Genomic DNA, 71,128 nt, shown 5'->3' on the forward strand with positions numbered 1-71,128 from the left:
TTTCTTTTAAGTAGTCAATCACACTGTAAATTAATCTCTTTTTTTCCTTTTAAGTAGTAAAAATTTGATTTTTTTTTTCTTGTAATCCTTTTTCTATTGCCGCTTAGTAATATTCGACATTGCGTTTGTAATATTCGATGAGACGTAAACAATTTTTAGTATCACGTTAACACATAATGAAATAAGAATTAAAAAAAAAAAAAAAAAGGAACAATCCATCTTGGAAGACGAAGACCGAACTTCGACAATTAAAATAAAATAGATTTCTTGTGAGACGTTCTCATAGATTTTTTTCGCGAGACGGGTCAACTATGTCCATTTTTACAATAAAAAGTAATACTTTTGAGATGAAAATTAATTTTTTTCATGGGTGACTTAAAAAGAGATCTGTTTAACAAAATTAATCAGTGAGGACCGTTTCATGAGAGTTTTAGTATTTAAAATATCAAATTAAAATATGCCAACATATAGAGTAAATTTGACTATTTTCCCATGATCATATGTAATTTTTTCTGAGTTGAAATAAAAAATTAGATATTTTGATGAGGTGAGAGTCACACAAGTAGGGTGTCAAAATCTGACACATCTCGACAACCCAATCTGGTTCACCCCGAAAAAATCAGGTTTGGATTGAGAGTTTTCGGGTTCATGTCAGATTGAGTTGAGCTCGATATGTAACCCGAAAAAGTAATCGTCTTTGGGTTGGATACGGGTTGACCCAAAAATTTAAATTTTTTATATAAATAATATATATTTCCTACATTTTTATATGTTGTATGTTTGAAAAAAAAATTATATATTTATATCGTAAATTTTAATAATTTAGTATTTATTGTGTACATCTTTTATTTTTTAAAAATATTGTTTATTTGATTTAGTAAATATACTTTTAATTTTCTACCATTAGAATTTCAATTTTAAATCATTTATGAGATATTTTGTTATCATGTGTTTAAATTAAAATATTATTATTATTTAATTTTAAAAAATGTAAAAAAAAAATCAAGATCAGTTTGAGTCGGGTTGGTCGGGTTCGGGTCCATCCTGAACAACTTTTTAATGCTATTATGCATCAACACAATCCGAACCCACCCAAATCAACACCCCTACACACAAGTAGGTAAAATATATCTCGCTTCCTTAGTTAGCATATTACTATTTTTTCCATAAGTCGTGATACGATATTTTAAACAAATTTGATATTATATGTAATCTAAAAACAACTGATGTTTCAATTGTAATGTGCAAATTACAATTTCTTATCATATTCAATAAAAATGTATTTTATTTATTTTAAATTGAAATTTCTCTCCTATCCAATTTATTGTTTTAGAAATCAATTAATTAGCTGAGACGTGTTTTCATATTTAAATAATCTATTGAAGTTCCAAACACTCGATTTCTTTGGGTGATTTTGGATACACAAGTAGTAGTTTAAAAAAAAACATTTAAATGAGTTCAGCTTTTTAAAGAGTTTTAATGAAAATGTTTTGGTGTTTTGATAAATGTTGAAAACAATTTTGTTTTTAATTTTAAATAGAAGTAGAAACAAAAGTCAAAAACCCAGAAATTCTAGATTCTGATAACATATTTTTTAAAAACAATTTTTGTAACCAACAACATGTTTGTTTACTAAGAGTAAGTTTCTTGTGAGACGGTCTTACGAATCTTTATCTGTGAGACGGGTCAACCCTATCGATATTCACAATAAAAAGTAATACTCTTAACATAAGAAATAATATTTTTTCATGGATGACCCAAATAATAGATTCGACCCACGAAATTGATCTGTTAGACCGTCTCACAAGAGTTTTTGTATTTTACTAAATACACTTTTAAAAAATAAATGTTTATAGTATGTTATCTTCTCCAACAAAAGAAACTCTTTTCTATTCCTTAGTTAGGAAATTGATGGATATAATATGGTTTTTAGAGATACAATATTAGGTTTGCAAAGAACTGATCAATCAGATATCAAATTTAGTCAAAAATCAATTGTTCATCATATAGATGTTGGCATTAAGCCAAGGTTAAAAGTAATTAATGCGGCTACAATCAAAAACGAAATACATCAATCTTTTTAGATCACAAAACGGAATCTCGAAAAAATCATTATGATCGTTGAAGAAGTTGTAATATAAAAGAGATCATTTGAAGATCTCCAAATAGAGGAAGAGGACGATCGAGAACACGAAGAAGGTCTATCAACATTCTTAAAGAATGTACCAAAGTTATCAAATTTTTTATGGATGTTCAATCTCTAGAAAAGAGATACGTCCAGATTAATGTTCATACCAATGTCACATTAATCAATATTCACGGTTAGAGGGAACAATTTAAAAAATACCAATAAATTTATATGTAATCAATTTAGACGCACTTAAAATATGTGCACTATGTATTTAAGAATATTAAGTGTGTGATATTTGTTAGGTTATAAATAAAAATTTGAATAATTTATATATAATCATATTTTTTTTCATTAATGTTGTGTTTTAAATGTGAAGGCTTATTTTTTCTACGCATTAATAGTTTCAATCTAATATATCATCTAACATGTAAACTAAGAGTGAGTCTCATGTGAGACCGTCTCACGGATCTTAATCCGTGAGACGGGTCAACCCTACCCATATTCACAATAAAAAGTAATACTCTTGATAAAAAATAATACTTTTGTATGGGTGACCCAAATAAGAGATCCGTCTCACAAATACGACCCGTGAAACTGTCTCACACAAGTTTTTGCGTAAACTAAATATTTGGTTGTTGAAAAAGAGGTTTCTTTGATTGGGGTTAGGTATACTAAAAATAATGTTTGGTACAATCAACAATTGTGCTTTTTTTTTTTGTACAATCTAGCTTTGTGTTTTAATTGTCAATTTTAGGTGGAATTTTGAAGGAAAGTTAAAGTCTCAAATGTGATTTATATTTTTCTAAAAATGAATGCTTTTGGTGGTTGAGCACCACATTAGCTATATACACAAAAATTCTTGAAATTGTTTCATTTGTCAATTTTATGAGACAGATCTCTTACTCGACCAGACATATAACAAATATTAGTTTTTATGTCAAATATATGGATCCCGATCCCCTGCTGTGCACAGCATCATGCTGTGCACTGCTTGACTTTTTTTTTTATTTGTTTTTTAATTTTTCTTTTTTCTTTTCTCTTTTTTTCCCTCTCTTTTCCTACTTTTTTTTCCCTCCATTTTTCTCTCTTCCACAAACATTAATCACACACTTTTATATGAAAATAGTATAAACATTTGTTTTCATCTCGTCTTCTTTTTCTCGTTTTTCATCTCACTCAATTTTATTATTATTTTTTTTGCAGGAAATACTATAACATACAAGGTTCGATTTTTTCTTCTTTTAAATGTCTAATTTTTTTTCTAATTGTTTAGCTATCTATTTTTTTATTTGATTTTGTTGGTTTCTATTTTTATGTTGCTATTGATCTGAAATAAGCCAAAAATTTTATTGATACTTTCAGATTCTTGATGGATTATAATTCAAATATCGAATTCAAGCCTAAGATTGGTATGGAATTTGATAGTCTAGACGAGTCTTGGAAGTTTTGGGTTGAATATGGTGGGAAAACTGGATTTGGAGTTAGGAAGCATTATTTCAACAAGAACAAGAACAACGGATTTATAACTTCGTATAAATATGTTTGTTGCAAGGAGGGTGTTCGTAAAAATGACAAAAGAGAATCATCGACACTCAATCCTCGGCTTGAGACTCGAACAAATTGTAAAGTAAGAATGGGTGTCACATTTGTGGATAATAAATATAAAGTTAATGAGTTTATCGAAGAGCATAATCACTCACTCCATATTCAAGAAACAATTCATATGTTGTCTTCCCAACGTAAAATTACAGAAGTTCAAGCCTATGAGATTGATTTGGCAGAGGATGTTGGGCTTAAACAAAAATCAAATTTTCAGTTGATGAGTAAGCATGCAGGGGGAATAGATGGTCTTGGTTATACAAGGTTGGATGCTAAAAATTATATTCGATCCAAAAGACAAAGAAGTATGGTATATGGGGAAGTTGGTTGTCTGATGCGATATTTTCAACAACAATTATCTAAAAATCCATCATTTTACCATGCTAATCAGATGGATGTGGAGGAACATATAACAAATGTTTTTTGGGCTGATGCGAGAATGCTAATCGACTATGAGTATTTTGGTGATGTTGTGTCACTAGATACCACGTATTGTACGAACCGTGCATACCGACCACTTGCTATCTTCTCAGGTTTCAATCATCATAGAGGAGCAGTGATTTTTGGTGCAGCACTTTTGTATGATGAGACTGCTTCATCATTTAAATGGTTGTTCGAAACTTTTTTAGAGGCACACAAGCAAAAAAAGCCTCTCACTATCTTCACTGATCAGGATCAAGCTATGGCAAAGGCCTTACAAGAGGTGATGCCTGAGGTATTTCATGGATTGTGCACATGGCATTTGATGCAAAATGGTATCAAACACTTGGGAAACTTGATGAAAGATGGTTCTCATTTCTTAACTGATTTTAAGAGATGCATGTATGGCATTGACGATGAGACCCGATTCGAGGAGGCTTGGAGTGTTCTACTAGTACAATATAATATTCAAGAAAACACATGGCTGCAATCCACTTACAATATAAAGGAGAAATGGGCAGCTTGTTACTTGAACAAGGCTTTCACACTTGGTATGAGAAGCACACAACTCAGTGAAAGTGTCAATTCTGATGTCAAGAGTTGTATGAAACCCGACTTAGATATAATGCAATTTTTTAAGCACTTCGAACAGGTCTTGGAGGAAAAGCGGTACAATGAGCTAAGATGTGAATTTGAGACACGTCAAAAATTACCGAGATTAAAGCTAGAGAGTTCTCCTATGTTGCGTCAACTTTCTGAAATTTATACCCTCACTATCTTTCATCTATTTCAAGTAGAGTTTGTTTTGTTCGCAGCTGCTTACATAAAATATAAAAATGAAACTCAACCATTATTTGAATATGTTGTCGGGCGAATTGATAAAGAAGGAGAATGGAGGGTGACATTTAATCCTAGCACAAAGATGATTTCATGTAGTTGCCGAAAATTCGAGATGACTGGATTATTGTGTTGTCATGCTGTGAAAGTATATGATGTGCAGGACGTAAAAAAACTGCCAGAGCATTATATCTTGAATAGATGGACGAGAAAAGCTAGGAGTGGAGTGGTACACGATTGTATGGGCAATGAAGTCGAAGAAGATCCCAAACGAGAAAGTACAGAACGATATAGAAAACTTTGTATGATGCTCGTAAGACTGGCAACCGAAGCCTCCGTCCACCAATCAACTTTCTCTTTGGTGCATAATTCGGTATGTGATCTAACCAAGCAAGTCATGGAAATGCGTTTGACTGAAGTGAGCCAAGACAATAATAGTGGTGTCAGGACATCATCGATAGGACCTTCTATGATACAAGCAAAAGGATTCAAGAAAAGAAATGGTGTGAAAAAGTCAAGAAGGTTGAAGAGTTGGGTAGAACTTCAAGCAAAACGAAGAAAAACAAATTTGAGAGTCGAGGTAAATTAACTTATATTAATACTTTTTTGAAATAAAAATTATCTAGATTTCTTATTTTTACAATCATTGTAGGACATCGGAACACATGATGAATTACCTGTATCTTGTTCAGCACCTCCGGTACCTCATGCATGTCTTCAAACAACTGGAGGTCAATTCAATTTCACTGAATTATTAATGGTATGAACTTTAATGATATTTAGAAATTTTTTAATTGGTAAAAATTTTAAGCCAAAAAAATATTAATTCTTATATGGTAAAATTGATTTTATAATATTTATTCTTATTTAATGTAGGCACAATTTGATCATCCTCACCATTCTCTTGAAGCCATGGATTTCAATGGAGATATATCCAATAATGCTCTTGAGTAGTTTTTTATTTAAAGAATAGCCGATTAACATTGTTAGTTGATATTAAGTTTAAAAATGTATGAATTATTTATTTTTTATGGAAATGTGGTGTTGAATTTTAGTTTTTGATATTACATGATGAAAATGTTCTAAATTTTAATTTAAGCATTAACATGTTAATAGTTTTATATTGTTAAAAATTTTGTTCATTAGAAAAAAATTAATAATACTCATCAAATTCGAAAAAAATGATACGATTTTTCACACGTAAAAATTTAATATAGTAATTTTTAATTGCAAAATTATTAATTTAACATAAAAAAATTAAAATGTTTATATTATTTCATATAAAATTTTGTCCAATATTTGTGGAAGATGAAAAAAAAAAAGGATGAAAATAGAAGGAAAACAATAGAGAATAAGAGAGGAAAAAAGAGAAAAGAAAAAAGAAAAATTAAAAAACAAATAAAAAAAAAAAGTCAAGCTGTGCACAGCATGATGCTGTGCACAGCAGGGGATCCGGATCCCAAATATATTACTTTTGACTCCAAATATGGATCGGATAGACCCGTCTCACAGACATAAATATGTGATATTGTCTCACAAGATACATACTTGTAGTTATTTGTAACCTCTTATTTGAAAGTTTGTATCTATTTATAATCATTAAAAGTCGAAAACTATACATTTGTATGTGTAAAAAGTTAAACATAAAAAAAATTCTTATTAGAAGGTCTCACAGATCAATTTTATTAGACGAATCTTCTATCTGACCTAACCCATAAAAATGTTAATTTTATGTCAAAAATATTATTTATTTATCCGAATATAGATCGAGTATCAATCCGTCTCACATACATAAATTCATCAATCCATGTTGCGTGAGACCTGCACAAAGTTATGTGAGGGGGTCGTTGGGAAAGAGAAGCTCGTTGGGGTCATTATCAATTTGAATATAATGACCTGGTTGAGGTTTCGATTTAAGATTATCCGATACTTTAAGGTTGCATGGAAATATTAAGTATTAAAATTAAAATATATTCGAATAAAAATTGAAGTTAAAACGTCAACGTCAATTTTCGAATTGGAAAATATTATTATTCATTGTTAATATTTTCACGTACGGTGAAACGGTGAATTTCCTTGTCACGATATATTTCGTATTTTTTTTACAATTTTAGGTAATAAAATTATACTTCATTATATGAAAAATATTATATGAATTAAATTATAGTTGAAATACTATCAAAATATTGTCTAATTTCTAATTTTAATGTTGACACGCAATTTTTTCAACATTTTTAAATTTTAAAATTGGCAATGCCTTAGCAATTTTAATTTAATATTTTTTATAATAAAAAATTTTAAAAAAATTATAATAACAAATTTTAATTTTATGAATTCAAAGTTGGTAAGGTGCATAGTGAATTATAGAAAACTTGCGACAGGCCCAAACGGACATTCTAAGACCGACACTACATGAAATCCAAATTATGTTAGTGTGATCCAGCCCGATCCTATCTAATATATTTTGTAATTAATTTACTACATTCTTTATATATAAAGATTCTAAATTTTCCATTAAATCATCAAAGAATATTGCAATTTTTTCTCATAGCAACTTGAGCAGGTCTTTTGTGAGATGATCTCACGAATTTTTATCTGTGAGACGGGTCAATCCTATGGATATTCACAATAAAAAGTAATATTATTTGCATAAAAAATAATATTTTTTCATTGATGACCCAAATAAAATATTCATCTCACAAAATACGATCCGCGAGACTGTCTCACACAAATTTTTGCCTATAGCAAACTTATATACAGTAGCATTTGAAAATGGGTTATATTTAAAACTTTAATTTGATTAAGATTTCTGGTTTAAAAAAAATTTAGTTTAAAATAAATATAAATAACAAATGTATAACATAATATCTTCGTACGATAGCTAATATATATCTTAGAACCAAGTAGTAATATTTTCAAATTAAACCAATTGGAAATAAAATAAATTTCACAGGAGTCGTGAACACGTTATACACTGTTTTAAAAAGCATTCCATTGAACCTCGTTGATTGGTCTTCACGCTTAAGTTTTACGCGGTAGATCCATCGGTGGACAATTATTTTATTAAAAAAATTAATGTTGGGAATGTGTTTAGACTAGTTTTAAAAAAATTATTCTATAGTTAAAATTAATTTAAAATTGGTTTGACAACTATGCTATAAAATCTTATAATTTTCGTTTAACTCTTATTTTTTATTCATATATTTTTAAATTTTTTGAAATTATAGTCATTTTTCTATTTGATCAACGTTGTGACATTTCATTTCCAAAAAAAAAAAAGGTTGTGACATTTAAGTGTCATGTCGACGTTGCATCAACATTATACCGGAAATTTAAAAAAATCGTAAAAAAATCCATCAAATAAAGATAAGGGACAAAAACTAATATTTTATAACCAAAAAAAAATCGTAAAAGACAAATATAAATTATATTTTTTCCCAAAAAATTAATTTAAGAATCGTTATTACTAAAACCAGTTGATGTTAATTGGTGGCTTTGGATCTTTATTAGTGGTATTTGGTCACCATCAGGCATCATCTCAGAAAGAGAGTTTGTGTTAAACATGGACAATTCTACGAAATTATATATCTATATTGTAAAAAGTTTGCACACTTTTTATGAATTTTAATCTTTTAATACAATCTATATTATTTATTGTACTTATATATATATATTTATATATATATATATATATATATATATATATATATATATATATTGTAAAAAGTTTGCACACTTTTTATGAATTTTAATCTTTTAATACTATCTATATTATTATATTTTCTCGCTTATATTTGTACGTATTTCAATTTTTGTATTTAATATAAATTTTTCACTTTAATTATTGCAAGGTTTAACATACAATAAAGGTGTGCAGGATATCAAAATATTATATATATATATATATATATATATATATATATATATATATATATATATTACAATTCTAGACAATTTTCCTTTTTTTACATTTAATCCGATTATCGTCGGAGTTCTCAATTTTAGCCAAATACATCGACAATATCCAATTACATGTTATACTCTGACAAAAAAAATTAGCTAACCGTAAAAAAATCATTTATTTTACTAATATAAAGTCAACTAATCTTATCAATTTTATAATCTGTTTTTTCTTATATAATTATAATTTTTATATGAAATTTATCTTCTTGTATAAGACATCTATTACTATTAATAATGCATAAACACTCTATACTAACAGAATGACCATAGTATATATAACTTGGTAAAAATTTATATGAGACGGTCTCAAGGATCATATTTTGTGAGACAGTAGTCCTTCATGAAAAAATATTACTTTTTATGCTATGAGTATTACTTTTTCTTGTGAATATCGGTAAGGTTGATCCGTCTCACAGATAATGATTCGTGAGACTGTCTCACGAGAGACATACTAATATAATTTTGAGTTTCCCTAAAATTCCTTAATTCTATCTTTTCAAACTATACATGGTTTTATTATATTATCTTTTACGAACAAATCTATTTTCATCCTACTAACTATTATCTTCGATCATTTCAATTTCAAAAATTGATTCTATCATTTCAATTTCAAGATTGATAAATTTTATTTAAATTTTAAATTTATTTATTTATTTTTTTATATAAAATCATATCTGTCACGATTCGTTAGTTCCTATAAACCAAACCCTACTTAAAAGCAACGTACTAGTGTTGAAGTTTTTGGTATGTAAAAGTCAATTATCATTTAAATAACAATAATTTTCGTTCTGGCAATACAAAGAGTCGGAAAAATTATTTAAGCATGATTTTTGTTATTTTCAAATTAATAAATTTTAGAGTGAGTCTCATGTAAGACCGTCTCACGGATCTTAATCTATGAGACGGGTCAATCCTACCCATATTCACAATAAAATGTAATACTCTTAGCATAAAAAGTAATACTTATTCATGGATGACTCAAATAAGATATTCGTCTCACAGATACAGCCCGTGAGACCATCTCACACAAGTTTTTGCCTAAATTTTATTAATAGTTATAATAATCTAGATCCTTATTTTTAAGTTATCGTTTTGTTTGTTGAGTGTGTCTTTTGTGAGACCGTCTCACGGATCATAATCTGTGAGACGGGTCAATCTTACTCATATTCACAATAAAAAGTAATACCCTTACCATAAAAAGTAATATTTTTTCATGGATGACCCAAATAAGAGATCCGTCTCACAAATACGACCTGTGAGACCGTCTCACACAAATTTTTACCTTGTTTTATAGGATTCCTTAAAGGAAAATGCATTATATCAATAACTATAAACAATTTACGTAATATATTGCTATATTATCGCATGTTAAGTGTGCGACCATAGTGGTCCAACATCGTTACATCAATTGAAATTGAATTGCACGAAAAAAAGTCATTGAGATTGAGAATACAGATACTGTGTAATCTGTATCTCACTCACTTTCCAAAATACATAAATCTATTAAAATATTTATTTATTTTTATCTATACGTTTGGATTTACAAATAATAAAAGATATACAAATAATAAAAGATATATCATATTTAATCTATCATCACTTTTTCAAAAATATTTTAAAATGGCAAAAACTTGTGTGAGACGGTCTCACGGGTCAAATTTTGTGAGACGGATCTTCATATGGGTAATCCATGAAATAGTATTGCTTTTTATGCTAAGAGTACTACTTTTTATGGTGAATATGAGTAGGGTTGACCCGTCTCACAGATTGAGATCCGTGAGACGGTCTCACATGAGACCTACTCTTTTAAAATTCTGAAATATTTTATGTTCTTATCTATTCTACTGAATTATGAAAAGAAACAGTAATATCACTTCAATCTTAATAATAAGTTTTTAAAAAAATGAAGAATAATAGTGTGCGTGGACCACTTATATATATATTATATAGTCAAAAAACTTGTCTCATTGATTAATTTTGTAAAAATAGATCTTTTATCCAATCCAATTTATGAAAATGTATTTTTTTTGTGCAAAAATGTTATTTTTATATTAAAATATTATTTTTTTTTATCCAAATATGGATCGGATCGACCCGTTTTACTAATGTAGATACATGAGACTGTGGAGACCTACTCGTATATAATATCTATGCCAATAATTTCTTCTTGATAGCACGTCTTTTGTGAGATGATCTTATGGATCTATTTTTGTATGACGATTTAACTCGATTTATATTTATTTTTAGCATAAAAATAAATTCATAAATTAAATCGAGTCAAATCTATACCATATGTTTTTTAGGGGTGCGATGTAAGAAATCTAATTAATTTTGTATATTTTAAAAACCTCGAGGTATTCAATCAAGATTTTGAATACTTTATAGAAATATAGTGATATTCAAAATAAACTTCCATAAAATTTTAAAATGTCGAGTAATATTCAACATTAATTTTTAAAAGCTATATGAAAATCTAGATGTATTTTAGTAGGGTGTATTGGTTCTAGACTTTTAATAACTTTTATGGAGTTTAAAAATCTATCAATATAAACTTATGTAGAATTTTAAAAAGTCGTGTGATATTCAAATTTGACTAATAAAAACTCTACAAAAGTCTATAGGTATTCAAAATGTCAATAGATTTTTAATGACTCCATAGAATTCTATTGAGTACAATAATTATAGCATAACGTACAACAATAAAATGTAAACAAAATATTTGATTCAACATAAAGATTTGGATGTACATTTAATTGAGAAATCTCTTACCTTCACATACGCAATACAAACACTAAAAATTTCATTCTTTTCTCATCTATTTATTTTTCCTTCTATTTGAACTTTTAAAAAACATTTTTTTTATTGCTAACAATAGTTTAAAATCAAAATCATTAAAATCGTTCATTTTATTTTTTAGAAATCTAGTTCAAGTCTTGGCTACTTTTCGAGAGGTACGTAATCATCTTCAAGAATTCATAGGTCAAGATCGTCACCCTGAAGATACTAAAGAATTGTTCAATCTTCGTCATGAAGTAAAAAAAAATTTAATCTATAATTCATAAAGAAAATTTATGACCAGTGATGACCAAATACAATTCTTTGTAAAGTGTGCTCTACTGATTGAAATTTCCGGTTCAGATATTTGGCAGTTTGAATGCTCGATTCCCAGTAAAAGTCGTAATCTTACTAAACTTAATATTAAACGAATCATTTCTCTATCTATATATAGATGTTTTAAAATAGACATGTTTCAAAAAGAAAGTTCATGTCGGTTTGTTTTTTGTCCAACATTATCTGACAGTCGTACACTTCTGCGATCAGTTTTGTACGGAAAAACTCTATCCAATCACCAGTTTCATCTTCTGGTGTAAACTGACCCGATGAGTAAAAAAAACAGTTAGTTTTGTTCGACTGGACCAATTTTTCTTAAATCAGTTGCTTTAATTATTTGTTAACACCAAAAACAAAAAATTCTTGTTCTAACAAATATGTTAGCTATCTCAATTAATTATCTGTTCAAAATAATATGTTATGATTATACGTACAAAATCATTAGAATTCTATAAAATGTTTACAAAATTCTATAAAAATATTGCAAAAAAAAATGTAAAATCTACATAAATTTATTTGTAAATATATGATATTGTATAAAAATCAATAAAAATATAATAAATCCATAAAATCTATAATTTCTAAAAATCATTAAAAATCATCAGTTTGAATGAACCCCACTTTGTGAAGTGTTGCATCAAGGAGTCTGCCTTTTGGCGGTTTCGGTTAAGTCCCTTCGTAGTTTTCAAACTCACTCGCTCTCCTATGCAATCAATACCATCGTAATCCTCTTCAATATTCTTCGCTGATTCTTATTCATTTCACCCTCTTTTTCTTGCTTTTCCAATGCCCCTTCTTTCGTTTCCTGCCTGTAATTTTTGTCCTTATTCATCTATTTAAAAAAATTTGAACTGATTTTTACATTTGATTCATGTACGATCGAGGAGGCGACATTTTTCGGAGTTGAAGGAAGAAACCAGATGGGATTACTGAGCAGTTTATTGGGAGTTCTTGGTTTTGGGCTTGGGCTTCCTCTTGGTTTCTTGATTGGATTTTATATTTTTATTTATTCTGAATCCAGAGATGTTGAGGTAATCTTGTTTGATTTTGCTTCTTGTTTTATTGGGAATTATTATTTAAAAAATAAATAAATTATTGGGTTTAAATTTATATGTCATATAGTAACCAGTTTTCATCCAAACCCATGTTTTTTGTTCTTGTGTAGAATTTTGTATGATCTCTTTTCTTGATCAATGACATATATTTGCTTTCTTGTTGATGTGTGAAGCGGGGTTTATGTTCTGACTCATTGTTGTGAATAGCACTCATTTATAAACTATACCAAAATTGGAAATTTTATCCCTTTTTTTAATGAATGGACTTTGATCGTTGTTCAAGACTTCAAGTTCATCATCTATTATGTTGTGATGTAAATAAAGTCTAAGTATCTATAAATCAGGCTTAATGTGATATTAACTTCTACCAACAATGGAATTATTATCTGCAAATGTGAGCCGGGCCGAGTGCGACCCTATATTCTTGGGGGTTACTTGTATTATTGATCTGTAATGTCATAAAAAAGTTTGATTTGATTGAATCTTTCTATGCTTTTTAAAAAATGTTTCCCACTCGTGTTTTATCTTATCTGTTGTAAAAGGTCTTTCCTGGTCCAATCGATTTTCGATTGGCTATTCGAAGCATACTTGAGATGAATCTGGTTGTTTGAAACATGAAATGAGATAATGAGTGAGTGTGCGTAAATGTTGACGTCAGGATCCGGAAATCAGGCCACTATATGAGCTCGATACAGTTTCATTGGAAGATCTTATGCCTGAAATTCCTCTGTGGGTGAAGAGTCCCGATTTTGATCGAGTGAGTATTCAGTTTTCCATTTCATTTCGAGCCTGTGTAACAAAGAGGCTGCTAGGCTTTGTTTTGTTTGTCTTTCGATGTTCCGACAAAGTTTATGTCATATGCAGGTAGATTGGTTAAACAAATTTTTGTCTGATATGTGGCCCTTTCTCGACAAGGTTTTTTACATCTCTGAACCTTCTGATGCTTTAACCAGAAAATGTATTTTATCTAAACTATGATGTACAGGCTATTTGTAAAATAATTAGAAGCTCGGCAGAGCCCATATTTACAGAGTATATCGGGAAATTTAAGATAGAGTCGATTGAGTTTGAGAATCTTAGCCTTGGACATCTTCCACCGACCATACATGGTAAGCTTAGTCTTCTTATATCTCCTGTCACGGTCCTAAAAATAAGACATTTGGCTAGAAGCGTGAATTTTGTAATGTTTCGAGTCTTTCGACATGTCCCTTGATTTTTCGATCATGAGAAACGAGAGTTGGAATCATACTAAACTATTTTTGAAAGGAAAAATATTAATCGTCCAACTGAACCATTTCATTGTTTAAAAATTTCTTTTAACTGTTGGATTTTTTGTGATGAAGACTTAATTCTTGCTCTTGTTCTGGATGAAGCCAAGTCCAAAAGTTAATGCAGAGCGTGGTTCTAAAACTTGATATCTGATGCAGAGGTTGTTTATTGACAGGTCTCAAAGTCGTTGAGACTAATGAGAGGGAATTGGTTATGGAACCAGCGATTAGATGGGCTGGCAATCCAAATATAGTCGTTGTGTTAACTATTTCATCCATTCGTGTGCCGATTCAGGTAAAATAAACTCAGTCAATGCTCCTAGACGATAAAGGAAACTGTGTTCATAGACTTTTTGTTAAGATATTTTTTAATACTTTGAAACATTTTGATATTATTGCTTGAAAGTTGGTGGATTTACAAGTATTTGCTGCACCACGGGTAACACTTAAGCCGCTCGTACCTACAATTCCATGCTTTGCAAACATTGTTGTATCTTTGATGGAGAAGGTAACTCGAATGTTCTGAATGCTAAACATTCATTTGATTATTTTACTTTGTTAAATGGAAAAGCTCATTTTCCCCTTTTTAATTGATATTTGAGTTCAGCCATTCATCGACTTTGGAATAAATGTGTTGGGTGGAGACATCATGTCCATTCCCGGGCTCTATCGATATGTTCAGGTATCATTGGCATGAGTCGTATATCTTTAAGATTTGGAGACTTGGATTTCGTTGGACATGCAATTATCCATAGTTTTCTATTGGCAGGAGAGGATTAAAAAAGAAGTTTCAAATCTTTACCTCTGGCCTAAGTCTTATGATGTACCAATCCTCGATGCTTCTACGTCGGTCACTTACTCCAAATTGCCGAACTTCTAGTGATTTTATCATAAAATTTTATAAATTCTTTGTCATTATGCATTTGCCCTTCGACTATGCAGGGTAGCGATAAAGAAACCAGTCGGAATTTTGCACGTCAAAGTCATTCGGGCAGTGAAGCTTTTGAAGATGGATTTACTCGGATTATCTGATCCTTATGTTAAGCTAAGCCTAAGTGGAGAGAAGCTGCCGGCTAAAAAAACTACTGTCATAAAGAAAACTTTGAATCCCGAGTGGAACGAGGAATTCAAACTGGCCGTGAAGGACCCTCAATCTCAAATGCTTCACATAAACGTCTACGACTGGGATAAGGTTTATACCTTAATTACGTCAAGTAACATTGCTTTTTACATCTAACGTCTCAAATGGCTGGTTTTGGACCATGGAAACTAAGTTTGTATTTCTTACTGCTTTCTCTTGTTTTGGCGTTTTAACAGGTGGGTGCGCACGATAGATTAGGGACTCAACTGTATCCTCTGAAACTACTAACGCCAAATGTACCAACGGAGGCAACACTCGACTTGCTGAAAGATACAAGTATTTCTGCTCCTCACAGCAAGAAGCTACGGGGGCAAATCTTACTCGAGCTTACATATGCACCTTTTAGAGAAGATATACGTATTTTTAGTGGGATTCTTGAAGGATATGGTAGAAAAGATAGTATAACTGATGGGGCATCTGGTAATGGAAGCCCGAAAGGAGCAGGCTTACTTCTACTCTCGGTCCAAGGAGCACATGACGTAGAAGGGTCACGCCACAACAATCCATACGTTTTGATAATATTTCGAGGGGAAACAAAGAAATCAAAGGTGGACTTCCATTGCTTTTTAAGTCCCTCTTTACACCCTATCATTTACGCTTTCGATTGAAAAATTTGGTGTTGTTAGATGATTAAGAGAACTCGTAATCCGGTGTGGGACGAAGAGTTCCAGTTCTTGCTCGAAGAACCTCCCTTGGAAGAGAAGATACATATAAAAGTCATGAGCAAGCGCACCGGCATCAGCTTCCATTCGAAGGTATTTGAAACTCAGATAGTTATTTACCAGATTTCTATGATCCACATCTTACACATATTAATTTTTCAAACTAGTTCAGATACATGTGATCTCATACTTTCTTGCTAATTATAAATTTATTACATGTTTTAGGAATCTTTAGGACATGTTGACATCAACCTCTCCGACGTGGTTCACAACGGACGTATCAACCAGAAATATCATTTAATAGATTCAAAGAATGGAGTCATACATGTCGAATTACGTTGGAAAACTATATGATAGAATCAGAATCACACAGTAAATTCTTCACAAAAATAGTCTGAATATAAAAAAATCACATAATTTCTCATCACTATATTTGTTACATGTTTTATTATCATTATTTTGTTTTTTTTTTCCACAGTAGAAGCTGGAAAATACCTATACTTTTACCAGATTTTTAGAATTTTTATCGAGGAATATAAACATTATTGAGAATTGTATGGGATAACAATATCAGTATCATATGAGATTACAATATAAAAATTATATATATATATATATATATATATATATATATATATATATATATATATATATATATCAGTATAATATAAGATTTCAATATCATAAATCAATATCTTCTAATAAAAAAATTTCGTTAACATTCACGCTCTCCCTCATTCTCATGGTTCCATGTCTATATATACACGCACACATATATTTATGTATATATCTTGAAAGTGCATCATATTCAGCCAATTGGGAGAGATTCAATATGTTTCTTTTCGGGAGCAATTCATCTTTCCCAAACACAGCATACAACCCTCGGTTGTATTGCGCTCTCAAAGTGTGCTTGTTCCTCTTTTCTTGCTTACCCCGGCAAGTTTGTGAAATAACTCCGATGAAAAGAAAAAAAAAGCGTTAAGAGACCTTCTTGTCCCAATCCTAGACACTCTAAGATAATTATTCAAACTTGTTCCTATTTTGAGTCAAGAGATAGATAAATAGACACATTTCATTTCACTGATCGGGGGTGTTCGTAATGACTAAGGGGTCTATATATATATGTGTGTGTGTGTGTGTGACTTCATGATGAATCTAGAGGATCAATAAATATGCAACGAATTAATATGATATGAACAAATGAAATATGCAGAAACAAAAATTAAAATTTCCAAAATATCGTATGAAAATTGAGAATGTCTTTTATAGAATTTGATGCTGTAAACATATATTCAGAGAAATAAATAAACTATGGGGAAAAAGAAAATACCAAGAAAAGGTTCTCTTTTTAGTTGACTTGTCCCAAAAACTGAGGTAAATTTAAGATGGTCAAAGGGGAATCTTATATTTTCAACAAAGAAATCATGGAATAAAGCGTCACTTTTATTAAACTTTATTTTTTTATTTTATTTTTTCATTTTAATATATAAGTATGATATTTATTTAGACTACAAAGATATAATGTAAATGTTCGCACTACTTACGAAACTTGGGCGTGGACTTGAGACATGCTTATATAGACGAAAAAAAAGCTAAATCTGCTTAAATAAATCAAGAAAATTATCCGCAATCAACATGTATCGATATTTAAATTTGATTAATTATTGAAGTTTAAATATAAAAAATAGATTAATATGACATGTCTCGAAATTATAAAAAGTTTTATTAATATTATAAATTTAGTTAAATTTTGAGTGCCTCAAAAGGAGGTTTGAAATGAAAAGGAGTTACTTTCTTGGCTACTAGCTCATTCTCTTTTAGGGACAATGAACTTTATTTCCCACCTTAAAAATATTGGAAATTTTTCCTTTTAAAAGGTTGTCTTTTTAGGGACTGGATTAAAGTTAAATAAAGGGGGAATAATGAACTACACTTACTCGTTTTTTTTAAAATAATTATAAAATATATCAGCCATGGTTGAACACTACGAGGGGGAATTATTTTAAGAAACTTGACATTTACAAATGAGAACTCTAGGAATTGGATAAAGCAACATAGTTCATATTCAACAAAATAGGCATCTTGTCCTTGGGATCTTTGATTTGGTAAGATAGGAGATTGTTTGCTCAATGATAATAGATTTATTTATTTACATCAATGTTTTCTCGGACGAGTTTGTCACACAAAGTTTGTTTAATACGATTTATCTGACTAATTTGATTTGCATGCTACTATGTTAGTACATGAGTTTACTTAGTATTAATAAAAAGATAATAATCATAGGTTTCATCGTCATAAAAATAAAATAAAACGACCATCTTTGGTTTCTTCTAGTTTTCCTAACTGTAAAAAGACATTATTTTACTCCCTTTAAAATTATTTAATCTATTATTTTCGAAAAATAAAATATTTAAACTATTGTGTTAATGTCCCAAAGTCAACAATATCGTGGGCAAACGTTAGCCGTTTGCGGGCACACGTGAGTTGATTTATTTATCAGAAAAATATAAGATTTAGTCTTCCTTTTTTTTTTCTTTGGATATGATCTGTTTTTAAGATTCGGATTCCAACTGGTTCCATAATGTACTCTTAAAATGGGTCAAAATAAGTACAAAACCATATTATTAATTGAAACCAAAAGCTAAATATATTGAAAAAATGATTTCCAATTTGCTCTCCGATGTTTTCTCGAATTTCAAACGAGCCTTTTACATAAGATCCATTTAATAAAATTTACCTGAGTAATATGATTTATTACGATGAAGAATAGCATCGATAGATTCTCTCATACACATATCACTTCCCAAACATATTTTAAGTTTTAAATTGGTGTAACGTGACTGATATTAAGGCACAAACTTGTGTGAGACGGTCTCACGAGTCGTATTTTGTGAGACAGGTCTTTTATTTGGGTTATCCATGAAAAAATATTAGTTTTTATGCTAAGAGTGTTACTTTTTATTGTGAATATCGACATGGTTGAATCTTTTCACATATAAAGATTCGTGAGATCGTCTAACAAGAGACTTACTCCGATATTAAATATGAAGATACTCTAAAATTTGTGTGGCTTGCATATAATGTGTGTGTGAGCTGCGAGATGTATTTATTTGACCTAATATTTTTTTATACATGTCGTATGAATTTGGCTTTCTGATGTTTCAAAGCAAGGTGAAAGAAAAATCAATTGCGATGGCATGTTGAATATTTTGTCATGAATAACAATTATAGTAAGACTACTCTAGGCCTTGTTGAATCAGGAAATATAATTTGAAAATATAATAAAAACGAGAAAATTTAATATGTTGAATTAAACAAATACTATTGAAATAATTGGGAAATCTATCTGATTTTGTTATGTATATTTATTTCTAATTTTGATTTTCGATGAGGTAAAATTTCGATTTTATTCTTATTCTTGAAATTTTGACAATTTCAATCTTTTTTCATCGAAAGTGTTAATGTGATATCGTTTAATATAATTGAAAGTCGAAAGTGTTAATGTGATATCGTTTAATATAGCAGACAACTCTGCTTTTATAATATTTTTTTCGATTTAAATATCTATTCATATATATGCATATATTTATGTATACAGTTGACATTGGAGTTGGTGATTTTCGTAATTAATAATTTTTTTTATTAATTGCTCGTGGGAATTGAAAAAAGATTTTCGAATGCCCAAATGTTGACTATTTCTGCTGCAATTGATGACATATTTATGTGTTTATTCTTGAATTTAACTAATTACTTAGCATGTGATTTCGTGATATTTTTGTCTACTGTAATTAAATATTTAAGAAAATAATATTTTAAAAATATAAGACTTTATCATATAGTGAGTAATTTATTAATGATGGCAGATTATTTAGTTGTGTTTATTTAATTGTATTAAACAATTAATAGAAATAATCTAATATTAAATATAAAAAATTCCACCTTATAAAAAAAAAATAGAACTAGTCACTGTTCTTTTTAATAGTAAACTGTAATCGAAATTATCTTCCAATAATAGAATGCAAAAACTTATGTGAGACGGTCTCAGGGGTCGTATTTGTGAGACGTATATCTTATTTGGGTCACCCATTAAAAAGTATTATTTTTTATGCTGAATATAGGTAGGGTTGACTCGTCTCACAGATTATGATCTGTGAGACGGTCTCACATGAGACTCACTCATAATAAAAAGTATTTTTCAGTTTCAACGTTAAAATCAAACACTGAAAGTAAAATTTATGGTCATGTTTCGATTCCTCGAATTAAAAAACCAGAGCCAAAACAAAAATTCGAAATCGGAAATTAATATTATGATTCAAGGTCCTGTACTATATATTAGAAACTAGATTTATATAATTTAAATTGCTTAACTTATATTAACTTTTTATAATAATTTATTATTATATTTATTGATTATAATTTTTAATATAATTGTTAGATAATTAAATTAAATTATTTTGGTTGGAGTAGCGCCATCATTTTCACCTTGGTTGTAAGAATTCGAAACATTAATTCAATTCAACTTAATTCGAGTAGCAACCAAATAAATATTAAAACCATCAGAATAAAGAAAAAACAAAATCATATAATTCTAGTTCCACTTCTTAATATTTTTTTTATTATTGTTATTATTATTATTATTATTACTATTATTATTATTATTACTATTATTATTATTATTGAAATCAAAAGAATCTCAAATCCGAAATCATATGTTCCAAATTTGTGGTCATACTTAGGTCCATATCGAGTCATCTTCTTAACCTAAAATCCATTTTATCCAAAAAGAATTTTCAACTTACACGTAACTAAATAATGACTGATTGTTCGGTTTGTGTGGAAGAACACCCAATTTTGGCAGTGTTTAAAATTGCATCGTGAAGCCCCATTTCTAGATTGTGCTTTATTTCTTTTGGCTACCTTCAAGCAAGAGGATTTTGAATATTTTGCTACTCTCTGTTGGGCAATCTGGCATGAAATTTGCAAGATCAACCATGAAATGGCCAGGAAGAAATTTACGATAAATGTGGACTGGGCTTATGCTATGATGGAAAATTTTCGAAAATACAGTTTGGCTGTTTCTTCTGGGAATAATGATGCTCAAATTTCTTTGGAAGATAAGTGGGTTCCACCACTACCAAACTATTTTAGATTGGATGTTGATGCAGGCTTTGATATTAGAAACAACAAATTTAGTGTGGGGGCGGTGGTGCGTAATACATTGGGACAGGTTTGTGGTGCGCATGCTAGCCCTATCAGATATCCAGGTTCAGTTGCTTGTGCGGAGTTGTTAGCAATCAGAAATGGAATGGACTTATGTCTCCGGGTTGGGCTAACAAATGTTTGTATATTTTCTGATTCTTTGGAAGCTGTTAGGATGGTCCTTTCACACGTAGAAGATCTTGGATCTGCTGGGGTTCTTGCTATGGAAATCCAATCAATGTTAGAGCTTCCAAACTTTCATTCCATCAAACATGTGCGACGAAGGGCTGTCGAAGTCGCTCACATTTTAGCTCGCAAAGCTTTATCTTGTAATAGATCCATTAATTGTGTTAATGACGACCTACCTTTGTGGTTGGTAAACATTGTATCTCGGGATTTTCCGAATTAATGTTATTATAGTTCATTTCAAAAAAAAAAAAAAAATAATGACTGAAATTTTGATAGTCAAATAATTTTTTGAAAAACATTTATCGCACAATCTCTCTCTAGGCAGTCTCACAAATCTTTATTTATGAGACGGTTCAACCCTACTGATATTCACAATAAAAAGTAATATTTTTTCATGGATGATCAAGTAACTGATATTCACAATAAAAAGTAATGCTTTTAGTATAAAAAGTAATACTTTTTCATTAATAACCCAAATAAGATATATGTCTCACAAAATACTACCCGTAAGACCGTCTCAAATAAGTTTTTGTCTTTTTTTTATACGTGGAACTCACAACCATCGGATAAACTTATGGGCTAACATGCAAACCGCGTTACCCAAAAAAATCATATTAGACATATGTGCGATAAGTTCACACGAGAATATTAGTAACTTAACTTTATTGTTACTATTATGAGTAGTTTATAAAATTAAATCAACCAAATATATAATAAATAAAAAAATTACTCTAAATATTTTACTAGCCGGACAAAAGCACACATTATCTAATTCAATAAAAATATATCATAAGAACTTATTTTAGCATTTAAAAATAATTAATTAGTATGATAAAAAATTAGATTAATTAAGTTAAAAATATATGCACGTGCTGAACTATTGGTAATTTTTTCTTGTTAATAAATCTAAATTCATACTAATTGATTCGAAAGTCGACGAATGAAAAGGTCGAATGAATATCACAAAATCATTCGAAGACAAAACTCATTAAAACTTAAAGCACAAAAAAATATATAAATCATAACATATATATGCTAAAAAAACATTATCGGACAAAAGAATCATTCATAGTCAACCTCAGGCCCCCCAATAGCACTGTCGCCAATCGACACAAAGCACAAAGTTACAAAACAAACAAACGATGGTCAGCTCACATTTCACGATGAAATCCCTCATCCATTTGGTGCTATTCCACCCATTGGCCGCCAAGAACAAAGAGTAAACCAATTTTCCTTTGGGTTTCCCCCCCCTTGTATGTTGATCTTTCTTCAACAGCTGTATATGCTACTAGTATAAAACCATCTCACTCGCCATCCTGGATTTTTCCTTGTGATTTACGTGCTTGACTATCTATCTATCTATCTATCTATCTCTGTGTTTCGGATTTGAAAATGTGAGTTGGTTCCTATTTTAATGCCTGCGTAGAAAAAATCCCATTTTCAAGAATCGAGCTTTCTGTTCAACTTTGTCCATCTCTTTTCTTGGGTTTTTTTTTCTTGAAAAGGGTTCTGTTCTGCTTGATTATTAAAAAAAAGGAAATAAAAGAAATAGTACTCTGCATTAGTAGCATTGATTTCTTGCAAAAGGTTTGCTTTGGGGGTGATTTGTTTCCTATTTTTAAGACTTGTTTGGAGAAATCCTGTTTCAAGACTGGGCTTTTTTCCTCACCTTTGTTCCGCACTTTCTTGGTTTTTTTTTTATTTTGTTATTTTAAAGGAACTACTTTGTTTGCGCAATCAAAGAAAGTTCTCATTTTGAAGAACATCAATAATTTTTTGAAAAGGGGATTTCTGGGGGGAGATCTTGCGCGGAGAATAGTTAGAAATGGGGAGTAATTGGAAGAAAGTAAAGATGGCGCTTGGATTGAATCTGTGTGCATTTGTGCCGGCAAATCATTTAGCTGGTGATGATCCTGATGATGTCTCCTCACCATCATCTGAGCTACGGTCTGCTGCAGCCATCCGGCCACGGACCCCGGAGGACTCGTCCTCTACTCCTCCTACGCCCAGTTCGATTAAGATGAGGCTGTCTAAGAGCTTTAGTAGAGCTTCTTCTAAGGTTTGATTTTGTCTCTTAGCTTCATTGACCACATGTGTAATTGATTAGATTGATTGGAGGTTAAACAGCATAAGAATCACCCTCAGATTTTAAATGTTTTGCGACGAGGCAGGTGGATAGGTTCTGGCAAAAAAATTCAAAGTTTACGATCTATCTTATGGGAAAAGCTAAGGGTGCATTTGTATAGTTGATTTGAGCTTCATGGATTTGAAGTATGATGTCCAATTTAGTTGTATATGGTTTGCCTACATAAAATGTTGGGTTCCCCAAAAATTGATGTGGACACGGAATGAAATTTAAAACTTTTTGTGTTTTCATAGGCATTGTAATCGGTTGCTTTTCATAGGATGCATTGTTAGGCTGCTCAAGTATTGATAAGGAATAACAATTTTTGAACTTATTGATAACTTATAAGTCATGTTTCTCACAAGCTTTTGCTTAAATTTACAGAAGAATTGTGCGATATGTTTGGCGTCAATCAAACAAGGAAGCCAGGCGATTTTTACTGCAGAGTGCTCACATACCTTTCATTTCCAGTGTATTGCATCAAATGTTAAACATGGCAATCGATATTGTCCAGTGTGCAGAGCAAAATGGAAAGAAATACCCTCTCAAGGCCACAGCCTTGATCCTCTAATGGGGAGATCAAGGGTGAATCCCATCGATTGGCCCTACAATAATGATAGGATGATTAATATCCATCAACACCCGCCTCGTTCGAACTCCAGTCGAAATGCCTCGCCCCTGTTTCATACCCCTGAACCGGCAGTCTTTGACGATGATGAGTCCTTGAATCTTGAAATTGAAACAGCTTCTCCTGAGAGAAACACTGCGGATAAATGTTCAGACGATGGTGTTGACCAAAGAAAAGTTGTTATTAATTCTTATAAAGAAGTTTCAGCTGTTCCTCAATCAAGCACTGTTGATAGCTTTACCGTGTTACTTCATCTAAAAGCTCCTTGTTCAAATTCATGGCGTAATTTCAGCAGGAATGATGCAAAATCGCCGCAAATCTCTCAACTGCCTCGTGCACCTGTTGATCTTGTAACTGTTCTTGACATAAGTGGGAGCATGTCAGGTACGAAGTTGGCGTTGTTAAAAAGAGCTATGGGGTTTGTGATACAGAATCTTGGTCCCAACGATAGATTGGCAGTTATAGCCTTTTCCTCCTCGGCTCGACGCGTCTTTCCCCTCTGCAGAATGTCTGAAGCAGGACGATATAAAGCATTACAAGCTGTCAATTCTTTGGTTGCCAGTGGAGGAACAAACATTGGCGAAGGCTTGAGAAAGGGGGCGAAAATAATGGAAGATCGAAGAGAAAAGAATCCTGTTGCCAGTATAATATTGTTATCCGATGGGCAAGATACGTATTCAATCAATGATTCTGGTGGCAATCAGAATCAACCAAATTACAGCTCGCTTCTTCCCTTATCTATCCACCCTGGAGAAAGTTCGGGTTCCAAGATTCCGGTTCACACCTTCGGCTTTGGTACTGATCATGATGCAACATCGATGCATTCAATATCTGAAATTTCGGGAGGGACTTTTTCTTTCATTGAGGCCGTGGGGGCTATACAGGATGCATTTGCACAGTGCATCGGAGGCCTGTTAAGCGTTGTGGCAAAAAATCTTCAAGTAAAAATTGAGTGTATCCACCCGACTGTCTATCTCGAATCTATTAAAGCTGGAAGTTACCCTAATGGTGTCTCCTCTAATCACCAGTCGGGATCCATTGATGCTGGAGACCTGTATGCGGATGAGGAGCGAAACTTTCTTGTTTCTGTAAATATACCAGCCGAAATTTCAAGCAACAAAACATCATTGTTGAAGATAAGTTGCACTTACAACGACCCCTTCACTAAAGAAACAGCGACCTTGGAAGATCACGAGGTTAGAATTGAGAGAACCAAGACGGCTAGACAAGGAACCTTCTCCATTGAAGTGGACAGACAGCTGAACCGGATTCGAGCAGCAGAAGCAATAGCACAGGCACGAACTGCTGCTGAACGTGGAGATTTAACTGGTGCCATTTCTACACTTGACAACTGTCGAAAATTGTTATCAGAAACCATGTCAGCTAAATCTCAAGATAGCCTCTGTATTGCTCTTGATGCCGAGCTAAAGGAAATGCAAGAAAGAATGGCAAGTAGGCGTTTGTACGAGGAATCTGGAAGGGCGTACATTTTGTCGGGATTGAGTTCGCACTCTTGGCAAAGAGCGACTGCTAGAGGCGATTCAACAGGTGGTTCGAGCAATACTCAGGCATACACCACTCCATCAATGGTTGAAATGGTCACCCGGTCTCAGGCCACATTGAAGAATGGTTCTTCAACTCAGAGACATTTACGACCAACATGGTCGTTTGCCTCCCGACCGAATCCAAGGTAGTGATTTAATGACAGGAGAAGCAAGGTGATTTTTTCAATAATATAAGAATGTTCTTGTTTTGTTTTGTAAAGAATAAACTGTGTAAAAATAATATGCATATGTGGGGAAGGAATGGGAAAAACTAGCTTAGGTTAAAATAACTTTTTGTTATTTTATTTGTTGGGGTGAGATAGAGAAAAGGCACATTGCTTTGAGAGCAATTTGGACAGAGATGCTAGTGGTGAATTCTCCTGTAATGCAGATTTTCTACTACTCTTGATGTTCTGCAAGTATGATATTGATGCAATAAGCAATGTAATATTAAGTGTACTTTACCATTTTTCTCTCTTTTAAGTTATATTTTTATAAATGTATCAAGGAAAGAATGCTTCAATGAAAATGACATATGTCAATTCCAATATGTTTATGCTACATTGAGAATGTTTCTCCTCTATTTTAATATCATTACATCACGTTGGTTTATCATATTTTTATGAAAGTACATTATATAGATGATATTTAGCCAAATCCTAGAAGAAAAAATAATCATAGAATATAATAATCATATTTTATGTTTCTTAAGTAAAGTTTGTAAGAACTTATTTTAAGGTTTTTCAGTTTCTATAAATAATTTTTAAATATTTTATTGATTAGAAGCTTGAAGGTATTAAGATAAGTTTTTGCAACCATTACCTTGCTCTTTTGATTCTGAAATTATTAATTATTGAAAGCCTTTTTTGTGAATACAAAAATATTGTCAATGTATTATATATCACGCAATAAAGTTTCAAAGAATTTACTATATTTTTCAAGAAGTCATGATATATAATTAAGCTATCTCTCTCTTTAGACCATCTCCAACCCATTACGTTATCTTAGTGTCGCACTAACTTTAAAATAGTGTAATTCTTACACCAAATACAAAATTCATCTCCAACTCATCAACTCTAAACTCTACACTAAGACGAATATTCTCGGAATATTCCCTATTATTTTATTAACAACAAATAATTTATTTCACAAAATATTTATAAACACAATAATTAAAATATCACTAATATCTAAAATCATCTCTATATTAAAATCCATTATATATATTAATGAATTAAAATATTAATTAAATATATATTTATAATTACTTTAAAAAAATATAATATTTAATATTATTATTTTAAATACTTAAACTTATTACTTAATTAAATATAATTAACTAATCATTCAAAAAAATTACAATCACAAAGATAAATATTTTGAACATAAATTACTAACATACAACCAATATTCAAATGATGCTTATAAAATAGAAATGACACACAAATATCCAACTTTTAATTAACGGAATTACTATATAAATCTCATAAATGATCGATCAGTGCATCTCGTAGTGCGAAGTGAGCCTCTCTGTCCCTTATTTTTTTATACCGAGCAAGAAATTTCTTGAAATCTTATATTTTGATCCGTAACCATTTCCACATTTGGAGTTGGTGCTTCCAACTCATCTTGGATTGGTGTATCCAAGTCACGCTCATCTTCGATAATCATATTGTGCATTATTATGCATGCGGTCATTATATCTTGCAAGTGTTTCTTCGGCCAAGCACGTGCTGGAGATGCTACAATTGCAAATCGTGAATGAAGTACTCCAAATGCGCGTTCGGCATTTTTCCTACATGACTCTTGTTTCATTGCAAAAAATTTTTTTTTTGAACCGCGTGGATCATGAATTGTTTGCACAAGAGTTGACCATTTAGGATATATATATACCATTGGCTAAGTAATATCCTTGATGATACTCTTTTCCACCAATAAAGTAATTTGCTGGAGGAGCGATACCTTGCGCAAGATTTGAAAAAAGATTGGATGCCTCGAGAACATTGATGTCATTGTTAGACCCTGACATACCAAAAAATGCATGCCATATCCAAAGATCATAATCAACAACCGCTTCCAAAATAATGGTCGGAGAACCACTACGACCCGCGTATTGTCTTGCCCATGCTGTTGGGCAATTTTTCCATCTCCAATGCATACAGTCCAATCTTCCCAACATTCCAGGAAATCCACGTTTTTCACCAATACGCAGTAGTCTATCAATATCAATGGAGGTAGGTGACCTTAGGTATCGCTCTACAAACACCTCTACAATATCCCGACAAAAACGTTGAAGGCATTGAATTGTAGTTGATTCTCCTATCTTAATATATTCATCAGCAGCATCTGCTGGTGTACAGTATGCCAACATCCGCATTGCAGTAGTAATTTTTTGATTAGTAGAGAGTCTCAGCCGACCAAGACTATCTACTCGTTGTATGAAATAACGATCATGATTCTTTACAGCTTCAACAATACGAAAAAAAGGCCTCGTGACATTCAAAAACGTCTTCGAAACATTGCTTCATTGTGTCTTGGATTATCAGCAAAATAATCGTTGAAAAGATTACGATCCGCCAATTCTCGATCACGCGGAATTACGATATGCCCAGGAATCGACCCTCCATGTTTGACTTCAACTTCATGTTGCTCGGCATATGAAGCCGCTAAAATTGTGTTATTGGTTGCTAGACTCCCCAATAAATTTTTTGTTTTGTTGATGGACTCAAATTGATCTTGAACATGTGAATCAAATTCATCAGATGAGCTAGATGATGTTGAATTAAAAAAATGAAAATTTTGAAAATTCATGTTGTATATTGATAGTTGGAAATTTTGAAGTACGAGTTGGATAACTTCATATGATTGATATTATATAACAAAACCAAATCTATTCACATTATCTTTATCATCTATCCAAAAAATCTGAACCGATTTATACACCGTCGGATTAGATTCCATTTAATCCGAACCATAGGATCTTTAACATATATCCAAAAAAATCTGATCTGATTTATTCACCGTCGGATTAGATTTCATTTAATCAAAACCATAAGATCTTTATTTATCATTTATAAAACTTATCATATTTTGATCCAATTTATACTCCGTCGGATTAGATTTCATTTAATCGGAACCGCATGATCTTTATCCTATATACAAAAAATCCGATCTAATTTGTTCACCATGGGATTAGATTTCATTCAATCACTCAACCTCATATCATCTAGTATCACTCATTCTATATATAGATTAACATAATTTCATTTCGAGTCACCATTATCATTCTCTATATAATAAATATTATACTTATCTCCCAACATATTTTTGTTTCAATGGCTGCGAATGCACGAACTGCTTCTTATTCATATCAAGAAAACATACCCCTTTGTCATGTTTATCTTGACATTTCCCAAGATCCTATCATAGGCATAAACCAATCTCGAAATAAATTTTGGAGTCGTGTCGAGCAAAGCTACAAAAGTTCTAGAGCACCCGACATGACTGAAGTTCGTAACAAAAGATCTGTGCAATCTCGTATGGGCTTAATATTGGCGGCGATTAGTAAATTAAAAGCATGCATCCAACAAGTTGAACAACTCCATCCAAGCGGTGCTTCAGATGTGGATATTGTGAGTTTTGTTTTGATATAATATCTATACTTATAGTATTATCAGTTTTTTATATTATTTAACTTAACTTTAATTTTATATACAGATAATTCGTGCAAAAGAGTTAATGAAACATGATTCTAATTTCAAGAAAGGTTTTAAGTTTGATCATGTATGGTCTATTATGAAAGATATGGAGAAATTTGCAGCTTCGTCAAATCATTTACGGTCAACAATTCAAAGAAGTATTGAATTTTTCGACTCTCAACAATCGGACACACAAGCAACGGATTCCCCCAAATCAGCGTCCCCTGGATTATCACCATTTGAGATTAATTTAAGTGATGAAAATATTGGTGGTACTTCGTCACATCGGCTACTTATAGTGAAAAAAGCAAAATTGAAAAAGAAAAAAGATGAATATATGTCAAAGACAATTGAATCAATGAGATTAGGGCAAAAAAAAATTCTGGAAATAATCCAAACTGAAAATGCTTATCGTGAATATAACAAAGAAAAAATGTATGCAACAAACTGAACGAAAATTGGAACAAAATGAAACAAAAATAGAACAAAATCGAAAAATGTTGGATTTGACTAGGTTTCAAGAAGAAAACAAAATTTTGGTAATTGATCTCAACTCAATTCAAGATCCATCTTTGCGTGAAAATTTTAAGGCCGAACAGTCAAGAATTTTGAGTGAGAGAGAAGAAAGAAAACGTGCACGTGATAGTCTCGACTATGGAAAATATTTTGGAGACATTGGAGGATCTGGATCCAGCTTACCTCCGTTTTAAATTGAAGTGCTTGTCATCATTATTTTATTGTATTGTTGTATGATTTTTAATAGTTTGTTGTTTATTATCTTGTTTAGGTTTATGTTGTATCATTATCTTTGATTTTAAGTGTTGTCATCTTATTTTGTTTTATGTTGTATTGTAATGTCAATTTTAATAATTTAGTGTTTCTTATGTTTGTTTATTTAATTTTGTATCATTTTCTTTGATTTTCAAAAAATTAGTGTTTGAAATCTTAATTTTTTTATACTTGTATCTTTGTATTCAATATTAATTAATTTAATTATAACTACATAATTATGATATTCATGGCATATTTTATATTATTTTATTTACTACAACTAATTTATCACAAATAATTTATTAACATAATAATATTATCTTTATTAATTATACATTAAATTAAAATATCCAAGTTTTTTAAAATCACTTTGTTAAAATTTATTGTTTGAAATAATACATTTTAATAATTAAATTAGATTATAAAACTAATTATATAATATTTAGAGTTTAAGTAAAATAACATAAAAAACAATTACAAAAAAAGGAAAAAAAAACAAAATAAGCAACGCTTTGGTGCAACACAGTAGCAAATCTCTATCTTGGCGTCAAACATAGTGCTGGGTTGGAGAAAAAACAAACTACACCATCTTGCTTTTTACGCTAATTTAGAGCTCGATTGGAGAAGCTCTTAGAAATTAGAATAGAAAGTTTTCTTTCGTCAAAACCTTCCGTCTCATATATGATTTCCTTCCATAATCCGTATAAGATTGATAGAATGTGCAAAGGCCTGTGATTGACTGAACGATCCAGAGAATGATTATGATTTTCGTGGGTCGTTACTAGCATCACAAAGCAAAGTCAGACTAGTTTCGAGGATTTATTTAAATTGCGGGTGAGCAAAATTTCGGTTAACCACATTTTTTTAAATATAATTTAAGTTTATTATATTAGTTTTAGAGCCACAATATTTTTGGTTATTGGGATTTGTATTGCTAGCATATTCATGCGATAAAGTTTCAATAATTCATTATATTGAGATTTGAGTTCTCAGAATTCAGAACTCAACTGTATCATTCATGCTACATGGATTCTGTCCGTCGTCTTTTCAATGAAAAAAAAATGATCTACTTGCTCGTCATAAATCAATTTCGTCTCAAACCCGAGGGATCGAAACTGTAGTTCTTCCTAAACAAAAAGACTAGACTAGAAAAATGTGCTTAGTTGAAGAATAAAACTGAGCATCAAATAGTCCATAGTCCTACTTCTATGCCCCCAGTATTTCTGGAACACAAATATATAACTATTTGATATTCCATCAAAAAAATTTCGAATTCAATGATTCGACTTACATTTTTCGTGCTTATATTTCCCATTCAAAACTGGTTTTTTAGGTGGTTGAAGTGCTTCCCCACTGCAGGGTATCTTAGATTTTAGACCAAATCTTCTACAGAAGTTATTCCAGTTTCCTTTGTTTTTGACAAGCTTCCCTATATCTTGTTTCATGCCCTCAAATTCCTTTTCAAGCTCAGAAACTCTTTCTTTCATGTCGTCAAATGCAAATACTAGACTATTTTCAGAGATCGTTGTGGCCATGTGGTCATTTGTTGGTGCAACTTTGCCACTTAGATTCTGCGAATTCTCAAAATTGTCAGAGACAAAGAGCCAACCGGCCACAGAGGTGCGTAAGTGAAGTTGTTCGAAGAATAGAACTTGAACAATGACGCGTAGTGGTAGCCTCTCATTATGAGCTGCATGGGTGCTGGCTTCTAAAGAAAATTTCTGGTAATTCATGAGCCTGCAGAGATGTTCTTTCTCCGAGTCTGTCAACCACGGATGTGCCTACGGTCAAGAAATCTAATCAATGTATATGACGGAAATATTAAATTATACATCTTATCAGGTTATGTAAGAAAATGGCTAGATGATATCAACTGAAAAATACTAATCTGTCCCATCAGCATAGAGAGAGAGGGGGAGCTGGAAGGGAAACCCCCCCTCAAATTTTATGTACACTGGCATAATTATAAATATGAAAATGTCGGGTGAAAATACTTCTAGTCCTGCTACAGGAAAACATAACTCCAAAGATAATCATGTCTAAAATTGTCCACTCTGGAATGTCATTTCAAGTTCACCAGACCCTAATATTTCCACAAATTTTAATAAGCTTTGTCCTTCCAACAAAAGTTTCCCAAGAAAATATATAAATTTCCAAATGCCCGCCTGTATATTAAGTTTTTGATTATGTACTTGGCTAATAGGAGCCTAAACATGAAGTCTTGATTACAAAAAGATGTAGGATTATTTAAAAACTTCAACTTTAAGTCCCAAATTCAGCATACTTTTAGGCGTATCCATCGGTTTTAGTGACAAACTTAAAACACTGAATCAAGGTATATTGATTATTACCTTGAGAAATATATCAATTGCCCGGTAAATCCCATCATGTAAAGGCCTCGAATAGTCGGGGATTGCAGCAGCGAGTGAAATGAACTTCTCTAATCCCAAGTTGACATCAGGTGCAACCTCAGCAAGATAGTTGTCTAAAAGATTAGCAACCTTTGTCATAGGCTCAAGTGAATGAGAGCCTCCGACCAAATTTATTTCCTCTACCAAATTATCTGAGATAAAATCTGAGCAGTCCCCATTAATCAACATGAACTGATTGACCATTCGATGAATGCATTCAACGTCATAAAGGGTTTCTGCTGAGTAACATGTGTTTGGTATAAGAAGGTCTTCCAGGAGAGCTTGGTCTAATTCAGCACCAATCTTCCGTTCCAGTGCTTCTCGACTTGATGGACTGGTGCATAAAATCTTCGAGATCCTTAGAAGTTTAAGTAAAAATTTGGTAGGTATGACGCCCCTTTCACTGGGCAGAAACATGACTATCTCTTCAATCATAGTCCTTTGATCCACGTCAGATAAAGAAGGAAGCGTTGATCCCAGAGTACTCTGGCGGAAGCTCAGCTGCCTACCGTTCAATGGGAGATGACTCTTAGCATAGAATATTATCATTTCAGCAATTTTATTGGGTGCCATGCCTTTCGAATGAACCGCACATATCAGCCTTTTGAAGAGAGGCATTTGAAGAAATGCCACGTCCTCATACCAACCATCTTCTGTTGAGGAGACTTCATCACAAGTTGAGTGTATTCCATTCCATAGGAAGGCACTCCCCAGACTCTGAGTCATGCTTTTCCCGGCCATACTATAACTTAAAAGGTGTGTATTTGCACAAGCTATCATTGCGAGCGAATCAATGCCTTTTGAAACTATGTGAAGTTCTTCTGCTAGGGGAAGGAACTTTTCAGAGGTTTCAAGGGCTTTGATGGTATCATCCCAACTCCCGAACAATATAAAGAGGAAATTTTCGGTCTGTGAGATGAGGTTTCCTTCTCCATAACTTGCAGTCATTTGAAGGTGCTCAGACGCACATCTGAGACTCACAACATTTCTTGCAGTGAGTTCGACTTTGACATCATAGCAAAACTTGGCTATGAACAAAAAGGATTTTGCCCCACCGGGAAAGTTATCAAGATGTAAAGTGCATTCAATCTCGTCTTCACAGTTCATCCTTTCAGAAAAATCTTGAATAAGTTTTTCCAGAAATCCGCTTCTCGACAACAATGGAAACTAGAACACATACCAAAATAAAAGGGTCAGAACAGATCATAAGTAGTATACAAGAAAGATGACGTAAATAAAATAACTTGAAACCATCACATTCAATCCTCTTCATGGATACACACCTAGAATGGTTCACTAGCTGGTTAACATTGCAAGCACAACAAGCAATACACACAGAGAAAGCATACAGATCAGACCTTGTGAAGGTGGAAGAAAGTCCCTTCCACTTCAATGCTAATATCACTTGGAATACAATGGGAACACATCCTGTAAAAAATAAAGAAAAATCACAGATATCACAAAGTGAAAAGGCTTGCAAAATTACATCAGAACATGAAAAATACTCCACAAAAATGTTGACACAACTGTTGAAGATATAACATCTGGAGAAGCATACAAGGCATCAAAATCTTAAAACAGAAAAAAAATCATATTATTACGCGAAAGCACCCCTCAAGTCCTGGCTCGCTAGAACATTTTCCGTGTGTATACAAGTCCGATATCTCTCTGATATCGTGGAAACTTTTCCTTACTCGCCTTTGGGGTGATCCCAACATGCCAAAAAGGCTTCTAGTGCCGCATCGTTGTTTCATTTTCCAGTTTTTTAGCCGTCACTAACCCGAACCCACTTCATGCTTACCTCTTATAAATCACAGAACCAAAATACACCAAGCATATTGCGCAGAGTGCAATCATGCATTTTTGTATATTGAAAATATATGAGAACTCAAGTCAGTTTACAAGGAGGTCATTGATCTTTATACATCAAGTGTGATCACCACTCTTAACTGACTGTTAACTAACTAACTAATGAGTAGTTAACTAACTGATGACTAACTAATAAACTCTAGTCTAATAGCCCCCCTCAAGAGGTACTATAAATGTTTTTTATAGACAACTTGGACATCAGATGCGAAAGAGTGGAGAATGGTAAAGGTTTTGTAAACATGTCAGCTAATTGAAGATGAGAACTGATCGGTAGCAATTTAACGAACCCATCCTTGATCTTGTCGCGAATGAAGTGACAGTCAATCTCGATATGCTTGGTTCGTTCATGGAAGATAGGGTTGTTGGCAAGGTGGATAGCCGATTGATTATCACAAAAAATCACAGCTGGGGTTGAAACCTTAAATTGTAAGTCCTTGAGCAATTGTGTGAGCCATAGTATCTCGGTGGTAGTAGTGGCCAATGCTCGGTATTCGGCCTCGGTTGAGGAACGAGAGACTGTCAATTGCTTCTTTGATTTCCATGAAATGAGAGCATCACCAAGAAAAACACAAAAACCAGTTATCGATTTGCGTGTGTCTTTGCAAGCTGCCCAATCCGCATCAGAGAATGCCCGTAGCTGGATGGAGGATGATGCTGAGAAAAAAATTCCTTGGCCCGGATTGGATTTGATGTATCTCAAAACTTGATTTACGGCATGCATATGTGAGGTACGTGGATGGGAAACATATTGACTGAGTTTGTGAACTGCAAACATTATATCTGGTCGTGTTAGAGTGAGGTACAAAAGGCGTCCAATGAGACGTCGATATGTTGTGATATCAGCAAGAGGTTCACCATCATCAGAATTAAGATGTGATCGAGGATCCATCGGGACAGTGGTAGGTTTACATGCAAGAAAACCAGTGTCTTCAAGAAGATGTAAAGCATAATTACGTTGGGAAAGATAAATGCCAGTCGAAGATTTAGCTATCTCAAGACCAACAAAATACTTGAGATCCCCCAAATCTTTGAGTTTGAATTGGCTTTGAAGAGCAGATTTCAGCTGTTGAATAGCATGGATTGAGGGACCGGCAATGATGATGTCGTCAACATAAACTAACAAAGTAATAAAGCTAGAGCCCGAGCCCTTTGTGAACAATGTATTATCGGATTTGGATTGAACAAATCCTGAGTTGAGCAAGGCATTGGAAAATTTGGTGTACCATTGTCTTGATGCTTGACGTAATCCATAGATGGACTTATGAAGATGACAGACAGATTTGATTCCTGTTGGGAGAGAAGTATCACTCGACTGGTAGCCTAACGGAAGGTCCATATAAACTTCTTCAGAAAGGTCACCATTTAGGAATGCGTTATTAACATCTAATTGGGCAAGGTGCCAATTTTGACTTGCTGCTAATGCTAGAATGGTTTTGATGGTGGCCAATTTTGCTACTGGAGAAAAAGTTTCAAAGAAATCCACTCCTTCACGTTGAGTATATCCTTTGGCGACTAATCGAGCTTTATATCGAGAAATGGAGCCGTCAGAGTTGTGTTTGATCTTGTAGACCCACCGACATCCAATGGTCTGTTTGCCCGAAGGAAGCGGAATCACTGACCAAGTATTATTTGCATCCATTGCATCAAGTTCATCTTGCATAGCTCGTCTCCAGTGATCAAAACGCACAGCTTGATGATAGAATTGTGGTTCAACTTGAGATGATATGTTAAGCACCAAGTTCCTATAGGAAGGAGATAAAGTCGCATACGAGATGTAGTTGCTGAGAGGGTATGTAGTTGATGATGAAGGAGCAGAGTGATGCTGTATCATATGGCAGTGATAATGTTCTAAATAGGAGGGTGGTCGAGATATTCTTGTGGATGTACGAGTGGGAACTAAATGTGTTGGGTCACGTGAATCAACAGAAGAACCAGGGAATGCATCGGGAATCACGGCTACTGGTGGTATAGATGACAAGGAAGTGATGTCCGAATGAGCAGAAGCATCCATTGCTGCTGATCTAGGAATGACAATATCTGGGAATGGATCACAAACACTGTCCTTAGGAGAAAGATAGTGAAAAGGGAAGATGGATTCCTGAAATTTCACATCCCGTGAGATGAAAATTTCCTTGCTCTCAATATCCATTAATTTATAACCTTTGATGCCCGGAGGATAGCCAAGGAATACACATATACGAGCTCTTGGCATAAACTTATCTCGATTTGCTGCCAAAGTGGACGAAAAAGCGAGACAACCGAATGTTCGAAAATGTGCATAATCCACCGGTTGGTGATAGAGAAGTTCATATGGTGATTTATTTTCCGTCCATGGTGATGGAATGCGATTCACCAAGTACGTGGCTGTTAGTATACATTCACTCCAAAATGATATAGGGACTTTGGATTGGAAAAACAGTGAACGAGCCACATTAAGCAGATGTTGATGCTTCCTCTCCACAACAGAGTTCTGTTGTGGAGTTTGAACGCAAGAAAACTGATGTAGAATCCCTCTTTGTGCACATAAATCAGTAAAGGCTAGTTCTTTTGCGTTATCAGTTCGGAACATCTTAATTTTGGCATGAAATTGTGTCTCAATCATGGTACAAAATCTGGAGACAATCATGTTTGCTTCAGATTTATGTTGTAGAAGAAAAACCCATGTGAATCTTGTATGATCATCAACCAACGTCAGAAAAAATCGCTGATTATTACATGTAGGAACATGGTAAGGCCCCCAAATATCACAATGTATTAGTTCAAAAGCAAAATCAGATACTCTATGCTGTGAAACAAATGGTAAACGGGTTTGCTTAGCTAATGGACATATATTGCAGATTCTGGGATGACAGGAGTTATTTACTTCAAACTTTAGATGAGACTTCAGAAGTTGCATGACCTTTATTGAGGGATGCCCAAGTCTTTGGTGCCAAGTATGATGAGTCCCAACCAGATTAAGATGAATGTCAGAAGGCATCATTTTTGAGTCCAGAACATATAGCCCTTCTATGCGCTTACCCTTGCCAATCGTCTTCTGTGTGTTGATTTCCTGAATCATGAATGAGTCAGAATTAAAAATTATCATATTCGGTGTGCGATCAAGAAGGCAACTGACGGATAGCAGGTTAAACTTAAACTCTGGAATATATAGAACATCCGAAAGGACCAGAGAATCTCCCAAACAAATATCACCATAAAAGTGCACATCCACATATTCATTGTTAGGCAGAGTCACTCTTGAATCTTGGGTGGCCTTAAGAAAAATGAAATTATCCTTATTGGAGCAAATATGTCTAGAAGCACCCGAATCGACTATCCAGCATGTAGGAATATTCAATGCACCTGGAATTGAGATGGAGAGACAGGTACCTGATGTGGATGGAGCACTAGCAGTATCATGTATATCCATTTTCTTGTCAGATGTCGAGAGTTGTTGAATAAACATTGCCATTAATTGTTCCATATGGCCTTTGTTTAAATTTTGAAGAATGTTGGAATTGTCCCGAGTCTCGGATGCCTTGTCATGTCCAGATACATGATTGACAGAGACATCATTACCTCTATTTCCCTGTCTATAACGGGTCTTGTATCCGGGTGGGTAACCATGAATTTTATAACAGGTTTCAATTGTGTGCCCCGGAATATTACACGTTGTGCAGTGTGGCCTTCCTCTTTGAAATTTTTGTGGTTTTCGAGTGCCCAGAGGTGCCTGATTATGTTCACCCTTGAGTATAAATGCCATACCTTGATTTTGAAGAGGTGTGCCTTGATATGCTCCAACCTCCCGTTGCCTTTCCTCTTGGACAACTAACGCAAAAACTCGACTAATCGGTGGCAGAGGATCAAGTAATAATACTTGGCTCCTAACTTGTGTGAATGAATCATTTAGACCCATGAGGAATGTCATAGTATAATCCATCTGAACATATGATTCGATGTTCTTCACCCCACTACAAATGCATTTCCCACAGTTGCACATTGGACGAAATTGATTCAACTCTTCCCAAAGAGCTTTAAGCTTGGTAAAATAAACATTGACAGAATCCTGATTTTGACGAAGTTGAAGAAGGTCTCGGCGAAGCTGGAAAATTCGAGGACCATTACTTTGTTGAAATCTCTCTTTGAGATCGTTCCAGATTTCCAAAGCGGATTCAGAAAACAAGATACTTGCTGATATGTCCTTAGAAACAGAATTTAACAACCAAGAAATGACAATGTTGTTGTTGCGATTCCATGCATTTATTAAATTTGACTCAGATTCTGATGGCTTTGTAATCGATCCATCAATGAATCCTAATTTGTTTTTAACAGATAATGCAATTTTCATTGACCTACTCCATGATGCGAAATTATCACCTGTTAATTGTTGGGACACAAGAGTGAGCCCTGGATTATCGGCATGGTGTAGGAAGTAAGGGCTTGACGGATCATCAATCACAGATCGGATTGGTAAATTCCATGCTTGTGGACCTGTGTTCGCCATGAATTCTGGAACGATTAAAATCTGCTTTGTTCAGAATCTACGATCGGGAGTCCTGGTAACTGAATTGTTGAATCTGCAATCGGAAATAATCTTCGATCAGAAATGAAAAACTTCAACCGATCGGAAATGGAAATCTTCGATCGGAAGCTGGTAACGCAGGAGTTCAGTTTGGAATTGGCGTTTGCTCTGATACCATATTGCGCAGAGTGCAATCATGCATTTTTGTATATTGAAAATATATGAGAACTCAAGTCAGTTTACAAGGAGGTCATTGATCTTTATACATCAAGTGTGATCACCACTCTTAACTGACTGTTAACTAACTAACTAATGAGTAGTTAACTAACTGATGACTAACTAATAAACTCTAGTCTAATAAAGCACACCATAAAACAATCTGGTTGGCAGGGCCGTGCCGCAGGGGCAATTATCACACAAACATATATCATCAAGTAACACAAGAAATAGCTGGGAACAAATTATCTACCAAAGTAGCTTCCTTAAAATCCCAAGATAATATGATTATAAACCCATATCAACAGACCATAACGAAATTTAAATAATGGGTTTCAAAAGAAGATTCCCCAGTATATACGCAGATTGGAGAAAAAACAGAGAAATGAGAAGACGGACCAGGTCTGTCCCTCCAGGCGGAACCCGTCTTCCTTTGTACCCAGCTTCATGCACGCCATTGTCTAACACTAGTCGCCACTCCCACACTGTTTTACGTTTCGATTTTTCACCACAACTCTGTATCACGCATTCAATACGTCCATATTTAATTCAGATAAAAATTTGTTTTTCGAAAACGAAAAAAACAAAAAAAAAATGAGTATCATAAATGAGATACGATGGAGTATGAAACGGCGAAATTGACCCAAAAAATGGTTTGGGTTGTTGAAAATTTGGAGACAGAAGAAGACGGGAAAAGGTAAGGATGTAATCTAATGGAGTCGAACTCTTGTACGTTGAGCTTGGTTCGTTTATAATCGAGCAGAGCTCGAGCTTTATTTAACGAATATATCCATAGTTCACGAGTTTATTCAAATTTTTATGAAGGCTAAACAAACTTAATAAATATGAATTATACATTTAAATTTTTATTAAATTAATTAAAAAATAAATTATATATTTTAAAAAATATATATTATTCTTATTAAAATTTATAAATTTATTATAATAAATAAATTTAATAGATTTTTCTATATATTTCATAAATAATATGCAAAATCAATAAATCAAAGATCAAACTATTATTTTTTCATTTAAAAGATTACTCATGAACTTACCAACGAACATGTTCACGATTTCTTGAGTTTGGTTTGTCTAACTTAACGAGCCTCATTAAACGAGCTCAAACGAACTTTTATCGAATCGAGCTTCGAATATCTCACAAACGATTTGGTTCGTTTACATCTCTAGGAATAGGTAGTGACCCAAGAGTGAAACAGGTGGAAACAAAATCCAGCGAATAAATATTTGGCTGCTGACCGTTGCCAGCTTATAATGTAATGATCCAAAGGTTCTGTTTGGATGAAAGTGATATTACATAATTTTCATCCTTATTTCACGTGCTAATAATTGTTTAAAAAAATGGTAAAAATCATATTATAATTTAAAACTTTAAATATGATTTTACAAATATTTTTTAAAATTATTTAAGTAGGATAATTTTTTTGCTATTTTCAAAATTTATGATATCTTATAATAGTTTTGGTTTGTCTAAATTACGAGTGATATTGTAATTTTGTGTATACCTTCATAGAAGTTAATTACTCTATATCTATCCTATATTATATACATATATATATATATATATATATATATATATATATATATATATATATATATATATATATATATTAACTAACACAATTTTGAACGCGATGCATATTTACAAATTTGAAATAATTATTTAAAAATGATATTTTTTTGTTATTTTTAATTAGAGTAGGTCTCTTGTGAGACGGTCTCACGAATATTTATCTGTGAAACGTGTGAACCCTACCGATATTCACAATAAAAAGTAATACTCTTAGCATAAAAAGTAATATTTTTCATGGATGACCCAAATAAGATATCTGTATCACAAAATACGACTCATGATACCCTTTTAAATTAAATTTTAAAGTATATATATATATATATATATATATATATATATATATATATATATATATATATATATATATATATATATATAAAGATGATATTGATTTTAAGATAAAAATACAATTTCAAAATTTTAAAAGAAATATTGTTTTATGGAAAAAATCCATCTATAAACTTATATAACAAGGGTATAATTGTAATTTTAAGTAAAATTTTACTAAATCGATTAAAAATTAATAGCATATAAACCTCAGTTTTAATTATACAGTAAGATAATAAATAGTTTATAATAAAATAGATAATGTATTATATAGTATGAGCAAATCACATTTAGCCTTTTGCGAAAAATGTAATTTTTTTTCCCTAAAGTAATTTTTTAAAAAATTTCATACTATGTATTTATCTATATTTTAAAATACAATCATATCTTTATCCATATTTTTAAATTTTCAGATAGTCTACTGCTCCTAATAAAAAATATAGACACACCAGTAGTTTGAAAATAATAAAACATATCATATTTAGATAAATATTTCAACTGTATAAACACATAAAAATATATCATCAATGTGAATTTTTTATGAGTTTAAATCAGAAAATAAATTATGTTTTGAGACATATATTCGAATTCACAACTCGTCTCCAACCGAGAGACATAATTATCTCACTACACTATATTGATTATCAACATCTCTTATTTCTCGAAACCCAAAAAAATAAAATAATGGTCGCTATAAATATAGAGATAAAAAATATCATTTATATTTGTGCTTAAAGATATTTTAAAAATTTATAACAAAATAATAATAATAATAAGAGAGAGCCATGGATGAATTTGTTCACCCCCTCAAGACCAGGTTAATTTATTGGAGGAAATTAGTTGTGTTATTTGATTTAAAGGTTGTAAATTGCAATGTTGACCCAACCTCGGGCACTCTGCATCCAGCAACTTATGCCTTGTCCTGGTTCATTTTGGGGAATTACGTTGACAAAATTTGCCTTCCTTGCTCCACTTTTCAATTTCTTCAAAGAATTTGGCTCCACTTTTTATTTTATTTTATTTTTTTATATTATAATAATAATAAAGTACATTGATCGTTCTCATTAATTTCAAAATGAATACTCTTTCAAAACGTTTTCAAATTTTAAACGATATTATCTAAAACTATAGCGGAGGCAGGAGGGGTCAAGCATATGGCATAAATTTGTGTGAGACGGTATCACGGGTCGTATCTTATGAGACAGATCTTTATTTGGATAATCCATTAAAAAATATTACTTTTTATGCTAAGAGTATTACTTTTTATTGTGAATATGGGTAGGGTTGACCCGTCTCACATATTGAAATCCGTGAGACGGTCTCACATGAGACCTACTCCAAGCATATATCCCTACATTTTTTTAAAGAAAAAAATATATGATTTGAGAAATATGATTTATTCCAAGTATATTTGGTGTAAGACTCAAACATTTAATTTAATGGTTGTATAGTAGATACATATATTTTTTCACGTTATTCAATACATTGTATCATATTAAAGAATGATGTGACGATCCTCCTAATAACTAAATCAAGTGTTGGGACGAACCAACTAAGAAATAGACCGAAACCATTAAAAAAAACAAGCAATCAAATAAATATATGACTAATATACGACACCTTAAAAAAAGGTATACAAAAACACTAAAATTACCTCTCCAAAGAGATCCTACGTTCCTTCCGTATAGTGAACCTCCGCGCTTTTCAGATTAAATAGTAATTGACGCCGACCGCCATATAGAGCCTTCTTATTTCAAAAGTTTAATTTGCCAATTATATTAGTATCCCTGCTTCCTTCTCAATGGATTCGAGAAACTTGAATAAGGGAATCCATGATAATAATGGCACAAATCTGGCTCGATATGTGTTACAATTTACAAATCTCAACGAGCATGCCATGAATCAACGTCCAATAAGCTAACGAACTTCTAATTTATTTTAGTAAAGTTTTATCTAAAATAATTATACTTTCGTTGTATTATTAACACGTAGGTCTCTCTTGAGATTGTCTCATATCGATTCATATCTAGAATGAAAAGTAATATTTTTGAGATTCAAAGTAACAGTTTTGAGATTCAAAGTATTATTTTTTATAGGTTGGATCAAGTAAGATCTGATCTCACAAAATTTTCCGGATAGTCTCGTGAGAGATTTGCGATTACTTTATTGATTTTTTATTTTTCTGCCTTTATTTTTAAATATTTCGATCATATTTTTAAATTTGTAGGTGATTATATCACTCTCAATAAAAATATATGAAATTTTTTTAAATTTGGTAGATTGAAAGATTGTCAACACAAACCGTAAAAATAGGTTGAATCAAACGTTTTTGGGAGGATAGATACGATGATGTGCATTCGTTGACATATGATGTTGAAGGAAGCATTTTATTGTTGCTTTATTTAGTAATATTGTTAGACTTAATTTTGTTGTGGAGATGCTAGTAAAAACCAGTAGATGCTGTCTTAAGTACAAAATCAGTATATGTAAATAAGCAGAAAACCAGAAGCACTTGTATCGCACTAAAACCAGTAGCAGCACTTATCAAGTACTGCTTAATCTACTTGACAAATAACTTCTTAGCTAAAACCAAAACTAGAAAGAATACCAAACTCAAAATAAACACCAGCAGAATTTTGCGAATCTCAAGTCTTTAAATATTACCGTTGATCTATTAACGTGATACTAGCATTTATTGTTTCATTAAATGCCATTAAATGTTGTACGAGAACATTTAAGACGGCTTACTATTTTTGGTATGAATTGAGACTGATTGTTTTAATGTATTCTGCAGTGTCCATTTTCAGCAATAAAGCTGAACCACTGAAAAGTCAAAAGAGCCGTTCAGTTTTTTAGAACGTTGGAAAAAGCCTATATATAGAGACGAAGGACTTTTCAAGAAACAAGAAGTGAACGAAGCTCAATCAGAAAAATATCATTCGAGCATCGCTAGAACTTTCAGTTATCTTAAAAGCTCAACACTGAAAAAGCAGCACACGCTTCATTGCATACTTTTGATCATTCGAGATCATATTGTGCTAGCTGTTTTCGTTATCTCTTAAGCTATTCACTTCACGATCTCTTTAATAGAAGAATTTGTAACTGGAAAAGAGTCATTTCCAGATCTTAAGATTATTCAAGTAGTTGAGTTAAAACTAAGAGTTTCAGTAGGCGAAGGGTAAGTCCTGTTGAAGTGGGTGTGTACAACTGTTGTACTGTATTCACCAAAGTCTTTTAGTGATACTTTCTGGAAACAGAAGAAGGGGAGACGTAGAAGATTCATCTTCGAACTTCCAGAAACAAACTATGTGCCATCTACTGCTTTTCTGTTTTACTATTTTTCACCCACTAACCAACAGATCGTTTCCGCACATTATCTTGTGATCTGCTGGTCTTTAAACTTGAACAAAGAATCGCTAGCATCTCTAACAGGATTCTAGCACATCATTCTGAAAAATCGATTAAGTTTGCCGTTGAGTTCATTCGCCCCCCTCTAAACTCAACCCGATCCTCAACAAATATATTTTTTTTCTGCTTTTATATTCGAAATTTTTTCAGAATGTAAAGATAACGTTTTATTATTTTTATGAAATTAAAGAATGATTTCAGAATTTTTGTACTACTTAGACTTGTTGTTTTCAAATTTTTTATCCCACATCCATCGATCTTCACACTCCCGCCTGCTTAGTAGAATAGATAAAATTAAGAGTTGGTCCTAATCATTAAATAATTATTTCACTAGATCCACATCCCATGGCCCATCGAGTGTATTACGCAAAGAATGCACAGTAGCTTGGACAACTCGAAAATACACTATGATTGAATATATATGGATTATTATGATCTGGCAACCATGGATCACCCCAAATTTTCGTAGTTGTATTATTGTGTGTCGACAATGATATGATATTATCTATTTTAATCCTAAGGTTTTATGAATTTGCTTTTGGTCTTCATCCAAAAGACATCATATCCATGAAGATGTTTTTTCACCTTACTAACATATGATCTTCCTCTCTTTTTAATTTTAACGTGGGACTTTAGTTGCATTCCCAACAATCATTCCCTCAAACAAATGACCATTATTCTTCTCATGGTCTGAGCCACTCCTCAATCTCATCTTCTCCGTTGTGTTGGGACCGCACACCTTATGTGAAATATTTGGAGCACTTCCTACCTCGCCTTACTTGAAATACTTGGAGCATTGTCTGCTTCGACCTCGTCATGGATTTTACTGAGAGTCATCACCACCTTCGTTTAGGTGTCCGAGGATTGGATTGATCTAAACCATGACTCGGTTTCCCACAGACATCGCCACTTGTTAGGAATTGGGCTCTCGATCAGAGCACCAAATGTCCAGGATCTTGATGTACACGTTCAGTACCTTAGCTGTTGGTTATTTTGTAAGGATTCTTCTTCGCATGCATAGAATAGAACGTCCATGAATTTGTTATGATAAACCTGGACTATGTGAATCATGGTTCGCCGGAACGGTTGCGGTGCTTGGAACGGCAACTACAGTTCCAGTTCCAATGTTATATTGCGGAACGGTTGTATAAAAAAATTAATAAATTCAAAAAATTGGTAAAAAAAATTAAAATATAAATTACATCATACTAAAAAATAAAAAATATGAAGTTATTACAAATTAATATATCAATACAAAACTATTTTACAATAATAACACAATTATAGTTTTTCGTCACGACGATTATAGTATCCGAATCCACGATACACAGTAGAACTATCAGCTGTAGTTGAAGATCTATACTCGGGACCATGACGTCCAACATCCCGCCATATAGATGATGAAGATTCATTGTATCTATCACCAATATATTGAGACGACCCATAATCAAATCCACGATGTCTAATTCCATGTGTACCAGATGTAGAAAAATCAAATGATCTATCAAAACATGAAAGTTATAGTCTTATATCTTATCTTTCTAATAGAAGTAGCCTCACAACAATTGGATCAATATACAAGACATTATACTAAATACCATAACTACTGCTACATTTTTCATACAGTTTCTGCACTTCCATTTCTTATTTGGCTCAAGATCCACTTTCTATTTTACACGTTCATTTCCATAATCATCCACAACTATGAAATATAATACCAATAACATAATCATTCTATTATCATTCCAATAAACATAACCATAAACAATAACCATAAGAAATATCATTTAAATAGAATATTTGATGTAAATAAGAAATTTAAATATTTTTAAAATTTTATTAACAATTTATTGAACACAATTTATATCGTCATTATATTTAAAATATTTCCAATCATATCAAAAATTAAATAAAATATTAAAAGTTATTTGTATTTAATTAATTAAAACATTAAAATATTTTCGATTGGATATATATAAATTCGCACAAATTTGAATCAATTTAGAGTGATTGACTAATAATAACCATCAAATCTTATATAAAGTGATGTTACAAATTATTTAACATCAATTAAAATAAAAAAAATTATAATTAACTTAGTTTTTTTCACACTTTGTAATGAAAATTTCTCAATAGAAATAGTTGACTTGCGGATTCTTGAATCCGAGAACCTTTATTTTTTTTTAAATTCAAACCGTCTGTATAGTAGCGACGGTTGTCTTAAAACCGTCGCCGATGTAAATCGGCGACGGGTAAATAAAACCGTCGCTACATACAGAAAACCGTCGCTACATACATAAAACCGTTCCACTCCACCGCTTCCGTTCCGTTCGCCCGTTTTGCGGCCGATAAAACGTCGCAGAACGCCGCCACAAAACAACAAACGATTTGGCCTGGAACTTTGGAACGGTGGCCACCGTTCCCGTTCCGTTCCGCCCGTTCCGGCCGCATAACGGCCGTTCCGGCGAACCAATTGATTTTCTAGTCCTGGACTATCTTGAACCAATTATACAAAACAATTTCAACATCATTCAAGATTGAGAAGAAAACAATGAATCAAAGCACAAAGTAACAACAGACGAGACGTGGTTCAAAAGTAAATGATCTACGTCCACGGGAGAACTTTGCCAACTTTTTATTCACCACAAGTTTACAAGGAATTACAAGAATAATGTATAACACAGTCAAAGCTTATTCCCTCTGATTCTGATCACAACCATTATTCTATATATCTTCCTTCTTGATCGATGTTTTTCTCTGTTGCAATTGAGCCATCTAATTTACAGGCCTGCGACACGTTGCTTCCTTCTACTGATGAGAAAAGTTTGCCCAAGTTGTCCAGTGCAGGTGGAAGGAGCAAGAGCACATGCAGAATTCTGGATTTACCCAGCAAAAGAGAGACAGTCTCGAAAAAAAATGGAATTCGAAACAAGACCAGGCAGAATTCTAAATTTATGGAGATTCTCAAATATATATGGCTCCAAAAAAGTAATTATTATATATATATATATATATATATATATATATATATATATATATATATATATATATATATATATATATATATATATATATACACCTAACTGATTTTGAGGACCACTGCCAGTTGGACTAGTCATCTAGACCGAACCAAACTGATGTGATCAGACTTTGATTTGTGAAAATGATTTGTAGATTATTGTCTTAACTTCGTAATGCATACTTAATCGTTTTATTTAGATAACCGAGCTATTTAGGCTGACCAAAATACCTCAATTGCTCATGCCCAATTAATCCTTGCTGATCAGCGAAACTGATGAGGTTAGCTGCATCTGGTTTGTCTAGATAACATCTGATTTAGTCCAACTGACGTGAAATACGACGTGTCCAAATTAAGCAATCTATTCAGTAGCTTTAGCATATGCTCATTTGCATTACCGACCTGGGAGATCTATTTGAAAAACTGCAGCTCGTCAGATTTTCAGTTTGTTGAGATATTGTATGATGTGCATACCCCTGAATTCTTAAATGGATTAAGATTTTACGGAGTACCAAATCACAAGTTAAACTTGAAGTTCGGAACTCCGGTTATGTTATTATGAAACATAGATCATTCTTTTGAATTATTAAATGACACTAGATTGATTGTGATGCTGCTCAAAAATAAAGTTCTGGAAGGAAAAATTTGGAAGTAATACGAGTCATAAAATGCTTATTCCAATAATGTAATGACCTCTTATCATCCAAACTTCCTTTAAAATTCCAACGAAGACATTATCATGTTATTGTATCATACGCAATAACAGCCAACAAAAGTCACGGTCAGTTATTGTCTTGCCTGTGACTTCTTTTGAAGAATCCGTTTTTAGTCATGACCAGTTGTATGCTCTCATATCTAGAGTTACGATTCTTAGGGCTCTAAAAATTTTGATATGTGTTGATGAAAACAACTAGAAAAATTCAATGACAAATATTGTATTTAAAGAAGGTTTTCAAAATGTGTATGATAATTTGTTTATTTTTAAATTGTACAATCTATAATCCATTTAGCAAACTTGTGTTTTAATTATTTGTTTGAATGCTCGTATTGGCTAATTTTTATTGTTAATTATGTAAAATAATATTTCGTACATCACACGGATAAAATACTATTATTATACATACTATTAATGGAGATTTTCAAGTATACGGGGATCCAAAAATGGTGAAGAAGCAAATTTTGAATTGAAAATCGATATATTATTATATATATATATATATATATATATATTATATATAATATATATATATATATATATATATATATATATATATACATTATTATACATGAGTTAGTCTATGCTACACTGTTTGCTCCCATATTCTAATACTTAGATTATATTGATCCCATGATCCAACTAATTTCTGACCATATCATAAGGACATAATTTCAATGCATCAATTATATATAGAATTAAATACAATTTTTTTTAGCAAAATTTTTTTGACGAGATTTTATTAAAAATAACAGACAACTCAACTTTATATATAGATATAAATATTTCAACAAATAAGCACTATTTAATCATTTTCTCGAGAGGGTAGACATAATACTACATTATGCACATCACCACAATGTAGGAGCCCATTCACATAAGTGATATATCAAAATTACATCAAAATGGATCGATCTAATAAAAAAAGATAATTTATTAAAATTTAAATCTAACAAAATAAAAGCTCAAAATAAAAAATATATGATTAAAATGTAATTTTCTCCATGGGATAATTGATGGAAAAAAGTAAACTTCGACTAAAATAGATATATCTTTATTTCACAACTTTTTTAGGTTGATTTTTTTTTTTTTTTTTTAAATGGGGTTTTAAGTATTTTTTTATAATTCCAATTGAAATGCTCGAGGTAGCCCTGGAAAAGATTGAAATTGCAAACACAACCCTACTTCTATTTGACTGGATCTTAGCGTGGGCAAAATACGTTCCCATTAGTTTCTTCCGTTCTTTTTCCTCTTCGTGGGTAGCAGTTTGCCTCCTCTCGCCACGCTTCCGTTTTCCCTCGAAATTTTCATCCCCATTGCTCTTGTTGCCCTTTCTTCCGCTTCTATTTTGCTTCAATCGGGACAATTTTGGCGTACAAATCAGTATTGAAGAAGAAAACGGACAAATTTGAAGGAGAAATCGTTCGCAGAGACTTCGTACACAATGGCCTTGGAAGCGTAAAGGTTATTTTTTTCGATTTTTTTTTGTTTCTCCCTGAGTATTGATTTCAACAAACATTGGGATTTCATTTTTTTTTCTTTTACCAGCGGCCGGGTCTTCGTTTTGATGGGGTGAATTATTTGGATTCAGTCGTGGTTAATTTAGTTTATTTTTGCAGCGGATGATTAATTTGATTCGTCAATGATAAAATTTTGTTTTTCTCCGTCTTCGGAACATACCTCTGACCCTGCTCGTGCTCCTTTTCATTGAATTTTAGTTTATTTCGGGTGTCAGAGATGGAAAAGTAGAAGGGATGACTGTTGAAGTAGTTTGAGAATATTATTAGTTAAGTAATTGCATCGCTGTTGGATACCATCCATTTGCATATTTTTTGTTCCATAGTTATGCACATCAACATATTTTATACCTCTAAAATGCTCTAAAACAAGTTATGTAAGTGATTACTTTTGCATATTTATCGTACTGGGGAAAAATGATTTTTCCGTCTGCATTTATATTATAGTTAAAGCATGGGAAAAACTTATAAAGACCAATGGAGATTGTGAGAAAGTTGTGGGGTGACATCTTGACTTCTTTATATGGCTTAGTTTTTTCAAGTAAATTCTTTTGCAATTTTTCGAGAAATTTTTTTCTCGAATTAATTTGAAATTTTGGCCTTTATGATAGTGAAGAGGAGAAAATTTAAAGGTTACAACCTCCAGTCTTTTTTTTTTAATTTTAAGTGGTTTCACTTTCTTTTTTTAGGGTTCAGGAAGTCTTCTATGAAATGGGCAGTTTAACTTCTTTTCTTTCTGTTGTACCACTTTATTAATTTAATTGCTCTATTCAATGTTTTGTTGACTAATTTTCGGTTCACTTGTTCATTATCATTGAGGTTGCTAAGGCATAATTTGGTGGAATTGATGTAGTTTTATTTTCACTTTTTGTCCTCCGACGTGAATTTGTTTTCCTTACCATGTCACTAATTGGTTTACCGTCTCTGTTCTGTAGTTACTTCTTAGTATTCATTATTCATTTACCATCTTTTTTGTTATCTCACAACTCTATTTATGCTTTGATCCGGTCCATTTTCCTTTTAACAAATACTGTTTAGTAATGCTGCTATGTTTATATGTTCAAGAATCAATCCTACTTATTTGAAATTCATTCCTTAATGTAGATAAGCTTCTTTATATCGCCGTACAATGAGCATATCCATTCCTACGATGCTATTATTCTTTTATGGGTGTGCGCTGGTGAAAGTTTTTTGCATCTTAACTATTTCCATTGACCTTCTTAATATATCATTACCCTACTGTCATGAATATTTGTTCTAAAACTAAATAAGATTTCATTCACCTTCCAAATTTGTAATTTCTTCCTTCATTGTCAAAGTTTTATTTTATAAAAATTGTTTACGACATCCTATAATTTGGACACAAAATAGTAATAGCTTGAACCTAAGCTTCTCACATGTAAATTAATCAATATGCTTTGCATACAAGGATATGAGAAATTTTAAGATAATACCAAAAGATTGTGATCTATGCCACATTTTTTCGGTTACACTTTGGTTAATTATTTACTTTCTTAATTTTTGCCAAATTTGTGTCCCTCTTCACTATTGGCATGTATTTTCTTTGTTTTAGATTTATTTTGTATTTCTACTGTGTACATTACCATTTTTATTTTGTACGTTTATACTTCTAAAAAGTTTTTTAACTCCAGTCATATGCATATTAATGTTTATTCAGATTAACTAAATTAGGTATCAACTTAAACATGATCTTCATATTTATTCAAAACTTTGTCTCCCATATTTTAATTTCTGTAAATAGATTTATTTGGTTTTTTTTCAATAATATTGTGCCAACGATACAAAATACTTATTCTATAAGATTTATGCATGTTTGTTTCGTTTTTTTCTGCCAATAATAAATATTCTAATAGCCACAAAATACTCATTCTATAAGATTATGCATATTGGTTTCGTTTTTTCTTGCCAATAACAAATATCTAGGACTAGTAGCTACAATATATTATGCATATTAGTTTCGTTTTTTCCTGCCATTAATAAATATTCTAATGGATATTTCATTTATTTCATAATTCTAAAAAAATTATTTTATTAAATCATATATATCATTTGTTATAATTAATTCTTTTACATAATTTTGTAAAAATTTCATAATTAAACAAAACATTTGAAATTTAAAAAACGTGTTTCATGTGCAACGCGTGTTCCCTGGCTGCCAGTAATTAAATACCTTTTTTTTAATTTCTTGAAAATTTATGAATTGGTTCGCAAGTTTGTTTTTATTCATAGATTGAAATCATTTGGCTAATAAACCAACATTTTTTTTCAGCTATCGTTTGTTCATATAACCATTTAAAAGTATTTACGCTGTCAATCTTTGGTAAAATTTTTGTAATGGGATGCCCATCAAGGTTTCTTGTCATATCTAATTAATATCGTTATACAGGGTAACATGTTTGCCGAGACAATGTCTGGTAAAAGTATTGGTGACATCAAGGAGAAGTCATCTGTGATCGAACTTGATATGGTTGTTTCAAAATTATCTGTTTCTTCGATGCATAATGAATCCTCCTATGTGAGAACTGATGATTTATCCGTGAGCATGATTACACCAGATGCTTCAGGTGCTGATCTTCTTCTTCCGGCTTTCGATGCCATTAGATTCTCTGAGAGTCCCGAGCAAAGGGCTGATGCAGCAAGACATACCATTGAAACCGATGATTTTGATTCCCTTGGAAAAGCTGACTTGCTTGGGCAGAGACCTGACGAGGGCAAATGTCATAGTTATTTATATCCTTCTGATTCTGCACGTATTGTTGAACCATCTACAGAAAGGGATGGTGAAGCCGAGGCTGTGGTCCAAAGTGACGAGACGTGCAAACCAAACAATCCTCTAATTGTATACGCATCATCTCGGAGGAGCGCACACAATGCTAAATCAGATAAGAACAATGAGATTCTTAAACCACCTAGAAATTACAAGAGGAAATCCAACAAAAAGACAGTATTGAATTTCACTTCGTTGCAAATTTCAAGAAGAAGAAGAAGTTTGTTGGCCACACGATCTAGGTCTTCTGTTTGGGGATTAATGGGGAATATTATACCAGATTTTAAAGAAAACAGTAATCTTGAGCTGAATATTAGTAAAGAAAGAAAACTGAGAAGAGTAAGAGGTGGCGTAGGGATTAGGAAATATACGAGCAATCAGAAAGATAAAAAATCAATTGGAAAACCTGGTGCTCCATCTGGTCCTATCTCTTTGAAAATTAAAATTGGCAATCAAATATGCAGCTCGGTGAATGGTACTAAAAAATTTTATGCACCAGAAATCAAGTTGGAGGGAGAAGTGCCTCGAGATGTGGTATCATCATCAAGAAAATTAGAGGATGCGATGCCATCAGATGGTTCTGTTTTGAGCACAAAATTTGATGTCAGGGACACTGTTGAAAAGTCGTGCTTAGGTACTTCAAAGGATCACCAACTGATTGTTAACCAATTGGAGGTTCATCAGTTGGAAGCTTCTATTGATAACAGGAGTTCAGATCCTGGAACCTCACCTGATTCAGAAGTTATAAACTCGGAACCTGATTGTCAACTTTCTCGAAAAATTACACCAAATATGGGAGGTAGTTCAGTAGTTTCAAATGATTGTGTTTCTGTTGAAGATGTTTCACATTTAAAGGTATGGCAAAGCAAATGTAAGAAAGGAAAAAAGAACGATGAGCTCGTTAAGGGTGGAAAATTAGATGCTGACGTGCCCGCTGCAACCGGACTAGGACAGGAAGTGGGTTATGTCGCTTCTTGTAATGAGGCTTCCATTGTTTCATTTTCAAAACCTTACTTGACCGAAATGAACCCTTCTTCATCTAGGCTTGTTGCAATTGAGCCATCTAATTTACAGACCTGCGACACGTTGCTTACTTCTACTGATGAGAAAAGTTTGCCCAAGTTGTCCAGTGCAAGTGGAAGGAGCAAGAGCACATGCAGAATTCTGGATTTACCCGGCAAAAGAGAGAAAGCCTCGAAAAAAAAGGGAATTCGAAACAAGACCAGGCAGAAGCATAAACCTGGTGAGAAAAGTGATGGTGGCTGCATTCTTATTCTAGTGGAAAGTCATATGGATGCATGCAATTGTTTATGTTTGCATCTTTTGATGTATATTTAAGAACATGTTTCTTATCTCCATTCCCTGAAAAAGAATATTCCCTTACATGTATGTATGTAAAATACATGTTAGAAATTTTAGCCTTGCCTTCAGTCCCCCATCTCATTTATTTTCGATGCAATATCTTTCTGAATCCTGTAAATTGACGTATTTTCTATCTTCTCATATTTTAACATGTAGGAAATCCAGTATCAGCTCATTTTGAGGAAACTGGAAACATAAACCATGGTTCATGTGAACCGATAGACAGCTTGCCTTTTTCAGTGGGTGAGGTAAGAGAACAATATGTTCCAATGAGGAACGCTTGGGTGCTTTGTGATGATTGCGAAAAGTGGCGGCGAATTCCGGCTACACTTGCAGATCATATTGAGGAAACTAACTGTGGATGGTAAATGATTATGAATGCTACTGTTGGTTTTCAAAGAGTGATATCAAGAATTTATTTTTCTATTGTCCGTTCACATGCAGGAACATTAATATATGCATTGATTGAATTTGATTCTTTTCTCCACATAACAAATTTCAGATGTTTATTTAGCTAACTCACCAGTTGTTTAAGCTGATACCAATTTTAATGGTCTTTGGTTCTTTTTTGCTACTTTCAAATCTAATGCTCTGAGAGTTGTTTTTGACCAAATTTTTTTTGGAAAAGTGTTTTGCTAAATTGCATATTCTCAAAGTTTGTGAGACATTTAATCTAATTTTATAATGTTGACCAAATTTAAAATATCTTGCTACACGTTTATAATAATCATTTATTTAATTTTTCTGACATGATATAAAGAATATCACCTCAGAAATAAAACTATTTAAAAAATAAACTTTTCAAGCTGGAAGTGGTTGAAAACCGGGCCAAATTCCTTCAGAACTGGCTCCAATACTAAAGTTCAACTTTTATAAGATTTTGAAATATAATCCGTTTTTTCAATTGTTAAGTTGGATCGAGAAAATTTTTGGTGAATGCTAGATGCTAGAATGATGTTGGTTAATAGAAGGTGGACCTCATTGAAAGATTAAATAAATTTGTCTGCTGCAAGACTTTCCGGTAGCTAAAAATAAATTCAGTAACTCAAGGTACGAAGTATAGTTAGTTTTAAAACATCGAGGACCACCTGGCTTGAACATTAATCATCATGAAGATAATGCATCGGGTAACAGGACCTGCTGTGCTGTACTACTATATCTCTTTAGATGTTGATTCAATCATTTGAATTTGGTGGTAGCTAATAGATTTCCTCTTTTTTTTCCTTCTAAAGGACCTGCAAAGACAACACAGATAAAGATTTTGCTGATTGCTCGGTTCCTCAAGAGAAATCAAATGCAGAAATCAATGTTGAGCTGGAAATATCCGATGCTTCTTGTGAGGAAGATGGTTGTGATGCCTCCCTTAACTCTAATCAAAACCAATCAAATGGTATTGTTTTACCTGATGATATTGCAACATCTATATTCTGGCTTACTTGAATTTCATAACTCATAAGTACCTCTCGATTGACACGCTTTCCTTGGATTTTGTTTATATGTTTTGCAGTTTCTCAAGTGTCAGCTTGGTCACTTATTAAGTCAAACTTGTTTCTACACCGAAGCCGCAAAACTCAAACTGTCGACGAGGTGAATCCTTAGCTTAGTTCAATTTCACTATTATGCTTAAAACTTGCATTAATGCTTATTGCCAACACTTCTCACTCATTCAACTGTATCTCAGCTTAGTTATGATCCCTTTTCCGAGAATCCGTGTATATTTGTTCGTGTATCGTGGTGTGTTGTTTCTGAACTTTATTAGATTGAAAAAAATTATATTTCTTATTACCTGGATTTATGTTGAATTATTGACCCTTATGTAAGTACTGGTTTATATAAGCATTTGGTAACAATGTCAAAACCTGTTTTAATTGCTATTATGCATTGAAAATATCTCCATTTACACTCATGATCACCAGGGGTACACATGTTTAATATGAGCATTTTTCGATATGAAAAAATGAACACGTCAATTTCAGTTTTGGTATTTTTGCAATTATAAATCAAGAGCATATAGATAAATTGAACCAAACCAAACTGAAACCCACGGTTTTCGGTTAAAACTTATGATTTATCTTAATTTTTGACATTTTTTTGCATTTTTATTCATTTTAAATTTAAATAAAAAATATTACACAATTAAATTAATTTAGCATGTTTTTGAAAATATAATGAGATATGATATGTATGTGGCACTTCAATGATTGCCGATATCAAATCTTTATGTCTTTAAAATTTGTTTCTTTTTTGTCCGAACTTTTTAATGAGTTGTAATTACTAACCGATGACAATAGTATATTACCGATAACCCATCATTTATAAGCGCACACAAACACATAATTTCCATTATTTTATCTCCAGAGTAACCATACGGACACATGTGTGAAGAAACAACATAAATTTAATCCGATTTCACTCATGTTATATGCATACATTTTGGTTTCGGTTTAAACCATAGAAATCTCAAACTGCATTGCATTTTTCAGTTTCTTTAAAAACAAAACTCAATGTTGAGAAACCATTTGTTTTCGTTTGCTTTTTCTTTTGTTTCTGTAGTTTGGTTCGGATTGGTTCTAATGCTTTTACTCTCAACAGATTTACTAACTTCCAATTTATCATGTTTTTACCTGAAATATTAATAAGATCTTCACCAACAACAAGATCTCATTCATCAGGCATTCTTTCCACATAACAAACCATGAAGATATCCTTCACTGCCAGAAAATTAAGTTCAACTTCCATGGTGTTTTCGTGACTATTTATTAGTGTTCCCTGATACACACAGTTTTTATCGTTATCGTCCTTTCTCCAAGTAACATGCTATGAATTTTTATTCTTGCTTTTTTATAATTTTGACAATTTTACTGGAGATATCGATAATTAATATGTGAAATGATCATTCTATGGTTTTTCCTCAACCTTTTGATGACTACACCCTCTGATGTTGACAAATATGTCTATAGCCAGTTGCAGCGATGATAATTTTCGCCGCACTTGTTCATTTTATACAAGGTCTCTATGAATGTGTTGGTCACATCTCAAGTCTATGAATATGTGTGCATCAATTTTTGGGCTCTAGGTTGACAATATATTTCAATCCATACACCTATTTAACTCTACTTTAATATTTGTTTCTTTCTTGTTCTATTTGTGTGTGACAGGTAATGGTTTGCCATTGCAAACCACCTTCATATGGTAGAATGGGTTGTGGATCTAAATGTTTAAACAGAATGCTCAACATTGAGTGTGTTCAAGGAACTTGTCCGTGCGGTGATCTTTGTTCTAATCAACAGGTACATCAACTTCTGTTTGTTCACATATGTGTGAATCTTTTGTTGTTATTCATAAAGTGAATTCTCCATGTGCAATCGCTTGCAGTTTCAGAGACGCAAGTATGCGAAACTTAAGTGGTTCAGGTGTGGAAAGAAGGGGTATGGCCTTCAGGCACTTGATGGCATTCCCGAAGGACAGTTCCTTATCGAATATGTTGGAGAGGTTACTACTGACTAGAACCTCTTGTTACTTGTTATTTATGCAATTGATGTCATTTAAATGTTACTCCAAGTTGACACTCTGTTTATTAGAGCAAGCTAGTAGCATAGTAGGTATATATACATACACACATCTATTACTATTATTTAGAATCTCTATAATAGAGACAAAAAATGGTGTCTTGGTCTGATTTTTTGATCTTTCCTTTTTTTATCATTTTATAATAATTTCATTTTGCAGTTTAGCCCATAATTAATTTTACAATTATGGTATGACCCCTATTTGATTATAATAATTTGAAATTGTAGTTTTACAATTATGGTATTACTCTTATTTGATTATAAATAAAATTACTTATAAAAAAACTATACAAGTAGTTAAGTACGCAACACGTGCGTCGGTATACTAGTTTACACACACACATACATGTGTGTGTATGTATAAGGATCAACTTGTCCCAATTGATATACCCAACCAAGAGACAGTATGGTAAGAAATGCTGATTCCAACTGATTCCAAACTGATGTTTCATTGTTTGTGATTCTAACGTATCAGTTTTTGGTTAATTTGCAGGTACTAGATGTGCATTCTTATCAAGCAAGGCAAAGAGATTATGCTTTGAAGGGCCACAAACATTTTTACTTCATGACTTTGAATGGCAGCGAGGTTTGCCGTTATCATTTGTTTTTGTGTGAAATTGAAAATTCTTGCACCTATTCAAATTATATAATTTTCTCATAATTTTGGTTTCTGGCCACTTCAGGATCATCTGAAAATTCATCATTAACCTAATTGCTTGTGGATGTTTAATTATTTGAGAAGCGAATGATGCTTTTGTCTCACTTTATGACACTAATTGACTTGGTTTGATGAGTGAGTCAGTGACACAGTGCTCATGTGTTTCTTTCATTTATGAATGAGAGGGCCTCATTTTAAGCTTTGTAACAGAAAGTTCGATGATTCTTTGTGCATTGGATTTTATAAATCTTCTAGGGAAATTGTAGGAAACCGTTTACTGGCCTGATCAAAGCGTTTTAATGTGAATGTAAATGAGCTGACTGTAATTTGGCTGCAGCTTATGTTTCTGGCGAAGTTTGTTCAGTTTTGTCTTCAATTACAAATAGACCACAATCGATGAAATCACGAACTTTATTTTTCTCATCTCCCACCTTTTGACTAGACTGTAAGTTTGACTGGGAATTATGATCCCACATATGCATCCACCTTGAACCCTGTAAATTTGGTTTTGGATCGAAAAAGTCTGTAAGGAGGCTTTCTAATTGGTTGGTTTGTCTGTGGACAATAGATTAAACAGGTCAAAGGGGTTGAGGATGGTTGGAAATGTTATAAAACCGATCTAGGTTGCAAAGAGAAAATTGTTCAAGACAGACTGAATTTTTTTAATGTCAGTTATTGGTTTTAGGTTTTACATATGTTGTGTCTTGCAGTAAAGGACCCTTTCCCATTGAGTTGGTGTGGATATATGTGGCCAACTTTATTATGTAACAGCAAATTAAACTCTAGTTGAAATCTGTTCGTATTTTTTTTTTTTTTATGAGAAACGAAGTTTTATTAATGAGAAAAAGGTTACAACTTGGGTTATTATCCCCCAAGCATCTTTTAGGGTATCTTAATGTTTATCTTTTTTTATGGCTGTTACTTTTGTCAGTTTATGTATTATGTTTACTTTTAATACTGCCTGTGTATGCCTTTTTCCCAGGTGATTGATGCTTGTGCTAAAGGGAACTTGGGCCGGTTCATAAACCACAGTTGTGATCCTAACTGCCGTACTGAGAAGGTACTTTGTGGGAGCAACCTTTCATGCAGTTTTAATTTTTTGAATGTGAGGAATAGAACAAACTGTGTGGAATTTTGCCGGACATTTTTATTCCGTATGGACCATTTCATGTTCTACCTTCATAAGCATGTGCCATTTGCCTTCCACGATCTCTGTCCTCTGTAGTTTGCATTTTCTTTAGCAAGCTGTCGCGTTTTTGAGTCAGTACACTGGGTGATTGTAATATTTACTTTCTGTGACATTCTTATGCATTTTTTACCACACCTAGTTTATGATGCTAATTTACTTGCTAATTTCAGATGTTTCTGGGTTCACTCTTCTTTGGCCCATCATTATTTTTTGTTCATTAATTCGCTTTTTCGGTTGTTTTTTCACAGATATATTTCATTACTTATGTGTAGTTTCGTTTAAAAGTTAGGTCTGAATATTAGTCTTTACCAACTTCAGTGTCCTAGATGACTAGATTTATTGTCCTGTTTTTTCTGTGGAATTGTCGGTTTTATAATTAACTCTTGCTCTTGGCATTTTTGATAGTGGATGGTGAATGGAGAAGTCTGTGTTGGACTCTTTGCTGTGAAGGATATTAAGAAGGTAATATCTGTTGTGATAAAAAGAGTATTTTGCTATGTCTATTCAAGTTCCATCCTTCTTTTGGGGACAATTTAGTACGGTATGTTGGGATTTTTTGGGAGGTTTTTGGTAGGTGACTAAAAGATTTGTTTACTTCTTCTTTACCATCATGTTGGTTTTGAGCAATATATGAAGTGCCTGATATAAAGGTAGTTAATTTTTTTTTGTTTTCATCCTTGGTGTAGCACTTCTTTATGCCATTCGTATCCTAGTGAACACTCTGAGTTTTTTACAATTTTGCAATCCAGGGTGAAGAGGTCACATTTGACTATAACTATGTACGTGTATTTGGGGCTGCTGCGAAAAAATGTGTTTGTGGTTCACGTAATTGTCGGGGCTATATAGGTGGTGATCCATCAAATTCTGAAGTAATTGTTCAAGGTGATTCTGATGATGAATTTTCAGAACCTCTTATGATCTGTGAAGATAAAGAGCTCAATGATGATTGGAATGATATAATATCAAATTCCTTAAATGAGAGAGACAACCTAATTGCAAATGAATCCCGAGAAAAGTTTTATAGAATGAATAAGTTGGAATATGCGGCTGGTCTAACGGAAAGCACTGAAGAAGCACACTCTTCTAAAGCTTTAACTCAAAATGTTGGTGGTGATATATATGCTTCTTCTCAAGGGTGCTTAACTGATGCTGTCAGGCAGTTGGACATGGACAAAGAAACTGGAGAGTCATTGAACAGATCTTCGTCAGCTGCTTTTGAGCTTGACGCTGATGGCATTGTTTCCCAGAAACCTTATTCTGTCAATTTCATGAATATTTCCTTAAAATCAGATGGCAGTATGAAGTCTTTTGGCCAGAATGAGCTTTCTTCAGTGCAAAACCGAGTGGAAAATTCATCATGTTCTGCTCATGGACCAGAGATAACGACTTCTGCATTACATAGGAAATCACTGCCAGATGAAGTAAAGTCTAAGAGCAAGTTGAAATATGCTGCTGTGGGAGGAAGAAAAGAACACGGAACGGCACATCCTCCAACTAAGACTCATCATTCCTCAACCTCAACTAAAAAATGGAGAGTTAAATCTATTTTTACGGGTGACAAAGGAACTCCGAATATGGATAAGTCAAATGTTGCACCCCATAAATCTGATAATTTACCTGAACATTTCCTGAATAGTCATTTTGAAACAGGTAGACAATCATCTGATCCATGCTTCTTGGTAGTCATGGTTAGTGTTTTTTGCAATAACTTAACCCAAATGCTTGCAGTTGAGGAGAAACTGAATGAATTGCTTGATCCTGAAGGAGGAATAAGCAAGTGTAAAGTAAGTTCTGCATCCCGTGCTATAATTCTTTTTTTCTTCTTAATCTCTTGATTTTGGTAAGAGCATTAGATGTATTATTTTCTCATCTATAAAAATGTTCAACTAATTCCATTTTTTTTGAATTTCAGTCAATTTTCAGTATTTGTAGAAATTTTGTGTAATTCCTGATTTCACATGTGCTCTGTGGTTGGTTATATTATTATTTAGACTGATATTGTGCACTTGAAATTACATTTTGTGCCTGTAGATTGTTGTTTCATGTCTTGGTTTCTTCTATAATTTGATAGGATGCATCAAGAGGCTACTTGAAGCTTCTTTTCCTTACTGCTGCATCAGGGAATAATGGCCATGGCGAAGCTATACAGAGGTAATTTTCGGAAGTTTACCTCCTTTGCTAATATCATCACTTCGTTATCCTGTTTATTATCTCACCTTGTAAAAACTTACTGTTCTGGAGTTGTCCTGGAGTTGATTTTTGTTCTTATTTCAATTTTTGCAGCAATCGAGATCTTTCAATGATCTTGGATGCACTTCTGAAGACGAAATCTCGGACTGTTCTGGTTGATGTAATTAACAAGAATGGTAGTTGTTCCTAGTATATATCTTTGATGATTTCCTTAGTGTGTTGAATTTTTTCAGAGCAATGACTGTTGATGTATAGGTTTGCAGATGCTCCACAACATATTGAAGCAGTGTAGGAGGGAATTCATCAAAACTCCAATTCTGCGCAAGCTTCTTAAGGTAAATTTGGTGGAACTGAATAAACTTTTTCTTCACTTCTTAAATCACTTATTTAAGTTTGAAAACAAGCTTAAGTAACCAATTTACTATCAACTTATTCAAATAGTTGATCATTTGAGTGACCACAATTATCCAGAGAATCTGCTCCTTTTGACCTATTACATTGGGTCGAATCTTGTTTAGTCATAAAAATGCAAGAGAACAAAGCATATATGATAATATTCTACACATGAGATCATGCATGAAACGTGGACATATGCATGATCAGTCAGTATTTGAACATACACCGAAACTGAAAACTACTCAAGTTCATGGCCTTTAAAATGACATTCCAAAAATTGATCTGTATGTGTGATTTTTGAAAAAATTTCATCTAAATAATTATATTTATAGGTCAGTCGTCTTTACGTTTTAAAGTCCATCTCTATATTAAAGCTGAAGAGACACAAGTTGTCGTTGGTTGCGTCGACTACATCAAGAGTAGGTAGAGGACTGACTTGGATTTCCTTTTGCCTATATAATAAATAATCTTCCCATTTGATTTCGTGAACTCATGGGGATTGGAGAGTTGAATAATTAGCAATTTTTTTTTTATAGAAAGGCTTTCAAATTGATGAGACTCAGTAGAACAAGAAAAGATGTTAAGAAAAGAGCTTGTGATGATTTGTTCGATATGCTAGGTACAAAAGAAGAATAGAGATATTTTTAAGGTAGCGAAAGCCAGAGGTCTGAATACTAAAAACTTGAGTCATGTTAGGTGTATCAAGCATGAAGATGATAGAGTTTTAATGCAAGATAAAGCTATCCTAGATAGGTGTAGGGATTACCTTAAGAACTTAGTCAATGAGATAAGTACAAAGGTGTTAATCGTGGGTAAGCATGATATAGAAGAAGTAGGACATTTAATGTTCCATTTTAGAGCTAGTACTACGGAAGTAACAGAGGCACTAAAGACGATGGAACCAAGGAAAGCAGTTGGACCGGATAAGATACCAAGTGAGGTATGGAAGTGTCTAGGAGAAGTTGAGATCCAATGGCTGATTAAGCTCTTTAATAGGATTTTGGATACTAGGAAAATGCTAGAATATGGGAGAGATAGTATTGTAATATCAATTTATAAGAATAAAGGAGATATACATGAGTACTCAAACTATAGAGAGATTAAGCTTATGAATCTTACGTTGAAGTTGTATCAGATAACCAATTTGGTTTTATTCCGAGTAGGTCTACAATGAAAGTTATTCTCTTGACTAGACAAATGACAGATAAATATAGAGAACAATAGAAGAGTCTGCATATGGTATTTATCGACTTAGAGAAAGTCTATGAAAGAATGTCTAGAGAATTAATCTGGTGGATACTTTGAAGGAATCATGTGTCTCAATGCTACATCGAGATCATTAAAGTTATGTATGAAGATGTTGTAACTAGTGTTAGGGCTCTTGGAGGGATGTCATGTAACTTCATCAAGGATTAGCTTTAAGCTCTACCTCTTTGCTTTGGTTATGAATGAGCTGACGGGACATATTCAAGATGGGTCACTTAGTGGTTTGTAAATGATATTGTCCTGATAGTTTGCAAATGACTTTGTCCTGATATATGAAACTAAAGAAGGTGTAAATCAAAAATTAGATAGATGACGTGAAGCTCTTGAGATAAAATGTTTTAGAATTAATCGCTAAAAAACGGAATATTTAACTTGTAACTTTGTTCCTGAATCTAGACGAATGAGTAATCCAATTGAGATTGATGATCGAGAAGTCTCAGAGTGTGAAGCATTTCGCTGTTATGATCTATTATCCAAAAGAGACACTAGAAAGGATATAGACCATGTGATTAAAGTAGAGTAAATGAAATGGAGGATGATATCAGGAGTCTTATGCGATAGAAGGATGTGTGCGAGATGGAATCGACCAGCTATGGTAGAGATACACATTTTAAGATGTATGTGTAACAAAAAATGCAAAGATAGAATTGCGAATGAAAGAATTACGAGCTATTTAGGTTTAGTCTCAATTGATGTTAAGATTAAGAAGAAACTTCTAACATGGTTTGGTCATATGAAGAGGAGACCAAACACGATCCCAATTCTACATACTTTAGATTGGCGGGTTAATGAAAGTAGTAGAGGGAGGATAGACCATTGAAAACCTGGATAAATGTGGTAAATGAGGATATCTTAGAAAATGAAAGTAGTAGAGGAAGGATAGACCATTGAAAACCTGGATAAATGTGGTAAATGAGGATATCTTAGATCTTGATATAAGATATGACATGTGGAAAATCGCTTAGTTTGGATAACTAGTATCTATGTAGCCGACTTCGCAACTAGCAGGAATTTGCTATGATGATAATGATGTACATATTGGAGATTGTTTGGATTCTGATGTGTGATTAAAGACTTAAAGTAATGAAAATTTACTAATGCCTGCTAACAATGTCTACACTCATGCTGAACACTTGACAGAACTGGACATATTCCTTCTCAAGTACCTGATAGAAAGCTTTGAAGAAACCTATGATACTGAAAATATGAAAAACTGGTCCCGAACAAATTCAAATTAGTTGGACGGAACTATAGCTTATAAAATTGTTCTGGCAAATTTTTATGGTTAATGTGAAAATGCTGATAAACTCTTTACAACTATAATTTGTACTTGTTATTTTGATAAAATAGAGTTTTACAGCTTTTCCTATTGTTGTTTGGATAGATACTTGAGTATATGGCAACAAGGGAGATTCTTAAATTGGAGCACATAACTGGAGGCCCACCTCGCCCAGGAGTGGAGAGGTCAGCATATTTTTTTGACCTATTTTACTGATGTACGTCGATTTTATAATTTTCTTGCAGACTGTGGTTTTGACATGTAAGATCTCGATGTATTATTTGGGTATAAATGATTTTTTTAAAAATAATTATAACAATGCTCAGTTCATGTATTCGAGAAAGAGACGAGAACATGTTTGTAATATAAATTAATGCTCGGTCTTTGTTGTTGAGTTACTTACTGTTAGATTTGTGATGAATAATTGTAAATCATAATTTTTATTTGCTTGTTTATTGTCACACTTGTCTCAATTACGAGAGGCTTGAGGCACTAACAATATGTTAATGTTCCTTCTTGTTGCTGATCCTACTGGAGCATGCACTGTGGCTTCACAAAATGTGTTCTGCTTAAAGGAAGAAAAGGAAATTATATAGGATCCCAGGACCATGAAGTGTCTGTGTTATGTCTCACTCATCCTATAAAACAACAGTGGGTATGGGTGATTTGATTATGTTGGAGAGGATATATGCCATATAACTGAAGGGGATCACTAGAATTGTTTTTCTTGTAGCTATCAAAATTACCTAGTATCATGTGCCTGCTTTCAGAACCTGGATGTAAAAGAGCTTGTGATGTAACCGCAAATATCTATCATTCAACAACAATAAGCAAACAATATAAGGAAGGAAATAAGCTGAAATATGGTGGCATGCCACTCCCCTCCGTAGCAAATGCTAATCTCAACACTCCAAAACAAAAATAACAGAATGCCTAATCTCTCCCAATTCACATTTTTTATGTGCTCCCCCCTTTCTGGATGCGTTAGGACTTGTGACTCATGGGCTTGTTTTGGCCTTGGCCCAATATACTATAACAGTACCACCTCTTGAAAATCAACCTTGTCCTCAAGGATAAAGTTAGGAAGTTGATTTACCATATTTTCAAACCAAGACACAACCTATTCACCAGGCTTTTTATCCTCCTCTGACATAGACTCTCGTTCATACCCTGAGTTGGCTGCCCCAATCCCTTCGCTTCAGATTTCCAAATAGACTTGTGGGTAACACTGCTATCTCTCATCTCCGACATGTGTTCCAGTAGGCGTAATGACCTCTTTCTTAGTGGCATCTCCCTTCCCCTTCACCACATTTTCAAATTGAGTTGTTGCAAAGAGAACTGATTCTTTGCCATCCATATTTATACTATTCTATTAAGTTTGAGACATTTAGAGTAAATAACTTTGGTATCATGGTCTGTTTTAATAATTATATATATGAATAAAATTAAAATTTTAATGTAAGTTATATGTAGTTTAGCAGATAGAGTCATTGTTTTTTGGGGTTTAGGTTTTAAGTTCAACTCTTACTGAGATCATTTTTTTATTCTTTTATTTTTTAATTTATATATCAAAATTATAGTGTAGACCTTCACTACTTCTTATAATTATATTTTGATCCTCATTTATATAAATCAAATGAATTATAAAAAATATTATACAAGCATGCAACGCGTGCGTCGGTGCACTAGTCTATATAATGTCTGAGCCATTTCACTGGCAGTGTCCTTAATTCATAGCCATCCGTGGTGATGAAGCCTTGGTTTGGATCATAGAACCTTTCAGTTAGAGCAAAATCTGTAGAGTTTCAGTCCCCAATGGCACCAACAGTGACACCAAAGAAACATGCAATGACAGCTTTGCCTTTGAGTTGGTCTTTGGTAACTAAAATTGATCCCACATTTGGTAAGTAACCATATATATAATATTCATTCCTACACCCTTGCCATCACCTCCCTCTCCAGGAATGATTCCTCCTTGAACAGTGGCACCAAATGTGGCTGCCTCATCTAGGTTCACGCCTGGTTTTGGTTCCTTCCTATTGAAGCATTCTTTCAAAAGCTGCTGGATCTTAGCGATCCTAGTGCTACCACCCACGAGAACAATTTCATCAATCTGGTGCTTTTCAAACCAGCATCTTCCATGTCCTTAACAATGGTCTTTCTGGACAAATCATTGTTCGATTCTTTAAAACGAGATCTGACAAGTTGTTTGGATAAATCCATGTCATCAAATAGGGCCTCAATCTCTACTGTCTTAGCACTTGCTAAGTGCTCTGTTATCCTTACTAACGTCTGCCTGATGCTTTTATTTTATTAATTTAATGAAGTACTACATAATCCCATGATCAAAATTATCACCTCCCAAACGAGTATCACCATTAGTTGATAACACCTCTAAATCGCCATTGTCAACAGGCGGATACTAAAATCAAATGTCCCGCCACCAAGGTCAAAGACAAGGATGTTCTTTTCTGGCCTTTCTTGTCCAAATCATATGCAATAGCTTGAGCTGATGGTTCATAATAATCCTTACTGCATCAATTCAGCTACTGTTACAGCAAGTTTGGTGGCTGGACTCTTGGCATTATCGAAGTTAAGTTGTTAACTCCAGGTAGCTCAAGCTTCCCTCCATGTCCATGTAGAATGTCCAAAGCTTGAGGGACTTGTGAAGCATAATTTGCACTGTTTGTTCCCATCAGCAGCCACTATTGTGGATAAGTCTACCTCCACTGACCCGTCATCATGCGAGGTAACAAATTGGCCGCTGGCAAGGATGAGGTTCTTCACTTTCACCAAGTAAAATTACAGCCCAAGTGATTTAATCTTACAATCCACCAGTACCTTACTCTCTCAATTCCTCGGAGATAGCTGCTTCCGCCATTGTTAATCAACCCTTCCCGATGAATTGTGACAATCCACCGGATGCTTTTTCCTTGTTTATTTCATCGATTGGTTAACAGGCTTACCAAGTTTTGCCCATTCTTATTTGATTGAACCCGACCTCTGTAACTGTTACTAGTCCAATTGTGTCAGACCCAGTCCCTCCAATTTCTTTCTGAATCCCACAGTTAAATTCATAGCTCCCTTAGAATTGTATTTGGGCCTTGAATTTGGTTCTTTCCAAGTATCTTCCTGGTCAGACATTTTAAATTCATAGCCTGTATAATTGTATCTTTGATTCTCCACCCCAATCTTCAACTGCACAATTTAATACCTTTTTGATCAATTTCTATGTGAGTCATTCACGATTTATGTATGAAAATTTTATTTCACTTTCCCAGAACCAAAAGATCTTCAGGCTCTTCATCCCAGTGCACAGAATGTGATACGACCACAGTACAACATAGAGAGAACATAAACTGATATATAGAAAATAGTGAATCAAATAACACGGTCGTATGGTTACAGTGACTCAAAGCAACAAGAACTATAATAAACTGAATGAAACACCCAACCAAGCATTAAATCCTTTACAAAAAGAAAGGCCCTACCTTTGTATTTCTTATCTTTATTCAGGATACCTTGTGGTATTGCGGAAGCCATGGAAAAGACAAGGGATTTTTTGTGGGATGGCAGCGATGGGGGACACCATTGTCACCAGGTTACTTGGGATCACGTGTGTAGACCTAAAGAGTTGGGGGGGTGTTTGGGCATCGATGGTATTTGTTTGAGAAACAAAGCTTTATTAGGTAACTGGTGGTGGAGATTTTCTAGGGAAAGGGATTCGTTATGGTGTAAGATAATTGTTAATAAATATGGCCTGCCGAAGAATGGATGGAATGCGGGTCTAGCTAAGAATGCCACTTTCAGAAGCCCTTGAAAATTTATCTCTAGGATCTATCAAGCTTTTTTTCGGTATGTGGGAATTTGATCAAAAGGGGTAACAAAAGTTGATTCTGGGAGAATCGGTAGTGGGGGCATTGTTTTTTAGGACCTTTTCCCTTCTTTGTATCAAATTTCGATCTCATTATCAACCGATATCTTTCTTCGTATCTTCAGCATTGTCTTCCGATCTCTCCTCTTGGGATTTGCATTTCCGTAGGATTGATTTGGGTGTGTTGTTAGGTTTCTTGGAAAGGGTTTCTCTCATTCAGGGTGCTGCCGTTTATAGATCTTGGGCGTTGGATTCTTGAGGTACCTTTTCAGTTAAATCTATTTTCGAGTTTTTTCCCCAGCTTTCCATTTTACTAACAACCGTTCTTGGTAAACCTCCGACTTGTGAAGCGATGCGGAGGAGAAATCCCTCATGTTATCTCAGTCCTAGTTGGTGTGTGCGGTGTGCTGTCAGGCAGGATTTGGATGCTCAGGACCATTTGCTCTTACACTGTCCTTTTGTCAGTTTGCTTTGGAGCAAGACATTGGTGGAATTGGATTTTCTTTGTGTTCCTAAATCTTTATTGGGGCTTATTTGAATTATATTAGGACGAGATTTGGGAAGGAAGGGCTGGCTTTTCTAGAATAAGGCAGTTCATTGCATTTGCTGGTCTGTTTGGTTGGAGAGAAACAAGAGGATTTTTGGTAATCAAGAAGACTCGGTCGAGGGTTACTGGGACAAGATTAAGATGAGGGTTCCTTGTTGGCTTCAATCGACTGCGGATTTTAAATTTTTATACTGGTGTCTTATATGAACAAGGATTGGAGTATTATTTGGAGTTAGTAGGCTTGCAATTCTAGGTTTTTCGTAGTTCTTGTCGAGTTGACCTCTGGTCCACCTTTGTAATTACCTCTCTTTTATTAGTAATGTTACTAATTTTCCTATTTAAAAAAAGCTAGCCAAACAATCAATCTGCTAGAATCCCTTTCCTATAACCAGCTCTTGCCTTGTATATTTATTTATCTTTCCCCTTACTCAAGTTGCTTCTTTTTCTAGTGTATTCTTGTGGATTAAAAGCATGATCCTGATTTTCTAGGCCCAATATACTTGGGACTGTAAGACTATCGAAAAATGTATGATGGCCTTAAGCAAATGTCCAGCCGTAGAACTTCCATCTAAATGGGTACGTCGCATCATATCCAGGTAAATCTACTTTTATGAGGGCCCATCTCTTCTCCTCAAGTCCATGATTTTGATCCTTTGAGTGGCTTTCTTCTTGACCTTAATTCTCGTAATTGTTTTCCAGTCATTGCCCAGTTTATTTGTGTCCCCGACTTCTCACCTTATAACCTGCTCCTTCGTCATTTCCATCTTCATCGTCAGATCCAAGGACTTGACTTCCTCGACGCCACTGACATGACATTGCTCGCTATTAATCGAGTTTTATGCTCCCCCTTTTTTCCTTTAACTAATTTCTTGAGATTTGTTAATTCTCTTGTTGACTTGCTGACTTATGCTGTAATGCTAATTGCTAATACCTTTTTCCTTTAATGTCATTACCCTATCTTCGAACTGTGCGGTTGCCATCGATGCTCCTCGACTCTCTTTATCGGGCAGGTCAAACCAATTGTAACAGCCACAAATATCATTGTTTAACAATAATCAAAGAAATATGCTGAAAATATGATGGTAAATAATGTTCATATAGAGGTAATTCCGTATACATCTCTGTCATCACTCCCTTCCCCGGCAAAATGCTAGTCTCGTCACTCAAAAACAGAAAACAAAAATTATAGAATGCCTAATCTACTCTCTCCATTTCATTTTCATGTCCTCCCCCTTTCTAGATACTTATAAAACTTGTGACTCGTGGGCTTGTTTTGGCCTTTGTATTTGGGTCCGAACATCTTATTCTTTTGTTTATTGTTTTTACTCTAAATTGGTGACCTTTAAAATCAGGATGTTTGTGGAATGTAAACAGGATGAACTGAAGTCTCTGCATGTATTCTTTTTTTTATTATTTTATTTTGGTATTCAAAATGTCACTACATTCAATAAACTGGCGGAGCCCTTGTAAGACTATCAATTTTCAAAATAAACCTACATTAGTTATTCAATGTTCTCTGTTCTTGGTATATTACACAGTTTTCTGCCGGTGTTGGTTAAAACTGTAGTGAGAACTAACACAGTTTTGCGAATCTATTCCTCTCATCTTGGAAAATCACTCAAGGATAGAACTTTTTGCTCTGCAGTGGGAAGGAAAAAAAGCTATTTTTGCTAAAATAATTGGTGTGTATATTATCCTTTTGTGGTTTTGTGTCATGATTCTCTAACGTGTGCCCTGTTCTGCATTTGCAGTTTTAAAGATTCAATATTAACGTTGACAGAACATGCTGACAAACAGGTAGTTAATGATTTTTTTCATTACTTTGTCAGTTTACTTGCTTGTGTCTGATGTCATCTTTTTCAATGTCTGGTTCTTACATTGTTGCTGTCAACAATTAACCGAAAGACAATTAGTTTTTATTGCATTTGAGCATCTTTGTTGAAAACATTGCGATGTCCCGACAATTGACCGAAAGACGATTAGTTTTTACTTGCTTGTGTCTGATGTCATCTTTTTCACATGTCTGGTACTTACATTGTTGCTGTCAACAATTCACCGAAAGACGGTTAGTTCTTATTGCATTTGAGCATCTTGG

At 33.1% G+C, this 71,128-nt stretch overlaps 8 protein-coding genes across 11 annotated transcripts in view; 6 read left to right on the forward strand and 2 right to left on the reverse strand.

The window, feature by feature from the left end:
* The first annotated feature begins 3,684 nt into the window (after positions 1–3,684).
* Positions 3,685–6,022, forward strand: LOC140810497 (protein FAR1-RELATED SEQUENCE 5-like). Its single transcript, XM_073168345.1, has 3 exons — positions 3,685–5,567; positions 5,640–5,747; positions 5,864–6,022. The coding sequence occupies exons 1-3, from the start codon at positions 3,765–3,767 to the stop codon at positions 5,939–5,941; spliced, it is 1,989 nt and encodes a 662-aa protein (XP_073024446.1). The 5' UTR covers positions 3,685–3,764; the 3' UTR covers positions 5,942–6,022.
* A 6,686-nt stretch (positions 6,023–12,708) lies between these two features.
* Positions 12,709–16,666, forward strand: LOC140823236 (synaptotagmin-3-like). Of its 2 annotated transcripts, none has more exons than XM_073184471.1 (12): positions 12,709–13,092; positions 13,775–13,873; positions 13,981–14,031; positions 14,102–14,225; positions 14,561–14,679; positions 14,791–14,892; positions 14,992–15,066; positions 15,154–15,230; positions 15,327–15,576; positions 15,702–16,073; positions 16,152–16,280; positions 16,413–16,666. In XM_073184471.1, the coding sequence occupies exons 1-12, from the start codon at positions 12,982–12,984 to the stop codon at positions 16,539–16,541; spliced, it is 1,638 nt and encodes a 545-aa protein (XP_073040572.1). In that variant the 5' UTR covers positions 12,709–12,981; the 3' UTR covers positions 16,542–16,666. The 2 variants fall into 2 exon arrangements, with proteins under 2 accessions (XP_073040572.1, XP_073040580.1); XM_073184479.1 differs by having other exon boundaries at positions 12,710–13,039; positions 16,413–16,664.
* A 4,517-nt stretch (positions 16,667–21,183) lies between these two features.
* Positions 21,184–21,795, forward strand: LOC140809358 (uncharacterized). Its single transcript, XM_073167312.1, has one exon. The coding sequence runs from the start codon at positions 21,184–21,186 to the stop codon at positions 21,793–21,795; it is 612 nt and encodes a 203-aa protein (XP_073023413.1).
* Positions 21,796–22,687: 892 nt separating this feature from the next.
* Positions 22,688–26,420, forward strand: LOC140823245 (E3 ubiquitin-protein ligase WAV3-like). Its single transcript, XM_073184494.1, has 3 exons — positions 22,688–22,794; positions 23,293–23,634; positions 24,085–26,420. The coding sequence occupies exons 2-3, from the start codon at positions 23,401–23,403 to the stop codon at positions 26,020–26,022; spliced, it is 2,172 nt and encodes a 723-aa protein (XP_073040595.1). The 5' UTR covers positions 22,688–22,794; positions 23,293–23,400; the 3' UTR covers positions 26,023–26,420.
* Positions 26,421–27,417: 997 nt separating this feature from the next.
* LOC140810177 (uncharacterized) lies at positions 27,418–28,249 on the reverse strand. The gene is made up of 2 exons (XM_073168254.1): positions 27,766–28,249; positions 27,418–27,614 (listed from the first exon to the last, which is right to left on the reverse strand). The coding sequence occupies exons 1-2, from the start codon at positions 28,247–28,249 to the stop codon at positions 27,418–27,420; spliced, it is 681 nt and encodes a 226-aa protein (XP_073024355.1).
* Positions 28,250–29,207: 958 nt separating this feature from the next.
* LOC140810934 (uncharacterized) lies at positions 29,208–30,280 on the forward strand. The gene is made up of 3 exons (XM_073169058.1): positions 29,208–29,504; positions 29,590–29,842; positions 30,054–30,280. The coding sequence occupies exons 1-3, from the start codon at positions 29,208–29,210 to the stop codon at positions 30,278–30,280; spliced, it is 777 nt and encodes a 258-aa protein (XP_073025159.1).
* A 1,204-nt stretch (positions 30,281–31,484) lies between these two features.
* LOC140823253 (BTB/POZ domain-containing protein At5g03250-like) lies at positions 31,485–40,033 on the reverse strand. Its single transcript, XM_073184503.1, has 4 exons — positions 39,738–40,033; positions 34,111–34,180; positions 32,693–33,919; positions 31,485–32,122 (listed from the first exon to the last, which is right to left on the reverse strand). Exons 1-4 carry the CDS (start codon positions 39,794–39,796, stop codon positions 31,616–31,618), a joined length of 1,863 nt encoding a protein of 620 aa, XP_073040604.1. The 5' UTR covers positions 39,797–40,033; the 3' UTR covers positions 31,485–31,615.
* Positions 40,034–49,599: 9,566 nt separating this feature from the next.
* LOC140823264 (histone-lysine N-methyltransferase ASHH2-like) overlaps positions 49,600–71,128 on the forward strand; it is a 25,889-nt gene continuing 4,360 nt past the window's right edge. For 2 of the 3 annotated variants that reach the window (XR_012116170.1, XM_073184519.1), the window contains exons 1-17: positions 49,600–49,862; positions 52,323–53,946; positions 54,222–54,429; positions 55,298–55,455; positions 55,573–55,652; positions 57,224–57,355; positions 57,441–57,557; positions 58,128–58,220; positions 59,275–59,352; positions 59,887–59,943; positions 60,231–61,131; positions 61,210–61,265; positions 61,553–61,632; positions 61,765–61,847; positions 61,927–62,006; positions 64,718–64,797; positions 70,785–70,830. Coding sequence is in view for 1 of the 3 variants with exons in the window: in XM_073184519.1 (XP_073040620.1) it covers positions 52,329–53,946; positions 54,222–54,429; positions 55,298–55,455; positions 55,573–55,652; positions 57,224–57,355; positions 57,441–57,557; positions 58,128–58,220; positions 59,275–59,352; positions 59,887–59,943; positions 60,231–61,131; positions 61,210–61,265; positions 61,553–61,632; positions 61,765–61,847; positions 61,927–62,006; positions 64,718–64,797; positions 70,785–70,830 (3,867 nt within the window). In the remaining 2 variants the exon portion in view is untranslated. The remainder of the gene's footprint in view (positions 49,863–52,322; positions 53,947–54,221; positions 54,430–55,297; positions 55,456–55,572; positions 55,653–57,223; positions 57,356–57,440; positions 57,558–58,127; positions 58,221–59,274; positions 59,353–59,886; positions 59,944–60,230; positions 61,132–61,209; positions 61,266–61,552; positions 61,633–61,764; positions 61,848–61,926; positions 62,007–64,717; positions 64,798–70,784; positions 70,831–71,128) is intronic. The other variant, XR_012116172.1, reaches the window with a different exon arrangement.

Source organism: Primulina eburnea, chromosome 1 (assembly GCF_022965805.1).
Source record: "Primulina eburnea isolate SZY01 chromosome 1, ASM2296580v1, whole genome shotgun sequence".
Lineage (NCBI taxonomy): Eukaryota > Viridiplantae > Streptophyta > Magnoliopsida > Lamiales > Gesneriaceae > Primulina > Primulina eburnea.

Coding starts and splice junctions, on each gene's coding strand:
- LOC140823236 (XM_073184471.1), top strand. CDS start 12,982: ATGGGATTACTGAGCAGTTTATTGGGAGTTCTTGGTTTTGGGCTTGGG. Junction 15,231..15,326: donor CCAATCCTCGATGCTTCTAC/GTCGGTCACTTA, acceptor TCGACTATGCAG/GGTAGCGATAAAGAAACCAG. Junction 16,281..16,412: donor GCATCAGCTTCCATTCGAAG/GTATTTGAAACT, acceptor TACATGTTTTAG/GAATCTTTAGGACATGTTGA.
- LOC140809358 (XM_073167312.1), top strand. CDS start 21,184: ATGGCCAGGAAGAAATTTACGATAAATGTGGACTGGGCTTATGCTATG.
- LOC140810497 (XM_073168345.1), top strand. CDS start 3,765: ATGGGTGTCACATTTGTGGATAATAAATATAAAGTTAATGAGTTTATC. Junction 5,568..5,639: donor AAACAAATTTGAGAGTCGAG/GTAAATTAACTT, acceptor CAATCATTGTAG/GACATCGGAACACATGATGA. Junction 5,748..5,863: donor ATTTCACTGAATTATTAATG/GTATGAACTTTA, acceptor TATTTAATGTAG/GCACAATTTGATCATCCTCA.
- LOC140810177 (XM_073168254.1), bottom strand. CDS start 28,249: ATGCGGATGTTGGCATACTGTACACCAGCAGATGCTGCTGATGAATAT. Junction 27,615..27,765: donor AGGATATTACTTAGCCAATG/GTATATATATAT, acceptor TTGCAATTGTAG/CATCTCCAGCACGTGCTTGG.
- LOC140810934 (XM_073169058.1), top strand. CDS start 29,208: ATGGCTGCGAATGCACGAACTGCTTCTTATTCATATCAAGAAAACATA. Junction 29,505..29,589: donor GTGCTTCAGATGTGGATATT/GTGAGTTTTGTT, acceptor TTTTATATACAG/ATAATTCGTGCAAAAGAGTT. Junction 29,843..30,053: donor AAGTGATGAAAATATTGGTG/GTACTTCGTCAC, acceptor AAACAAAAATAG/AACAAAATCGAAAAATGTTG.
- LOC140823253 (XM_073184503.1), bottom strand. CDS start 39,796: ATGGCGTGCATGAAGCTGGGTACAAAGGAAGACGGGTTCCGCCTGGAG. Junction 34,181..39,737: donor CGCCTGGAGGGACAGACCTG/GTCCGTCTTCTC, acceptor TATTTTTTACAG/GATGTGTTCCCATTGTATTC. Junction 33,920..34,110: donor CTTTCTTCCACCTTCACAAG/GTCTGATCTGTA, acceptor TATGTGTTCTAG/TTTCCATTGTTGTCGAGAAG.
- LOC140823245 (XM_073184494.1), top strand. CDS start 23,401: ATGGGGAGTAATTGGAAGAAAGTAAAGATGGCGCTTGGATTGAATCTG. Junction 23,635..24,084: donor TTAGTAGAGCTTCTTCTAAG/GTTTGATTTTGT, acceptor TTAAATTTACAG/AAGAATTGTGCGATATGTTT.